Source organism: Gopherus evgoodei, chromosome 7, assembly GCF_007399415.2.
Source record: "Gopherus evgoodei ecotype Sinaloan lineage chromosome 7, rGopEvg1_v1.p, whole genome shotgun sequence".
Taxonomy (NCBI): Eukaryota; Metazoa; Chordata; order Testudines; family Testudinidae; genus Gopherus; species Gopherus evgoodei.
In genome coordinates, this window is record NC_044328.1 from 4,019,092 (window position 1) to 4,091,180 (window position 72,089).

The window sequence follows — 72,089 nt, forward strand, 5'->3', positions numbered from 1 at the left end:
CTAGCAAAGCACAACAGTCCTGGGTTTGGTCAAAGTTGGCAATAGCCAGCAGCACTCAGCTCAGAACAGATGACGAGAATGGAAGGAATCCCTGGCATGACACTCAAGCAAACTTTTGGGCCCATCTCTGTAATGACTGATGGGTTCCCACAGAACCACTGTCCAATCTCCACTGGCTGGGGAGCTGTTCCTTCAAACACGGGAGAGTTGAAAGTGATTGTGTACAAATTAAAAAAGAGAAAGGAAAAATCCCAGGGTTTACAAAAAAGGCAAAAGGAATTAAGTGAAAAAAGTGCAGTAGTACAAGTGCTGTTACTGCAGTGCCTTACAAGAAGTTTTGAAGAAAGACAGAAATATGATATGCAGCAATTTTTCACAAAGTGAAAGTTGATATTTGAATACTGCCTGTTTTATGTGCAGACACATTTAATTAAAAACAATTCTAGCTTTATTTTCTATCGAAGCTATTATATTAAATAAAAAAGCGAATATCAAAGTGGCTATTTAATCTGAAAAAATCAGCAGTTTCAATGGGCTTTGAACTGCAATACAAACGAGACTGGCTGCCCAAGCCCTCACCTATCTATCATTCCTCAGAAATGTACAAGACAGTAGCCTCCTCTTCACATAGTAAGAAAATATATACACATTACAGTAAATAAAAACCAATATGTTCGGCACTTTTTTTAAACTTTACACAATGTGAGAAAAATATAAACACTAATAAAATTATGTAGTTATATATTCACAGAACAACAATCTGACACTAAAGAGCATTTATATAGGACAAACTGGAGAGAGAGCACGCAGTCCCCTACTCTACATTACCACTGTAATGTTTAGGCTTAAATAGTTCTGCACCCAAACAAAAAAAAATACCCTTCAGGTAGATTTCTCCAAATCCTGGTGACAGGTTAAAATTTTCTGTCTCTTTGTTTTTAATAGTGCCATCAGCATGAATCTTGTTCTAACATATGCAGACTGTTTCGCCTTGTGAAAGGCACATAGATGCTGTGGCTTTCAACTTTATTAATAAATTCACACAGCAACACTTGAAATGGAGGACAAGAAATAGTCACTTAAAAGCAATTTAGCAGCAAGTATCAAAAGCAAATAAAATCAGGTAAGGATACTTTTCTCCTCCTTATAGGTCACTCCACAATTCTATAGTAGTTTCTTCTACATATTTACATGTGGGAGCTTTTTTTAAAATTGAGTCTTTTTTGCCCATTTTTTCTGGGAAAGAGTTTGGCATATGAATATTATACAAATCAACCATAAGAACACTTGTAAACCAAAGAAAAAAGATGGTGTGTATTCTATGTTGATATCACTAGAATCTCTGGGCTTGCCTACACAACCCAGCAGCCCACACTAGTATGCTATGCTATAACTTCCCCACATAGACCCTGGGAGCGTGAACGAAAAGGTACTCAGTTCGCATTAATGCAGTCCTGTTTAAAAGAAAACTACACTCACACCAACCAGGTACACCTTTTAGTTTGCACCAGCAGCATCCACATGGGGCAGTGCGTTCTGCAGTTCACACTCTGGTAGTCTGAACTGGGGGGCCATGTAGACATAGTGTAAGTCTTAATTAGCTAAAGATTCTTTGTTGATGTTTCTAGCAAATACTTGAACTTATCTATTTAAGCACATATATTTCACAGATAAAGCGGCATGCTAAGCACACTATAAGTAGTGAATGCCAACATTTGCTCACAAAACAAAGGTATTTTGTCCTTAGAATATTACACACACTGCAAAGATTTCAACAAGAGTTCTGAGCACACCTCTAAGGGCAAAATTTAGCACAAATTATTTTGGACAAGTCTAATATGATTTTCACAGCTACTTCCATGCTAGCAAAGTCAAATAGGTTCTCATTTTCCCAAATCTCTGCTGACATCTTTAAATTGATATTTTTAAGTTGATATTTTGGACATTTACAGAAAGGTGCTGAAGTCAGACTACATATATAAACAGGTGAAATTTGTGTTTTGGATACTGAGACAGCAGATACTAACTCTGCAGCAAGATTTCTCCTTGTAATATTCACCTTACATACAACTTAATTTTTTGCACATTGTCACTATATATAAATTAAACAGACCTGCTAAAGCATCAAGGAGGAAAATTAAGTTTAAATTGAAGCTAATACCTCACCGTCATGACCTCTGAAATTCTCCTTTGTTTATTAGTACAGCACAGCCCTGGAGCAAAGAAAAGTTCAACCATCAATCTGCCTCGACAACTATTTACATCACAGCCCCCATCCTTTTAATTGAGGGGCCACCATTCCCTACTTCGCGCACTCAATTCATGGCTGTTCATTTTCTAGCTGTGCAATAACAATACTTATGGATGCATCTGGGCAACAGACCAAAAGAAGAAGTATACCATAGTTTTACGTTGTAGTGGTTATCAAGGGAAGGGAAATGAGAAAATTCTCTCAGCTTTCAATAGGATATAATATTAGTGGCCAATTCAGACAAACATACTGGAGAATTTTTTTTTTTTTAAATGTTGCACATACATACAATAACATTCCTGAAAAATTGTGTATATCTATCATATATCAGAAAGTCAGAAATAAATTGCAGATGTTATGTTTTTTCTAGTTGCCTGCACCAAGCTGAATTTTTGATTCCAGTTGTTGATTTAGTCTGTTCTTTGACCAGGCTAGAGTTTCATTCCTCTAGGAAAGTCTCTCTCAGTTGCAAAAGTTCTTGTTCAATTTCTTTTTGTTGTTTTCTCTGACCTGGTTTATTTTTCACAAATCTGGCTCCCAGAAATCATGCAGCTTCCCCTTAAAAGAAAAAAACACAGGAAAAAATTGAGAAACACACAAATTTTATTTCTGAGAGAGTAATAAAGTGAGTAGATAAGTGAGTTAGCTTGAGCTACCTGTATTGCAACTAAACCTGTAATCCACATAATCATCTTATTTTAAAGAATAACCCTACCAATGAAAAGCAAGTTTCCTAGGCAACAGGCAAACACATTAAAAAATAATTTGAGAATTGCACTGTCAGCAATTTCCACAAACTGATTTATAGAAAGCTTTTTTAGTGCATCACCCTCTAGTTCCTTTCCTTTCATGGCATTTTCTCTCACACATAGGGATTCTTCCATTCATTTTACCAGTGTTACAGTTATGTCAACTTTTCAGCAAGATTGTAAGAGCTATCAATATGCTAACAATGCCAGTGTTTAATTATTCAAGTATTTATTTCAAATAGATGTAAGTGTTTATACATGCTTAAAACTCAGTCCAAGAACCCTCTTCCAGACTACTGGTTTAAACTAAACAAACTTCCCTTTAAGATAATTTTTTATATCCCTGGTTAGTATTAAAAAAGTAAAAACAGGTACTCCAATATCATGGCATCTTACTGAGACACTAACCTAGAGATTGATAGAAATAGCCCCAATCCAACTTGGATATTTGTACATTCCACGCAAGACCACCTGCATATCACTTACAAAGTGAAATCAAAGTAGACTATAGTTTAGTTGGTCACTCAAGCCATTTGTTAAAAACAAGGTTGAAATCCTACTGAAGTCACAGGCAGGATTTCACGCAAGGATTATAGCAGCACAGCTAGTAGATAGTGTACTTTACTACTGACTCATTTACTAATTAGAACTTGCTTTTTAAAATTGCTACATTATATTTTCAAGTAACACAGAAATTAGTGAAATGCACTTAGCAGTAAGAAAAATTGGTTTAATAGTACCTGAGTAGGCCGAGAATTTTGTATCATTTCCAGCCACTTGCCATATATCCTAGCAACTAAGTCTTTGACCTATAAACAAAAATTAATTCATTTAACTATTTAATAGAAATAAAAACAAGTGTGACACTTATAAAGAGAGCATATGAAGATCTCTTTTAAAGCTGCGATACAGCAGGGCTTTGGGGTGATGACATTGGAGCTCTTAATCTAATGCTTGTACTCCATATGCAGATACTATAGTGAGACAATTTTACAAGCAAGATGAACTTATCTCAAATTTAACACATGGATAATATCAGTGCTAAGAGATCAGTGTGAAACCATTTGCCTTAAATGTTGGTGTCTCTCTCTTTTTGGGCTAGCAAGGTGTAAAATGCAAATCTTGCAGTTTGCCACTGGATTGATTGTCTTGGTAAAGTAATTACTCAGGCCAATAAGCAGCAGCACAGACAGCCTCTAAAAGGTGTTCCTCATACATAACGCCATACTTCATGGCTACCAATCTTGAGCAAGCACTTAAACTTCTGCTCTGAAGAGCTTACATTATTTCTTACTCTGCTTGTACAGCACCCAACACATTGGTACCCCACAAGAGCTAAGTCATGACACTACATATAAGCAGAAGTGGTGGGGAGAAGCAGTCAAACAGGAACACAATAACCCCTTCCCACCTCAAGGGTAACCGGAAGCAGCACACAAAAAATATGCATGGTGGTGGGGATTCAGTGTAAACTTGAAAATAGTTGAAGTGGGTCTGCAGTATTAACTTCACCAAATGACACCTCCATAGAATCAAATGTCAATAAAGAGGCTTTTTGAAGGGTAGAATTTTAGTGAAGTCTCTAAGCTGGTGTAAAAAAAGCATAAAAATATAGAGGTTTGACTTAACTGAACAAAAGGCTTTTGAAAGGTAAGGACTGCCATGCCGTCCATCTACTCTGACATGGCTTGCTACTAATGCACATGAAAGTACTCAAGTAACAAACTTGAGAACCTCATAAGTAAAGCACCATAACATATTCTAAAATAGGTGAGCTAAGCGTGTAACTGCATCAACTTGGGTTTTTTGGTGGCCTAATTAATTATTTATGTATGCAAGTTACTTGTTAATTCAAATAAAAGTTATGGATCACTGTGCAAAAGAATCAGATTACTTTCCCAGTCCTCTATTTCTCTGTAAGTGCTGCTTGGACAGTTTCCTTAGTCCCAAAGAGCGCTTCCCCCATCAACAATCAGTGACGCCTCTAGGCCGGAAAAAGCAGCAATAGCCAGAGATCCTTGGCCAGAAAAAAAAAAAAAAAGATAGCTGCAATTTGGCCCAGATCTTGCAGTGACTTACACACATGCTTGATTCTATGCACTGAAGAGTCTTTCTCTGACAGCAAATGAGACCATTTGCAGTGCACAGAGTTAAGCAACATGTGCAAGTCTTGGCAGGATTAGGGCCTACATACACCTCTACCTCGATATAACGCTGTCCTTGGGACACAAAAAAATCTTACCAGGTTATATCGAACTTGATTTGATCCACCAGAGTACACAGCCGCCACCCCCTCCCCCGCCCCATGGAGTGCTGCTTTACCGCATTATATCTGAATTCGTGTTATATCGGGTCACATTATAAGGGGGTAGTGTTGTATATAAAGCCAGCAAGGAACTGTGAAGGAATCATCAGTACTTCTAGAACCTCCCAAACTGGGGCACGGAAATGGAACACATTTCAAAGACACACATATGCTTACCTTAGTTCTATAAAACAGCCTTGCATCTTCCCTAATATCACACTTCACATGTTTTTCTAAGGCACCACAGAGCCTCAGTAAGCACTTCTAAATAAACACAAATTCAAAATTGTTAAAGATTAATTTTGAAGTGATGAACTTAATCTAAATCCTAAACAGAAAAACTGCAAACATAGGAAAAAGCACACGCAGTTTTCGCAGGGCTTTTTAAATTGTTTTTTTTGTTTTTTTTTTTTTTTTTTTTTTTTTTTTTTTATTTGAAGCATTTTCTCCAACACACACATTTGGATGACCCAGCAGCACTACTAATAGAACCATAAGGCCACTGCTATTCGGCACCATTAACACCGCTTAACTCATGATTAAACATTTTTTAAAATAGTATTTCCAGAGTTATATTAATTTAGCAGAATTATGCAGTGGAAAATGAATTCTAACTGGCTAGTTTTTCGAGTCTTCAATGCCCTAGAAGTAATAAGACCAAAGGTGCCACTCAGATCAAATCTTCATGGAAAACACTGAAACTACAACAGTCAAAATATAACTTCAGCAGACAAGTCAGGTAATCAAGGGGCATTTCCCGGAGGAATTAATGGTCTTTTCATGTTTGTGGCAGCTCTCCTAGAAGATGATTAATCTTCTGGCAACATCCTTTTGCTTAAAATGAACTAGGATCCTATTTTATTTGGACAATGAAAGCTGGTTCCCATATCTAACAGAAACTTCACTGGAGAATTCTGTTTCCTTCCTAAACAAGTCTTCAAAAAGCAGAGCTTGACTTTACTCTGTGGAGCCTGGAATTGTGTGCTTGGAGGAGGGAAGCTTGCACCTTGAAGCATGGACCTTTTATTTTTGATTAATAAAAATGGAAAAAACCAAGAAAGGTCTGAATCTCAAGGTAGATTATTTAAATGCAAAACATACTAGTGGGTTATGCACAGGCTTTTCACTTCTAGAAACCTCATATTCCAATCTCTGACTTAAGGTCATCAGAAGTGAAGCAAGCTGACAACATCCTACTCTCCACAGCAATAGTATCCTGACCTTTTTTCTATTCTGTGGACTACTTCATAAGAGATTTCTGTCCTCAATCTCCCAGTGCATTGCTGTCAAAAGGTTTCATTCTGTGGACCACTGCTGATTCACAGTAGAGAACCACTTCTCAGGTACATCCACAAGTATCACAATATCACATCACACAATCCTGCGTAGTTGTTACAGTCTAATCAGGAGAGAGAGAATCCTGAAGATAGCAGCAAGTGCTGCCGGCTTTATACATTGCCTATCCCGCTAACTAGACAGTAGAAAAGTATTCTATCATGCCACAATGCCACTTTTCATTAAAATGTAAATCTGGTGGAGAAGAGATTAGTGGGATTTCTAACTGAAAAACAACATGGGAGGAGGAGAATGTATTATTGAGGTACTTATTTAGAAAAAAAAATTCCAGGAAAAAATATGTAAACAAAAGGTTTATACAATACAAGTCACTAACATCCTCACAATAAAGCTACTATGACTCTTTCTCCACTTTCAGAGGAGATTAAAGCTTTAAACTAAGTTCAAATAGGAGAAGGAGACCAAAGCCCTGAGGTCAGTAGGGAAATGGGATACTGTCAGGAAGCAAGAGCAGGAGAGCGCAAGAGGGGAGGACTCCTGTCTCACACTGAGAAAGCAGGATTATCAGCGAGTTATCTTAAATGTCTATACACAAATGCAAGAAACCTGGGAAACAAGCAGGGAGAACTGGAAGCCCCGGCATAGTCAAGGAACTACGATGTGATTGGAATAACAGACTTGGTGGGATAACTCATATGACTGGACTAGTGTCATGGATGGATATAAACTGTTCAGGAAGGACAGGCAGGGCAGAAAAGGTGGGGGAGTTGCATTGTATGTAAGAGAGCAGTATGACTGCTCAGAGCTCTGGTATGAAACTGCAGAAAAACCTGAGAGTCTCTGAATTAAGTTTAGAAGTGTGAGCAACAAGGGCGATGTGGTGGGAGTCTGCTATAGACCACCAGACCAGGGGGATGAAGTGGACAAGGCTTTCTTCCAACAACTAGCAGAAGTTACTAGAAAGCAGGCCCTGGTTCTCATGGGAGACTTTAATCACCCTGATATCTGCTGGGAGAACAATATAGCGGTGCATAGACAATCCAGGAAGTTTTTGGAAAGTGTAGAGGACAATTTCCTGGTGCAAGTGCTGGAGGAAACAACTAGGGGCGGAGCTCTTCTTGACCTGCTGCTCACAAACCGGGAAGAATTAGTAGGGGAAGCAAAAGTGGATGGGAACCTGGGAGGCAGTGACTATGAGATGGTCAAGTTCAGGATCCTGACACAAGGAAGAAAGGAGAGCAGAATACGGACCCTGGACTTCAGAAAAGCAGACTTTGACTCCCTCAGGGAACTGATGGGCAGGATCCCCTCAGAAAATAACGTGAGGGGCTGTATTTTAAAGAATCCTTATTGAGGTTGCAGGAACAAACCATCCCAATGTGCTGAAAGAATAGTAAACATAACAGGCGACCAGCGTGGCTTAACAGTGAAATCCTTGCTGATCTTAAACACAAAAAAGAAATCTACAAGAAGTGGAAGATTGGACAAATGACCAGGGAAGGAGTATAAAAATATTGCTCAGACAAGCAGGAGTGAATTCAGAAAGGCCAAATCACACTTGGAGTTGCAGCTAGCAAGAGATGTTAAGCATAACAAGAAGGGTTTCTACAGGTATGTTAGCAACTAGAAGAAAGTCAAGGAAAGTGTGGGCCCCTTACTGAATGAGGGAGGCAACCTAGTGACAGAGGATACAGAATAAGCTTAAGTACTCAGTGCTTTTTTTGCCTCTGTCTTCACAAACAAGGTCAGCTCCCAGACTGCTGCACTGGGCAGCACAGTATGGGGAGAAGGTGACCAGCCCTCTATGGAGAAAGAAGTGATTCGGGACTATTTAGAAAAGCTGGACGAGCACAAATCCGTGGGGCCGGATGTGCTGCATCCGAGGGTGCTAAAGGAGTTGGTGGATGTGATTGCAGAGCCGTTGGCCATTATCTCTGAAAACTCCTGGCAATCGGGGGAGGTCCCGGATGACTGGAAAAATGCTAATGTAGTGCCCATCTTTAAAAATGGGAAGGAGGATCCAGGGAACCACAGGCCAGTCAGCCTCACCTCAGTTCCTGGAAAAATCATGGAGCAGGTCCTCAAGAAATCAATTCTGAAGCACTTAGAGGAGAGGAAAGTGATCAAGAACAGTCAGCATGGGTTCACCAAGGGCAAGTCATGCCTGACTAACCTAATCGCCTTCAATGAGGAGACAAATGGCTCTGTGGATGAGGGGAAAGCAGTGGATGTGTTATTTCTTGACTTTAGCAAAGCTTTTGGTACAGTTCCCACAGTATTCTTGTCAGCAAGTTAAAGAAGTATGGCTGGATGATTGGACTATAAGGTGGATAGAAAGCTGGCTGGATTGTCGGGCTCAACGGGTAGTGATCAATGGTTCCATGTCTAGTTGGCAGCTGGTATCAAGCGGAGTGTCCCAAGGGTCGGTCCTGGGGCCGGTTTTGTTCAATATCTTCATTAATGATCTGGAGGACGGCGTGGACTGCACTCTCAGTAAGTTTGCAGATGACACTAAACTGGGAGGAGTGGTAGATACGCTATAGGGTAGGGATAGGATACAGAGGGATACATAGGATCTGGCAAGGAGTTCCACAGGTTGACTGTGTGTTGCATGAAAAAAAATACTTCTGTTTGTTTTAAACCTGCTGCCATTTATTAACTTCATTTGGTGACCTGTAGTTCTTATGTTATGAGGAGGAATGAACAACACTTCCTTATCTACTTTCTGTATATCAGTCATGATTTTATAGACCTCAAATCATATCCCCCCTTAGTCATCTTTTTTCCAAGCTGAAAAGTCCCAGTCTTATTAATCTCTCGTCAGATGACAAACTGTTCCCTATCCCTAATAATTTTTGTTGCCCTTTTCTGTACCTTTTCCAATTCCAATATATCTTTTTTGAGATGGGGCGACCACATCTGCACACAGTACTCAAGATGTGGTCACACCAAGGATTTATATAGAGGTAATATGGTATTTTCTGTCTTATATATAAAGGAAGAAATAAAAGAAATTATAGTAGGGCAAGGGAGTAGGGTAGCTAATTACAACTAAGCTAACGCTATTAACTATGAACTATCTGACGTAAGAGAGAGCACTGCTGATCGCTCCAACTCAAGCCAAAGACGACAGAGAAGAAACTGAGGGACGGTTGGCTGAGCACCACTATGTAACTGCTCAGAACAGTGCAAGATGGCTACGGTGTGTGCACGGGCCAACCGAGCACTGCTACCACAAATCTTCAATGACAAGCACAGGCCATCAAGACACGTAAAGTGGAGCATCCTCAGAGACACGACTCAAAGAAGATTTTGTTTCTATTCTACTTTGGAATGAAAACAAATTTTGAAGCCTTGAAATTTGTTGCAAAGTAGAATTGCCCTCCAGCCAGCTCCACTGTTCTCTTACACAAGAAACGTTTTCCTCTAATATTTAACAGAATTTAAATTGTGACCCTATACAAAAAAAGCACCATCGTAAACAGCCAATCACTTAAACCAGTTACTTACTCTTTGATTAGAATTCACAACGTTGAAACAACTAACTTCACTGACCAGGTGAAGAAGACTGTAGGTCAAGTAGTATGCCTGGAAAGAAGCCAACATAATTAATACTTTTAATATTACAAGTATGAACCTGAATCTTAATCACATTCAGAGTGCAGCCACCCTCCTCTGAAACTACACCACTGAATTTATTTTAGGATCATTTTATTTTACTGCAATAATATCTAGTTTTAAGCCCTCCAGAAAGCCAGATGGCCAGATCATCAAACATGTATATCTGAAAGTTTGCCTAAATAATTTGAAACATTATGGGCAAGAGCACTGGAAAATACAATTTAGGAACAATTTTACATGGGTCCCTACATGACCCGAAAGGTCTTCTGTATTTCCATTTATTATAATTAAAACAAACTGGATGCATAAAATGAGTAGCTATCTTTTTCTCTTATCTTATTCCCTAACAAAACACGTACACCAAGATCCTGAAGGAATGGCTTTCAGACAAAGCCATCCTATGGCAATCTTCAGTCTTCCAATATAGGCAAAGAATAATATCAATGCTGAGTAGTCAATTTCTATATAAACTGTAAGCTCTTTGGGGTGCAAACTGCCTTATTATGTGCTAGGCATTCCATACACAGAACCCCTCAAGCACTTAACTCTAAAATTATGAAAGTCAGCATGTTCCAAATTACAAAATAAATATGTAAGTGGAATGCAAATCACTAGCCCTAAACATATACCTGCTGCTCTAGTTCTGTATGATCAGACTCTATGTTGAGGTCATCCTGCTGCTCCTTTCTTGCTTCTATCTTTCTCTTTAACAAGTTAGAAGGCTTCATCTGCACCAGATACTGATACAAGAGAGACATCTATGTAAAAGCAAACAAACAAATGTTCTAGGAATTAGTAAAGTTTACTGACATTGCACAGCTCAATACAGTATACAACAACAGACCACCACCACCAGTTGGAGATTTTGTCCACTGAAATGATAACATCTAAAACAGCAGGTAATTTTACTCTATTCACAAACTAACAAGTTAATTCTTGTGTGTTGCACCACTCAACCAACACTATGTTAGTAACCAAGGGCTGATTTTTGCATGAGAAGAAATAAGCAGGAGAAATTTGCAAAGGGCAGGGTACTCTTTTTGTCAGGAAAATGGATCTTCAGGAGTTAACATTAAAAAAAAAAATTCACATATTACAGAATAAAGCAATGATAGCTGTGGAATAAGTCAGGGAACTGAAAGCTATATTTAACAGCATACATCACTAGTGATTTACAGAATTTTAGAAATCTAATCTGTCATCTTGCAGAGCTCCTAAACCATAGCAAATATCAGCCTCAGAGAGTCAAGACCACGATGTAAATTAAACACAGTTAATCACTAAATGACAAAATGAAACAAAACCCACACATACACAAATTTTAACAAAAGGTATGTATACAGTACCTGCAGCTCACTGGTAACAGGTAAACTTGTATAGTTTTTGTTAAGAAGCTTTGAAATTATCGTTAGGCTAAGATGTCGTCTTATTTGTCTGAAAGAGAAGTTTGTTTTTTTTAAAAATGAACATCTCAGAGAAGGGCTTTTTACATTGCATATTGGGCAAAATATGATTTCCCTAAAGTATTTTAGCATGTGCTTTTTTGCATACCTAGTGAAGCTCTTCCAGCTTCACTGAATAAGAGTAAAAGCTCCCAAAACAAACAAGTGGGTAAACATCTGTCAGGAGCAGTTTCCCTCTTTCTGCTGCAATCCTTCTCATGCACATGTAGAGGTCATCTCAGAGGCTTGCCTCTACGCCGACAGTGCAGGACACAGGCCCTCTCTCTCCAGGAATGTTATACCAGCTTCTATTTATGGATCCTTGGCTGGTTGAGATATTAAAATAGTGACAGATCTCACTCAATTCAATAAGATACAACCAAATTTGCTCCAATCCCTCAGACAGAGACAAACACCTACAAGTTCCTTATCAAACATTCTTAAAACTACAATATCCACCTGGGGAAGTGAGGAAACAGACTGACAGAGCGAGACAGGTACCTCGAAATCACCTACTACAGGACAGGCCCGACAACGAAAATAACAGAACACCACTGGCCATCATACACAGCCTCCAGCTAAAACCTCTCCAGCGCATCATCAACGATCTACAACCTATCTTGGAAAACGATCCCTCACTTTCACAGACCTTGGGAGACAGGCCAGTCCTCACTTACATGCAGCCCCCCAACCTGAAACAAACACTCACCAGCAATGACACACCACACCACAAAAACACTAACCCAGGAACCAATCCCTGTAGCAAACCTCATTGCCTACTCTGTCCTCATATCTATTCTAGTGACACCATCAGAGGACCCAATCACATCAGCCACACCATCAGACACTCATTCACTTGCAGGTCTACTTATGTTATATATGCCATGTGCCAGCAGTGCCCCTCTGCTAGATACATTGGCCAAACCAGACGGTCCCTACGAAAAAGAATAAATGGACAAATCAAACATCAGGAATGGTAACATACAAAAGCCAGTAGGAGAACACTTCAATCTTCCTGGACATTCTATAACATTTAAAAGTAGTTATACTTGAACAAAAAACTTCAGAAACAGAGTTCAAAGAGAAACAGCAGAACTAAAATTCATTTTCAAATTTAACACCATTAATTTGGGTTTGAATAGGGACTGGGAGTGGTTGGCTCATTACAAAAGCAGCTTTGCCTCTCCTGGAATTTACACCTCCTCATCAATTACTGGGAGTGGACCACATCCACCCTGATCGAATTGGCCCTGTCAACACTGGTTCTTCACTTGTGAGGTAACTCCCTTCTCTTCATGTGTCAGGGCTTGTCTACATCAGAAAGTTGCAGCGCTGGTGAGGGAGTTACAGCGCTGCAACTTTGAAGGTGTACACATCTGCAGGGCACCACCAGCGCTGCAACTCCCTGTTTGCAGCGCTAGCCGTACTCCCGTTTTGTCTCAGGTGTAGAGGATCCAGCGCTGGTAATCCAATGTAGACACTTACCAGCGCTTTTCTTGACCTCCGTGGAAGGAGGAAGCCTCTGGTAATCAAGCTGGTCTCCTTCCCCGGCTTGCTCTCGCGTTCCCGGAACCCCGAGCAAGCAGGTCTCCTTCCCTGCGGTTTGCAGGGTGGTTCGGGGAACGCGAGAGCAAACCGCCGCGAAGCTGGTCTCCTTCCCCGGTTTGCTCTCTCGTTCCCCGAACCCCCGAGCAAGCAGGTCTCCTTCCCTGCGGTTTGCAGGGTGGTTCGGGGAACGCGAGAGCAAACCGGGAAAGGAGACCAGCTTCGCCGCGGTTTGCTCTTGCGTTCCCCGAGCAAGCAGGTCTCCTTCCCTGCGGTTTGCAGGGTGGTTCGGGGAACGCGAGAGCAAACCGGGAAAGGAGACCAGCTTCGCTGCGGTTTGCTCTTGCGTTCCCCGAGCAAGCAGGTCTCCTTCCCTGCGGTTTGCAGGGTGGTTCGGGGAACGCGAGAGCAAACCGCGGCAAAGCTGGTCTCCTTTCCCGGTTTGCTCTCGCGTTCCCCGAACCCCCCTTGAAGCCGCCCAACAGCGCTGCAGTATGGCCACATCTAACACCACTTGCAGCGCTGGTTGCTGTAAGTGTGGCCACTCTGCAGCGCTGGCCCTATACAGCTGTACTAATACAGCTGTAACAACCAGCGCTGCAACATTTTAGATGTAGACATGGCCTCAGTATATAACGTCTGCATCTGTAATTTTCACTGCATGCATCTGAAGAAGTGATTTTTTACCCACAAAAGCTTATGCCCAAATAAATCTGTTAGTCTTTAAGGGGACACCGGACTCCTTGTTGTTTTTGTGGATACAGACTAACATGGCTACCCCTGACACTTGACTCAATTTAATGAAATTACTAAAAACGGTATGTCATGAGTAAGGCTGTGAGTTTGTCACAGAGGTCATGGATTCTGAGACTCCCAAGGCTTCTGCAGCAGCCACAACCTCACCTCCCCCCCTCCCAGCAGCAGGAGTTTGGGGGGGGGGGCTCAGGGTTGGGGCGCAGGAGGGGGTGAGGGCTCTGGGTGGCGCCTACCTGCGGGGGGTCTCCCCAGAAGTGGCAACATCCCTCGGCTGCTAGGGGGAAGCGCGGCCAGGGGTCTCTGCGTGCTGCCTCTGCCTGCAGGCACTGCCCCTGCAGTTCCCATTGGTCACAGTTCCTGGCCAACAGGAGCTGCAGAGCTGGTGCTCGAGGAGGAGGCAGCACGCAGAGCTGTATGGTCACACCTCTGCCTAGGAGCTGAGGTATGTTGCCATTTCTGGGAAGGGAGCCTGCCAGCACTGCCAACAGCCCCCCACCCAGTACCAGTGCGAGTCACAGGCCACACCCACCCCGTGGCACCCTTCCAGGCAGCTCTCCTCCCTAAGATTTAATCAGGGGTATATTGTACAACTCATGGACAATTCATGTGAATTGTGAGCTGTGAATTTTTGTTTACTGCCTGTGACCTGTCCATGACTTTTACTAAAAACACACGAGTGTTGTAACGATGCTCACTCTACAATATGGTAACACTCTATTAAATAGATCAGATCATTGTGTTACCGTATAAACATCTCTAAACAAAAAACACTGTTGTAATAATTGTTTCGTTTCCAATATTTATATGGCAAGGATTTGTAAACCTATTAATACTTCCTAAAAAAAAAAAAATAGGGAAAAAACTGACATTACTACTTTCAGAGAGCATTCAGACAGAGTGATTGAAAAAGCTGATGTCAGAAAGAATCAAGTAGTTAAGTCCTTGCAATAGAACTAAAGTGTGTTTCAGGCCCAAGTACTTAAGCCTATGTACTAAAACTAAGCTTGTGGTCTAAGAGTTAATCACAAATTACATATATAATTATTGAATCCTAGAAATGTAGGGCTGGGAGGGATCTCGAGAAGTCATCAAGTCTGTGCACTGAACCAGGACCAAGTAAACCCAGACCATCCTTGAGACAGGAGTTTGTCCGACCTGTTGTTTTTAAAAACCCGGGAAGCCTATTCCAGAGCTTAAGTACATTTATAGTTAGCTAGTTTTTCCTAACATCTAACCTAAGTCTCCCTTGCTGCAGATTAAGCCCATTACACTTGTTCTACCTCCAGTGACACAGAACAATTAATCACAGTCATCAACATATTTGAAGATTAGGTGCCTCCTCAGACGTCTTTTCTCAAGATTAAAAAAGGCCCAGCTTTTTTAAAATCTTCCCTCATAGGTCAGGTTTTCTAATTTTTTTCTCATTTTTGTTGCTCTCCTCTGGACTCTCTAATTTGTCCACTTTCCTAAAGCTGGACACAGTACTCCAGCTTGGGCCTCACCAGTGCAAAGTACTGTGGGACCCAATTACTTCCCATGTCTTACACACAAGAATTCTGTTAATACACCCCAGAATATTAGCCCTTTTCAGGACTGCATCACATTGTTAACTCATTCAATTTGTGATCCATTCTAACCCCCAAATCCTTTTCAGCAGCACCACCTAGCCAGTTATTCCCCATTTTGCAGTTGTACATTTTTCTTTCCTTAGTGAAGTACTTTGCACTTGTCTTGAGTGAATTCTATCTTGTTGATTTCAGACCAATTCTCCAATTTGTCAAGATCATTTTGAATTCTAATCCTGCCCTCCAAAGTGCTTGCAATGCCTCTCAGCTGGGCAAGTCATTTGCAAGTCATTAATGAAAACATTATATACCAGACCAAGAATTGATGCCTGTGGGACCCCGTTATAGACATCCTCACCGTCTGTCTGACAGAGAGCCACTGGTTGTTACCGCGAGAACAGTCTTTCAACCAGTTGTGCACCCACCTTACAGGAATTTCATCTAAACCACAGTTCCCTAGTTTGCTTATGAAAAAAAGTCATGTGGTACTGTGTCAACAGTTGTAGTGCTTCCCCCCCATATCCACTAGGCCAATAACCCTGTCAAATAAGGAAATCAGGTTGGTTTGGAATGATTTGTTCTTGACAAATCCATGCTGGCTATTCCTTATAATCCTATTATCTTCTAGGTGCTTACAAACCATTTAATAAATTTAATTTGGATTGTTTAATAATTTGTTCCTGAGTCTTTCCAGGTATCGAAGTCAGGCTGACAGGTATATAATTCCCAAGGTCCTCTTTGTTTCACTTTTTAAAAAGACAGGCACTATGTTTGCCCTTTTCCAATCTTCAGGGGCCTCAACCGTCCTTCATGAATTCTCAAAGATAATTGCTAATCGTTCAGAGATTGCTTCAGCTAGTTCCTTAAGTAACTGAGGATGAATTTGATCAGGCCTTGCTGACCTGAATATATCTAACTTACCCAAATATTCTTTAACTTGTTCTTTTCCCTATTTTGGTTTGTCTTCCTTCCCCCTTGTTCTTGATATTATGTTGAGTACCTTTTTAGTGAAGGCTGAAGCAAAACTATCTCAATCTTCTTGATGTGATCAGTTATCTTTTCCTGCCCACTAAGCAAAGGACCTACACCTTTCTTTTGTCTCTCTTGCTCCTGATGTAATTAAAGAATCTTTGTATTGCCTTTTATGTCCCTTACTAGAAGCAACACATTTTGTACTTTAGCTTTTTTCATTTAGTACCTACATGCTTATGCTATTCTTTTATACTTCTCCTTAGCAATTTCTTCCAATGTTTCCACTTTTTATAGGATTCTTTCCTTAAAACTGTGTGTATTTCAAGAGATGTCTAATGTGCTTATTAGCACAATTTTGATATTACATAAACTGTTAACATCAAATAAATGCAATACTTATTACCTTCCACGCTTTACCCAGCTAGGTACCAGTTGAACTAACCAAAGGAGATCATGGTGATGACTGGAAAGTTCACTTATTGTCAGACAGAGCTGAGGCATCTTAAAATGAAAAGAAAGTATTTACTAAGAATGGATTATATTACAATGGTCAGCTATTACATGTATGAAAAGTTGTCAGAAAATCCACATATCTGCAGTCAAAAGATTACCCCCTCCCTCGAGCCGTGCAGAAAGAAGGGAAAGTATGTCCTTAATGATATTTTCTGCATTGCATTTGTAGCTAGTAGGCCATATATATTCCAGGTGTATTAATTTACAGTAAGACAGTCAAGGCTGTATGCCAAAAAACTTGTTTGCGAGCTACATTTAGGATAATGCTTTGCGTCATTCTTTCAAGCAGACATTCTAAATTTACAAGAATTCTGCTGAGTCAGATTCTTGTACATTTCAGTATACTGCTCACTTACTAACAGATAGACAAGCACAATGGCAAAGAAACATTTACATTTAACCCTCTCCCACACATACTCAGTCACTCCCCCATGGAATCATGGAGAGATCCAAAACTCATCTTGCTTAGACTGAATTTTCCAACAGGGATTTTGTTATTTATGTTAAAAAATGTTTTGCTTAATGTACTTAAATACAGGCCAAGGTTTAAACAAGAGAGGATTTCCTTGGACTCAAGCTGTGATTTTTTATACGTAGCACTATGCAATTAGTTATGAAGTTACCTTGGCATCCCAGTCTCTGAGATTTTTCAGTAGTTTTAACAGTAGGCACTGAAAATCTATCAATGGAATTTGCTTCAACAGTTTTTCCAGGCTAATTTTAAAAAGCAGTGACAGCAGCAGCAATATTTCTTGGTCCGCATAAGCATCTGGATACATAGTTGTACAAAAACTAAGAAACTTTTTGGGGGAAAAAAACCACACATTAAATTATGAGATTTTAGTTAAATTACTACAGTAGAATCCCATCTATCCGACCCCCTCCTTAACTGGCTCTCTGCATTTACGGAACCACCAGGACTCCAGGGCCAGAAGCAGGTGATCTCGCCTGTGGCCACTAGATGGTGATGCAGCATTGCATTTTCCCATTCTTTATCTGATCTGGCAAGGGGTCCCAAAGAGACCAGAAAAACAGGGCCCTGCTGTATTTTAAAATATATTCTAGGAACTGAAATTTGTCAGCAGGCATATTAAATGTGTATCAACAGATGAATTTGCAACATCTCCTATCATACAAGGGCATTGAAAGGGAGTATTGTTTCCTTTACAGTAGCACATTTTTCTTAAGCTATTCACTTTTTGTCATTCAGACAAGGTGTCTTTTCAGCTGATTCCAATATAATATTCCCTTGAGAGGCTGCGAAAAGGTGCTGCAGCAGTGGTGATCATCCCTCATGGAACACACATCCTGTTTATATATGGTGTGAATTTCATGCTGACAAACCACCCAGCTAAACAAACAATAATTGAGAGCATCTAGTCAAAATTATAGATTTTTCAGGTATTTATGGGTTAATCTCACTTTATTCTTTTCTGAAAATATATGTATTCCTTTACTGACATCCTGAGACACACGTATTATTCTGGATTTCTCAGGAATGTTGCCCTAAATATTTCCTGTAAACAGTAATGCTATCAATACAGTTTTCACTTTCCCTACACAAATGGTATGTTACGACAAAGTATTTCCACAAGATATTTTTGAAGCCAGTTAAAAATTTTGTATTTAAATTTTTACTCATAGCAGCTCTCTCAAAAACACAAGCTTGGCTTTCTCTCCGGATAGTATTACCTTCACAAGACATACACAGTACTGCACTCAGACATAGGTCTCCCTTAAAAAAAGCACTGAGAATCTCACCTTGACCACATTAATTAGGTTGGTTTCTGGCAGACAAGAAAAAGCGGGACCTGCAGATGTGTCTCCACTTGTTTGTTTTCCCACTGTTATTTGCATTTCAGATCTAACAGAAAACATGTTAAATGACCTATAAATATTTTTTTTTTTAAAAGAGATACTCCAAAGCCATTTTGATTCAATTTAAGAAAATATTGCACGGTTTCTTAGAAAGTGTCATAGGGAACAAGCTCCGGGGCTCTCTAAACAGGGGTTCTCAACTTTTTCCTTTTGAAGGCCCCCACAACATGCTATAAAAACTCCACGGCCCACCTGTTCCCCAATAACTGGTTTTCTGCAAATAAAAGCCAGGGCCAGCGTTACGGGGTTGCAAGCAGGACAATTGCCTGGGGCCCCATGCCACAGGGGCCCTCACGAAGCCACATTGCTCAGGCTTCAGCTTCAGCCCAGCTGGCAGGGCTCAGGGCCCCAGGCTTCAGCCCCATGCAGTGGGGCTTCGGCTTTCTGCCCTGGGCTCCAGCAAGTCTAATGCTGGCCCTGCTTGGAGGTCCCCCTGAAACCTGCTTGAGGCTTCCTAGAGGACCCCAGGTCCTTGGTTGAGAACCACTGTTCTAAAGCATTCTTAACGGTTTGGCCCAATTTCCTAGATTGTGCTTTTCGCAAAACTCAAGTTAAAGCAGGAAGAGCGAAGGATCGATCAACAAACCAGAGGGTTTAACATTTAACTGGCAGAAATTGTTATAATGGTATATGTTCTATGTGCTATATGGTTAACAGGCTGTTGTACACCGGTAAAAGAGTGGGCATGACGGAAGAAAACCAGGGAAGCAGCTTCTAGTTTACATTACAGCACAAGAGAGGATATTTATTGTTTAGAGCAAAGAAAACAAGAGCAAAATACTTACAAAATGTCATCTTCAGTAAAAGTGGGCTGTAGATGCTGCAGAGGAAATAAAGATCTAAAAGGTACTCCCATATTGATCAATACAGCCGATATATCAGACAGTGAGGGAATCCACACTTCAGACTGCGCATCACTGATGGTAGCTACAAGTACAAAACAAGAAATTAATGTTTAAAAAGTTAATTTTAGTTTGTTGCTTTTTAAGAAACTGAATATGTGTAATGGCCCTATGTGACGCCAGTGCTAAGCACTACTAACATGAGGATCTTCTGTACATCAAAGTGGAAGCCTTTTATTCTCAAAGCCACCAGGATAATTTTGTAGCACCACGGTGCGGAGCTTGACACTGAAAGGTGGTACTGGTTGTCCAGTTGACAGCAGTTTATGATTTTGTAAGTTTTTGAAGTTGCTGCCCAACCAAGGGCATGATATGTGGAGCGAGTTACTTCCAGAGGATCAGATAAACTGCCAGTGGGCTTGCTGTAACACTGGAAGGGTTATGCTTGCCTCTAAGAAAGGGGACAATTTCTAAACCAGAAAGCATTGTACAGGTATAACTTACTTATGCTTGATGGCAGCTAACGAAGAGATGATGCTCAAAGCCTAAGGGATGTTGGTTTATAGCATGTATTACCGTCTGACACACACACAGTAATTGCAGAAGATGCTCTAGAGCAGTGGTCTCAACTTTTTTGATCGCGCACCCCTATCATTAAAAACTTTGAGCACGCACCTCAGTTATATACATGTACTACTATATTATGTACATTATAAAACATACAAAAAATAGAAATTAAAAAAGGATGAGATAAAGATGAAAAACTATTCTTAAAATATTTATTGTATTTTATTAACAGTACAAAAAAACCTTTTTGCTCTCAAAAAAAGTATTAATTTTTTAGTGAGAGCAATGTGATTGAATATGCTTCATTATTCCTGAAAATCTTGGTTTAACACTTTGTGATACAGCCATTCGAAGGTCTGGATTAGGGTTAGGGTGCGGGAGGGAGCTCAGGTTGGGGTGCGGGGTCTGGGAGAGTGCACGAGGCGGCTTAGGGCTGGGGCAGGCAGGAGGTGCAGAGCACTTACCTGGGGCAGCTCCTGTTTGGTGCAGGGAGTGAGCAGGTGGCTCTGCACAGCACGGCACTGCCCCCATGGCCATGATTTTGGGAGCTCCCCCCTACCTCGGGCAGGGCCACCTGGGACGCAGGGACTTTAGGGGCTACAGGGCCCTGGGCTAAGGGGGCCCCGGAGCCCTGGCCTGCAGCTCTAAAGCCCGGGCCAGAGGGCTCAGGAGGAGCAGGGGCAGCTGCACAGCCAGCGGCCAGAGAGAAGCGTCACTTCTCTCCAGCCAGCTTTGAAGGGGAAAGCGCAGCTTCTTTCCCGCTGCTGGCTGCACGCCCCTCAATGGATCATCTTGCGCACCCCACTTTGGAGCCCACTGCTCTAGAGTCTAGGGGTAGCTAAATTAAGAAGGGAAGATAGAAACTGGATAAAAAATTTTTCAGACAAAAAAAAAAATCAGGATTATAGCTCTGAACTGGGTTAAGTTTTTGTAAACTGAGAGTTGATGCTACTGCGAGGAACACTGAAAACGGTGGGAACTGAGTGCCCGAGACAGGATCAAACCCTACTCCTACTGAATAACATTTGAGACAAAGGAGGACAAGCTTCCTGTCCCGGAAGCTTACAATCTAAACAGACAACAGAAAATCAAGTACAAAATAAATAGGATGGTTCAGAGAAACTCTAAACCCATACCAGTTTTTTAGAAATTTATATGAAATGGGTGAGTGACTGCATTTTAATTACAAGAATTAGCTGGTAGGCTTCAAGTAGTAGCGAGTTTTGAGGGATTCGAATGAACAAAAAAGCTGGAGAATATATGGAGTGGTCAGACAGAAGTCCTTAAGACTACAAATGAGAGAGGGGAGGATAAGCAGGAAATGAGAGCAGAGGCAGATGCTTGAAGGCAATTTCCATATATGGGGCCCTCTTACCATTTATGCTATTCATCTTGAAGGAAAACCATGCAGCGTTTTCTGTTTACGGTCCCGGCTATAACCATTTGAAAATAACACGGTCTTCTAATTTTCAGTCTATGGACTGTCTGCCTGTACCTCACAAAATAAGTGAGGAGGAAATGGTAAAGACTTCTGATCTATTTGATCTACTGGACAGATGTCCTTCTAGTTTTAATGCTATTTGGGCAATGACGGAAGGTAATTGACCAGAGTGATCTTTGTATTGGGTGTATTGCCTCTACAGCTGTACACTGAGATCATGACCAGCTACTTGGCTTGCACACAATCACTGAAAGACTAATGGCTATGAAATGTGTGCTACATCACCCAGTGAAGGGACCTGAACTCACAAGGGAGATGTAAACAAAGAGAATCAGAGAATTCTCTGTTTTTCCTTTTTCTAGATTTGGGACCCATGACCGTTATCCTCAGTTCATTACAACTGTCTCTTATTTAAAGACTCACCATTTTTAATTGTTGTATCCATCAGCGTATCCAAGATCTGCATTGAAACACAGTAGTCTGAATGAACTGACATCATCTGTTGAAAGAAGCATTACAAACTAAGTTACATATTAGTTACACTGAGGTTTTATTAATAAAATAATCTGAATCCTTGTTAAGAGAAGAAACAGGTAACAGAAAATAAATAAATGCCAAAGCCTCCTAAGCAAGGAACAGTGTGAGGAATGATACCACAAGATATTCAGGCTATTTGCGTCATTCAAAAAGAGTTCTTATCTTGTGAATGTTTAATAAAAAGTTACATTCTTGCAAAGGATAAGGTCAGAATCCTACATCCCCATGTCTCAACAGTCCATGGGAAGATGAATTCTAGTAGCGGCATCCTCAATGTCAGATATGTCACATGAGGATTTTCCTTCTGGAACTGATGTCTCCCCCAGGCCAAGCCACCTGGACAGAGTCTCTCTTTTAACCAGCAGTTGTAACTTGATTTCAACTCTTGGCCAGATAAGCATCCACAATACTGTACTGAAATACTGAATTCTCAGTAGATAAACTCTTAAGACATTATTCAAATGTATTACTACACCTCGACCTCAATATAATGCTGTCCTCGGGAGCCGAAAAAAGCTTACCACATTATAGGTGAAATCGTGTTATATCGAACTTGCTTTGGCCCACCAGAATGCGCAGCCTCGCCCCCCTGGAGCGCTGCTTTACTGAGTTATATTTGAATTCGTGTTATATCAAGTTGCGTCATACTGAGGTAGAGGTGTATATACACGACCCTTGAAGAGGCAATTGTAGAGGAAGAACTTATTTTGAGTCAGGCAGATTGGGAGAAAGAAAGGAAATAAGATCTGCTCTCTGAATCTTGACCTCTTCCCTCAAACATTTGAGATGTAGCAAACAGTAAAGAAAAATTGGTAAGGCAAGAGAGCAGCATTTCCTAAAACCAGTAGTACTGTATTAATCCATTTGGGGACCATCTTCCTGAATATTGTTGCTGAGAACTGGGGAATAAGTTTCTTTTTTTTTCTTTTTTCTTTTTCTTTTTTTTCTTTTTTTTTTTTTAAAGGTATTAAGAAAACCCTGAAGATTTCCTAAATGGTGGTTCACATCTTTTCCTAGGGCCACTGTGGAATGTGGTAAGTGGGCTCCTGCCTTCTGGAATCAGTTTTTCTGAAGCTACATATTCTCCAATGATTCAGAACTTGACTTACCTACCCACAGTGAATTTATGCACGTTGAGGATTTTGGGCAAGATGAATAATTCCTTGTGATAAATGGAAGGATGTTCACCTTGATAATAAATGAACTACAGAGAACTGCCGTATGTAATATGTTATAAAGTCAGTACCTTCTAAGAGCAGAGACTTCGGACTCTTTCTGTATATGTATTTGGCACCAGGAAGCACATCTTTATGGAGAGAAAAAACCGAGGGGACATCTACTTTCCAGTGTCTTGATGGGTTGCAAGAGCTTATAACCCTACAGGCACCTCCTGGGTTGGAAAGCAGCTTTAACTTTTGGATAGACAAACTGCCCTAAAAACTTTGATATCAGTCTGTGAGCTACCTTATGACAAGCCTGTGAACATTATTCACTGTTGAGATGCAATTGTTTAAGTCCAAGTCTAGGATGAGCTGCATGTAATCCAGTGGAGATGGAATGCCTGGTTTTCAAGTTGATTCACCTCCCTTGTCACCATTACTAGAATTCTGTCAATACTCAGAGTAAGCTGAAAAGGGTAAAATGCCCACAAGAAAGTGGCTAAGAGAGTACCTTGTTTAGGAATTGCTGTTCAACAGCCAAGCTACCCAGTGTCAGGAGTTGAGGCGGTATGCAAGAACAGACGACGGGACAGGAGAGGCTGTCTGCAGAGGAGGAACGGTTACATCTCTTCATTCAGCTAGCTGAGAACCATATATTTTTGGCCAATCTGGGGTGATGAGAATGACCACTGATTCCTTCTTCAGTTTTGATCTTCTGAATCACTCATTCTAGCAGTTGCATGGGGGGGCGGTGAGGTGTCAGAACTATTTATCAGAATCCCATGGGCCTGAATCATGTGACCAGGAAAGTGCCCTGGGGCACTTCCTGTAGGGCCCCTAAGGATGGGGCTCTGATGACATCAAGATGAATTCCTCGATGCCGTAAGTCTAGCTGCTGTCACTACTAACATCATCAGAACATCCTGGGGGCAGAAGACAGACTAAAAAGTAATGCTTTTGTACTTGTGGGGATTTCTGCAGCTGAACCGAAATTAAACAGGGTCTGATAGAGACATGCAGGAAAGCTTCTGCCATAACTACCAGTGTCAATATGTTTGATGGAGAGATTGCAGTTATAGCAGAAACTAGAGCCTCCATCTTGAACTTTGCCTTCATCTACCTGTGCAGTTTCCTGAGGTCTAAGACAGCTCAAACTCTTCATAATCAGTTCTTTACTGTGGAGTGTTGTCAGTAGCTACAGGTGTGGTGCTCTGCTCCTGTTCGACGATTGATAAACAGTCAGCTGCGTACATGTTCCTTCTGTGTGCTGCCCCTGCTCTGCGCAGATAGCTGACACAGCAGACTCGAGAGAACCCCCAAAGACCACAGACTCTAGTAAGGTACGAAGGAACCCAAGCTAGGTTTGTCGCTAAACGAAGCACAGTAATAGTTTCCTATAGACTCTACAGGACATACTACGAATATGTGCCCCCGGCAATGGACATGGATCAGTCAATGGCGGGACACTCCACTACCCTCTAAGCTAGACAAAGATGCACACTCCAGCTCCTCCTTTTATACGGTTACAGGACAGATTACTCATCCCTACTGACGTATTGAGGTACAGCCCCTTGACTCATTGGGGGCTGTCTCCTCTTCGATCATGTTGTTTCAAACAGATCTATCCATCAGGCTGTCCTTCTGACCCTGCCCTTAAGATGCACCTGCTTCGAGCAACCCTCTTCTCGCCAACTTCTGTGTGCAGGGCCTGCCTCTGGCTCACAGCCCAGCTTTTGCTTAGCAATGCCTGTAAGTACTTTGGTTCAGGCTTCAAGCCTCAGACTGGGCCTCTGACACAAAACTTTGTTTCAGGGCCTCATTTTACTACATGGAGAATATAGACTACAGCCTTGAGCATCTTTTATCATGAAAGACAGGCTTTAAGGCCCTTAACGATAGAAGTGAAAGGTCTCCTTCAGTCGGTTTAGTATTTCTCTGGGTCTAAAGAGGGAATGAAGGGCATGGAGGAGCTCCAGAGAACATCTGTGCTGTACAGACTCCTGTACCCACATGTCTGAAGTCAATAGTATCTACATGATAGAGGAGATATTCCACCCTTAGGCCTGTTTCAGGACAGAATCACTTCTGCTAAGGGTCTCTAGAGAAGCCTGCTGCTAATGGTGGAACGGTCACAAGGGAATGGAAATCCTAATTTGCTGTCCAAAGTCAGAGTCCCTTCCCCACCATAAGGTTCTATGGAATGGGAGTAGGTGCGGCAGAGCTCCCTAACCCTTCTATGACTCCTGAAAGAAGGAGCACCTACTGGTCTTCCACTTGCTCTGTTTGGCCTACTCTGCCTTGATTGGGGAGGGAAGAGGAGAAAAAATAAGTTTGGCAGGTGGTCCTACTAGACAGAATGGTACAAGAAATTTGATCTCCTAAAAGGGATAGCAGGGATGGGAAAACGGAAGACAGCTTTCTGTTGCCCCTAAAATAAGATTTAAGACACTAGGATTCTAAAGAATAAGGCAGGATTGTCGAAGTCCTATTCTGTTTGTAGCGCCAGGAAGATGAAAAGAAAGAAGTGGCATGACCAAGCCCCAGAACCCCACAATGTCTGAAATGTCTCTAGTGTTTGCAGGAAGAGATGTGCATCTGAAATATTTCAGACTGGAGAAAAGATCAGGATCCAGAAAGAGGTTGATTTATGTTTAAAATTAGAAACTCATCTAGTAGATTCAGAATCTTGGGTGTTCTAACTGTATGAAGTTCGCATCACATTTGGTCCCCAAATAAACCAATAATGAATACAATTGTATAATCTAACCTAGGAGAAGTGGAAAATACCAATGATCTTACCTGAAACAGCCACTTTAAAACTGGTATGGGGCACTGTGTACAACTGTAAGCACAACTGAGGAAACCCTGAGTTGTTAAAGAAAGCTGCTGTGTTACTTCTGATCTGTGAAAATAGTAAGTAAGAGAACAGGAATCAATTTGGTGATAAAATTGATATCTTCAAAACCATAAAAAAAATTTTTTCCAAGATCTCACTTAAGAATTTGAGTTTATGAAACCTCCACTACAGATATTCTTGGCACTACATTTCTGATGAATACAAGTTGTAGGCCATGTCTACGCTACTGAGTTAAGTCACCTTAAGTTTCGTCAATGATCATAAGTTGCTTTAACAACATTGGTGGAACATGTCCATGCAACGTTACTTGTGTCAGCTGAGCATATCCACAGTGGTTGCATTGTGGATAGCTATTCCACTGTGCAACTCACTACCCTTTGTCACCCTCTGCTGCTGGGAGCTCTGGAAATGGATCGCAGTGCATCATGGGGATGTGCTCGCCATCCTGTCATGCAATTCTTTCTGTCCCATCATTCCATGGGCTTCCTACTTCGTTTCACACCATTTTTCAACAGTCCTTGTAAACTGTGTGCCCACTACCTCTTCCTGACAGCATGGATCATCAGCTGTTGACCACTGTGGTGATGAACATTACAAACGCAATGCAGCTGGTCCTGCAGTATTTCATGAGCTGCAGAAGAGTGAATCGGTGATGCCTGCCCTGCAGTCTGCCATGGAAACAAATTATTCAAGATTGCTGCTGGCATTCACGGAACAGCTTGCCACGGTGGACTGTCAGTACTGGGCTCGGGAAACAAGCATTGAGTAGTGGGATCACCTAATGATGCATGTATGGGATGACAAGCAGTGGCTGCAGAACTTTCAGATGCGTAAAGCAACCTTCTTGGAACTGTGCGCGGAGCTCGCCCCAGACAGAGGCCCAAGGACACCAGAATGAGAGCTGCCCTCACTTGGGAAAAAAATGAATGGTAATTGCTGTACGGAAGCTGGCACCTCCAGAATGCTACCGGTCAGTCGCAAATCAGTTTGGAATGGGAAAGTCCACCATGGGTGCTGCGGTGATGCAAGTGTGCAGGGCCATTAATTGCCTCCAGCTATGAACGACTGTGACTATCAGTAATGTCCAGGAAATAACTGATGGCTTTGAGGCAATGAGATTCCCTAGCTGCAACGGGGTGATAGATGGAATGCATATCCCAGTTTTGATCCCTGACCATCTTGCAACACAGTACACCAACCAAAAAGGCGACTTCTCCATGGTGTTTTAAAGTACTACTTTTTAAACGGTGTACTAGCTCTATGAATAAAGAAACAAATTCTAAGACTAATTTGGAGTCTATTTTTTATAACTAAATACATGCACTGCTAAGCTGGATCAAACCAGGGGCCCCTCTAGTTCAGTACCCTGCCTCTGAAAGTAAGTGCTACCAGTTCCTTTAGTGGAAAAGCAGAAGAAACTTTATAGTGAACACTTCTGAAATAAGCCCATAGATGAAGTGTCTTCCTAATTAGATACTTGATTATACCTTGAAGCATGTATGTTTTTACCCCTTTTAAGCAACCATCTAATATAATCATGTATGTTTTTATCATCAGTGTCTAATTCGCTGAATCATTGGCCTCAATTATAACAGCTTGTGGTAAGAGTTTCACAAGTTAATTATGCATAGTAGTATTTCCTTTTATTAGTTTTATTCTTGTGGAATTGCAATCCTATTGAATCTTTTGTTCCTATATTATGAGAAAGAAAAAAACTAGATGCTCTTATTTATCCTATGTCCAAAGCATAATTTTGTATACCTCATTGATTGAAATATATATATATAAAAAATATCTATCTATCCATCCATCCACACACACATATATATATATATATATACACTCACTCACTAACTATATATATTATATATCCCTTCTCTAAACTGAAAGTGCCAATCACCTCAGTCTCTATTCTGGAAATTGTTTCATAAAATTAAAGATGGAATGCAAATAGCTGTCACCGCAGCATTATAAAAACAAGAGATTCTGGAGGTGAAACTGACTAACTTAAAAAAAGAATAAAAAGAAAGCAGTATAGTCTAATTTCCCACCCAAGCCAAGAGAAATGCAAAGGGAAACTTAAACTGAGTACTGAAATGTTAGAATTTTAAAATTTAGTTTTGATCTTTATGGAACTATCAAAGGGGCATAGTGTCAGCTGTGGCTTCTGTGATGTGTATGAAACCATTTAAAGTATGAGGAAATTTTGCTCTTGTGGGTTACACAGGCATACAAAGGATCTAAGTTCTATGATTAAGCCTTGATAACAGGGATAGGGATGTCACAGATTGTAACTTTTTTTTAGGTCCTTATTAATTTCATCCTCTGATGGCAGGTGAAGAGAAACCACTTCTGTTTATTTCCCCAAAAGAGAATGAATAGAAGCTGCTGGAGCCTTGGTTTCCCTCCCCTTCCTCTGGAAGGCAGTTTGGTTCAGTGGATAGAGAACTGGATTAGGAGTCAGAAGAATTTGGTTCTTTTTGCAGCTGATGTGTTATGTGACCTAAGACAGGCCACTTCACCTCTTTGTGCCTCTATTTCCCTTACAACGTGGTTTGGTTTGTCTCTCGAGATGCCAAGCTCTTCTTGGCATGGACTGTCCCCTGTCAGATCTTTGTGCAGTGCTTGACACAACTGGGTTTCAGATACAGTTGGGGTCTCTAAACGCTAATGTAAAACAAAGAATAAAGTGCCATCTCCCTGTAAGGGAAGGAGGATGAAAGAAGTTTGCCATGACTGACTCATCATTTCTTCCAAATTTTCTCATGACAAGACAGTCATAGGCTTAAATCAGTTCTAGAGTTTTTGTCAATGAGACTCAACTAGTTCTGATGGGCTGTGTGATTAAAAACACGGAGGATTCTAGGTTTAATGTCATTCCAGAACATAATGAGTAAGTTGTAAAAACTTTTTGTTTAAATCCTCCTTAGCATGGAAATCTTTCTACAAACGTGTGCAACAAGTACTACAGCTCAGAGTCCATTTTATGAGACCCTATCTTCTTGGTCTTGCCATACCCAAGCAGCTAACTTTCTTCATTCATTATACTGTATTTTTCAGTTCTGCTTTAGCGAACTGTCAAGTTTGTGAAGGATTCCATGGGCCATGGATTCCAAGAGCCAACAGAAACAGGGGGAAGCCCTCCATCTTGAATCCTTCTTCATCCATGCTAATGAAAAATGGAGGAGGGTTATTCAATGAGCCTTGAGGTGGTGTGACTGGGTTTATAAACCCCTCACTGAACAGGAGGGGTTAAGGAGCAACTTTGGGCTCAGGAAGCCCTGCACCTCCACTTGTGCCCAGCATCCTTGGGTCGGAGATGGGATTGAAAATGCAGCCAGACAGCATAGTTGGGGCTGGCAAGCCATGGAGAAGGATAGACTCCAGGAGCTCCAGGGAAGGTGACCCAAAACCACACCAAGTCAAGGAACAGAGGAGCCACAGCACCCTAGCACCTAGAGAATGAGACTAGAGCAGGAAGCCCAGAAGACAGCACTCCGCAGGGACTGCCAGCGAGGATGCAGAGGGAGGTAGGAAATGACCCAGGGAAGCTGGCTTGAGGTTGATGCAAGGCACTACCAGATGAGTGAAGCCAAACCAACCTCCTGGGCCCCGGATCACAACCCAGTGAAGTGGGAGGGCCTGGGGTTCCCTACCCCATCTGAGAACTGCACCAAGGTAGGGCTGCTACTTGGGAACTGTGCCCACGAGGTGGAGCTGCCACCTGGAGCCCTAACCACTGGGCAGGAGACCCAGGTTTCCATCTACAGGGGAAACAGCAAAACCTCCCTTCGAGCAGCACAATTGTATTGTAAAGCCCTCTGGGAAAACCTCAGTTCCAAATAAAGGGGTTAGCACTGTTTTCCAAGTTAAAGCAGAACTCACTTCCATTCAAAGGTATTCTTTTTAATCTTCAGAAAGAGTTAGCCATTATGACAGTCTTCCAAATAAAGGGCAACAACACAGGAAAAAAAAAAATATATCCTTACCTAAGAAGTAGTTTTTCTATAGGATTTTGAGGGATGAAACCAGAATTCCTCAAATCAAGGTTATGCTGATTGAAGATTTTCCCAGAATTTGGTAAGCAAAATATTTCTTCTCCAGGATGATAATCAGGAATGGCATCAGATACTACCGAAAACCTCTTTATAAATGCCCTATAATACACAAAATTGTTCCTGTGAACTTAGATAACTGGTACTTCCTGTCTAAGACAGATGTATCCTGGGCTGATGAAAATTTCAGTCTTAAACTGAAAAGCCTCTTTAGCCTAGATTCAATACAGTTATTGCCAAGTAATTATGTAGGACCCTGAAGACAAAGAAGGAGCTTGTATTTTAAAAAACTAAAAGGTAACAGGGATAGGATACAGCAGCCACTTAAATCAGGGGTTCTCAACCTCCCTCTTTCCAAGTCACCCCCAACATGCTATAAAAACTCCACGGCCCACCTGGGCCACAACAACTGTTTTTTGCATATAAAAAGCAATTGCCCGGGGCCCCACAAAGCTGAGTTGCTGAGGCTTCGGCTTTAGCCCTGGATGTCAGGGCTCAGAGCCCAGGGCTTTGGCTTTCTGTCCTGGGCCCCAGTGAGTCTGTCGGCCCTGCTTGGTGTACCCCCTGAAACCTGCTTGTGGCCCCCTGAGAGGCCCAGACGCCTGGTTGAGAACTACTGACATAAATAACATTACACTGAGTATGCGTGCCCATGTGGGAGACTAAAGAAACTAAAGAATAGATTTAGGTGATATTAAAGAGGAAAAACCTGTGTTCTTCTGACAGATCTCTATCTTCATCAGAGTTTTCCTGCTCTTCCTCTCCAGATGCCAAATTTAGTCCAATTTCCTGTATGTCTTCCTGTAGTTGCTTCTCTAGGTCATCTACCCTGCGGTGGCAGCAAGAGCAGAACACTATATTATTGCTAGTCCATTTTTACAACAAACAAGTATATTCCATTGTAGATTAGAGTTCAGATCTTGTATTAAAGCATCATGTGAAGCACATTATAATGTGATAAAACTTCCTGAATACACTCTTCTGAGTATATCAGTTTAAAACAAAAATTTGATGAAGACTACTATAGCTGTATGATCCTATTTGTAAATGATACAAAGAAATTATTACTGGCAGGTAAAAGATCAACGGGAAGAATACTCTATTACTTTAATCAGCTTTTGAATATACTTCTAAGATCAAGTTCATTACTAGCTAGATTGTCAATAGTACCCCCTCCCATCATTACAAATGGGCATCAATACACATTCCAGCCTATGCCTTTTGCCTTAAGGACATCTTGGAAGGATGGTAATTGACTGCATCCACCAAACTGGCTGTTGTGATCCTAGTAGGCAGCAAGAAAGATTTTAGAGTCTGATAGGCCTACCTCTGTAACAGCAACCAGCTCAGAAGAAGCTACAGTAAAAAGTCTATGCAAGTAATTGTATTTCATGCCTGCCTACAGGGAGTTGATAGGAACTGGAATGAGACTAAGGACAAGTAAACACATCACAAAAGCCACAACTAACAATATGTCCCTTTAATGACAGTCTCATTAACACACATTCAGGTGGTCCTTCTAGATACAGACTGAGGCACACTGGCAGCAGTAACCAAATCTTAACTTGCCACTGCTCATGCTATGCCATTTCTGGGAGGAATAAAGAACCTATGATTCCACGAGCAAGTTTAGCATTTTTCACAAGTATTATTAGATTTAGCTTAAAATAATAAACATGCTAACCTTTTGGATTCTTCCTTCTCCTTCAAGAGATGCTCTAGGCTGTTCACATAAGACACTTGACTCACAACAGGAATCTTAGAAAGCTGTAATGAAGTAGCATGAAGGTTTTTTTTTTTTTTTTTATGAATAGGGAAAACAGTCTTCTTAAGAAGATTCATGGCAAGACGTAATTTAATCCATCTGCTCAAGAAGATCTATTATATGAATTTGCATTTAGAAACATACAGGAGCTCCTAAAAAATAAAATCTAAGCCTAAGAGCCCCATTTGACAGATTACACAATCAATTGCAAAGAGCAGAAACATTCTCTCTCTGACAGACAGCACCGACCAGCAGATGAAACATCGGTCTTACCATCTCAGATCTTAGTTCTGTTTTCAGCTCTACTACAAGCTTCCTATGGTGACACTGGGCAAAAAAAAAAATCACAACCTCTCTTAGCCTCATTTAACCGATATGTAAAATGTGTGTCAGCTACTGCAGTGAAAAGCACCATATAAAAGTTAAACAAATGCACTTGCTCCCTTCTTAAGGAAGTGATACCAGGATTTACCAAATAAAAGGGCTGAAGAGAAGTAAGGCTAGTCAATAGAATAGAGGAGTCTAAAACACTGGGCACAGGGTTGAGAGTCAGCTGGATCCAATCACAGAAGCTCAAAAGAATTTTTTTTTTTTTTTTTTTTTTTTTTTTAAACACACACCCCTAGATTCTGCATTTGATTAGCATTTAGAAATTCAGCCTGAGACAGCTTTAGCACAATTCAGGAGCCTCTTTTTCTTCTGATTTTTGTTCTACATTTTATGCACGCCCTTTTTAAAAAACAAAACAGGAGACTATCTCACAAAAGATATGGTCATGGCAATTCTTGAGTAACATACTATTTATCAGTAGTGTCCATTTAATTCTACAGACACATACTAGGAAATATGTTTGCAGTAAATGTATGTGACCAGACATCTGAGCTAGTATGTGCCTCTAATGGTCATTACATGTATTACATTTGTGTTTTTTCAGGAAAAAAGGCAAACAGCACTCTCCCACTATTTCAAGAGTTAGAAACAGAATACATTTTTATGTAATCATGATAGTCAAAGTTGTCTTATAAATAAGGTTTTTTAAAAAATCAGCTGTTTTCAAGGTAATTAGCCTTCTGTTAGGAGCACTACATTAGGAAAGTCTTACGCTAGAAGTGCTTAAAGTTAACCTTCTTTTATATTTTTTTATATAAATTTTAAATTTAAAAAAGCAGCATTTTTTGCCAGGCTGTGCTACTGAACAAATAATTTGTAAAGTGCTAACCTTAAGTTATCCCCATAATACCCACGTAAATTGTAAGATGGGGTTCATCCTAACGGACAGACTGAGGAAAAAATGAGAAGTGACTGCAAGACAAGTCCTGGCCCCTCCTGCAAGTTGTCAAGTATTCTCAGCTTCTTTGAAATTTAGGCTCCCTCAATAGGATGGTCTTATACACTTCAGAGAACACTTCATGCTCACAGGTCAACCTCCTGAGACTTGAGAGCTCACTAACTACCCAAGTTCCCCCTAAGCCGTGTGGCCGCTCAGCAGACTTTAAGTTTCAGGGTTGCGGTGGGAAGAGAAGCCTCTCTCCTAGTCCCAGACCTGCCATGGCTGGGGGAGAGGTGCCCCTCCCCAGGCCTCAACCCCGCTGTGGACCTGCCACAGCTGGGAAGGGGAGAGGTGCCTCTCCTGCCCAACCCAGGCACTGCTGTGGGGAGAGCGAGCTGCGGGGAGTCTTCTCTCCCCACTGTAGTCCAGGGCACACTGCACCCCAAACTGCTGATCCCCAGCCCCACCCCCAGTCAGAGCCGTCACCCCCCACATCCCAACCCTCTGCTCCAGCCCTGAGCCCCTTCCCACACTCCAAACCCTTGGCCCTGCTCCCGCGACATGAATTTTGTTACGTGCACCAATATGGCACACATCACCTCCATACTGGTGCATATAACAAAATTCATTCCACACATGCGTGGGAAAAATTAGAGGGAACACCACAACGACTTTTAAATTCATCAAGGTGGATGAACTTCTTAAGACAAGGAAACATCTTACTCAGCAGCTAGCCCAACAAATATTGAACTCCCAAAAGAACTGAAGTTGACCAAGGAACGATCTTGCCACATTCAAGACAATATGAAAATGTAAAGCCTATTTCTGTTTTAACAGGAAGGGTAAGCGGAAAACAAAGTTCCTGAAACTTCTAATATGCTCAAGTGGAACAGAGCCAAAGGAACTTATTTACTTTATGTAATCTCCGCAAATGCTCAGATAGCACAGGTGTAATACACGATAGAAGGACATTATAGGATCAGACTGACTACCCAGTTTTACAGCCAGACAAGACTTTAGAAGAGATTCCTCTTTTATAGGAAACACTGACAAATTTGACTCAGATGAACAAATTTTTTTAGCCACTTACAGGAAGTTTGGGTGATGGAGTCAAGGTGTCCTGTGAAAGATCCTTGAGACAAGCTTCCTCTGGAGTTCCAACATGTGGTTTTGAACTTGAGGACAGGATATCTTGTAGTGGCAAGAGTATTTCTTCTTCATCGCTGTCCAGATTATAGTCAAAACTCTCATCTTCACTATCAGAACTGTTGCTTAATTTTCTATTCAACATAGAAGTTATGTTGGAGCTTTCAATGTTCAACTCACTTGAAATCTGCGAAGAACTAGTGATACTAGCTGAACATCCATCTTCAAAATACAGTGAACGTGCAACAACTTTGCCAATCTTTACTGAAAATACAGGCTTCTCAAAAATTTCCACTGAAGGCAAGTTAGAATTATCTTCTGAAGCCTTTACAGTGTTCTCTTTTGATTTAGTAAAATTCTTGTGAGTATCTGGGGGAAGCTGTACATTATCTTTACAAAGGACAGGTTCAATTTGTCTCACTCTGTCTCGCTCTCTCTCAGTTTCCAATATTTGAGATGTACTAGCACTTTGAATGGGGGAAGAAGAATGCAGGCATTTCATTTTTTCTGTGCATATTGTGTTTGACTGAGTTTTAGTTAATTCATGAAGATGAGTCTTTACAGTAGCATTTTCCTGAGAAAGAGGTGTTGACTTTTCTAAGAGGAAATGTGAGTGGGTTGCTTGCAACTGATTCTCGTTGGTATCTGCAACACAGATTTGGTCATTTTTATTAGTACGGTGTCCAGAATATAAAGGTGATAATTCCTCACACGTGGGATTATCTTTTTCCTTTTTGTGGTTTATGTCAAAATATTCCTGTGAAAGAGACAAGTCTTCTCTATGTGACATAGCAGCATCCACTAGTTGCAAAACACCATCACCTGGAGACTCTAGTACATGATTCATGAATTCAGACTTTCTAGTTTTGCATTTTTCAGATGACCTGCTGAAATGAAGTTCATTCAAAGTTTGTGCCACAGGTTTTCCTGAACTTTTCGAATCTATACGCATAGATATCCTTTGTCTTTTTCCAGTAAAGTCTTTTTGTTTGGATAGTCCTGAAGAAATTTTTGAGTTTAGGTAGAATGACTGGTTTTTCCATACATTAATAGCCTTTTCAGATGACCATCTTGAAATAACTGAAGAAACTTTAGGTTTTGAAACCTGCTTTGATTGACTTGAATTATCTGTGGAAAAAGTTTGAAAAAAGTTTCATATTTGGAAAAATTTCAGTGTATCACGTGAAACTGTCTCAACATTCTTTTAAGAGGTACTAGACAACTGTTAGTTCCTCATTAAATTACATAACTGACAAAATGTTTGGGCACAAACAGCAACTCTCTCACTTAGTCCACAGTATTCAGGCTAAAACCAGTTATCTTTAGTTGAGATTATACAGGTGTGTCACTACTTGTAACTAATTTGGCAATGAACTAAGAACAGTTTCTTTTAAGAAAGGAGCTCAGTAGCATATTGGGGCACCTGCTCCACATGCTAGAATTAAAATATGTTGGACTGATCGTAGCTCAGACTAAGGGAAGAGGGATCATGTCTGAGAACAGAGAAAAGTTTCCATAAGTCTGAAGTAGTTTATTTCAAATCCAGATATAAATAAGTGTGTTTCTGAAAACAGATTTTGAAAACAGAATTAGAAGTATGACAATAACTAACACACTTAACAGATCCCATTCCCTTTTGGATAAAGATTCTCTTAAAATATAAGTACTGATCTCTAGGTCCTGGTCCAATTCCAACGTTCTAATTAGACATTATCACCTCTACCAGCCTGGGAGGGCGGGGGGGGGGAGGAGGGAGGGGAGGGGTAAGCACACGGGAAGAGAGAAGAGATTAGAAAATGCTACCATATATAAAGCTATTTGCTGGTACGTCCATCCAACTTCCCATAAATGTAAACAAACTTGTTTGTCTTAGCAATTGGCTGAACAAGAACTAGGACTGAGAGGACTTGTAGGTCCTAAAGTTTTACATTGTTTTGGTTTTGAATGCCCTTATGTAACCAAAAAAAAAATCTACATTTGTAAGTTACACTTCTAAGATAAAGAGATTGCACTACAGTACTTGCATGAGGTGAAGTGAAAAATACTATTACTTTTATCATTTTACAGTGCAAATATTTGTAATAAAAATACAAAGTGAGCACTGTATACTTTGCATTCTGTGTTGTAACAGAAATCTGTGCTTGTTTCCCAGGCCCAAAATCGGTGTTCCACGGCTAGAACCTGCCTCATTAACAGCATGATTTCCAAAGCGCCAGGGCCTGCAGTTTGAGAGAATTCTGTGTCCATGTCCTCATCGCTCTCGTCACCGTGCTGCCGTAGCCGCCTCCTCCTCACCTGGTTTTTCAGGTCCTTGTTCAGCATAAACTGCACGAGAATGCGCGAGGTGTTTACAATGTTCATGACTGCTGTCTTGAGCTAAGCGGGCTCCACGCTTGCTGTGGTATGGCGTCTGCACAGTTCACCCAGGAAAAAATGACGCAAAATGGTTGTCTGCTGTTGCTTTCACGGAGGGAGGGGTGAGGCTGTACCCAGAACCACCTGCGACAATGTTTTTTGACTCATCAAGCATTGGGATCGCAACACAGAATTCCAATGGGCAGAGGAGACTGCGGGAACTATGGGATAGCTACCCACAGTGCAACGCTCTGGAAGTCGACGCTAGCCTCGGTACATGGACGCACACTGCCAAATTAACGCGCTTAGTATGGCTGCGTGCACTCTACTTTTACAGAAACTGATTTTTGGAAACAGATTGTATGAATTGGAAAAAAATCTTACCGCATTATAGGTGAAACCGCATTATATCGAACTTGCTTTGATCCACTGGAGCGCGCAACCCTGCCCCCCTGGAGCACTGCTTTACCGTGTTATATTCGAATTTGTGTTATATCAGGTCGTGTTATATCAGGGTAGAGGTGCATATACTGTATTTGAATATTTTCACCAGCTCCAAGTCATTTCTAAACTTTGCCACAACAGATCAAACCATTGCAATGCATAATTATATATATGTGGCATAAAGTGTGGTAAAATTTCAGGTTTAGTTTCTTAGTTACTGATGAGCCTCTATAAAATTATGAGAATCTCAATTCATCCTCATGCACATACAAGGAGTATTCAACCTTCAAAAAGACTCTAGCCATTGTCATTTATTAATCATTAAAATGAGGTAACCGGTTTGCACCAACTAATTCTACATCATTAGCACTGTTGTTTCTACCTGAGGCAGAGCTTGATCTTTTTCTTAAGAGACATCCATTGCCCTGTTAATAAGATAAAAAAAAAAAAAAGTTACTTGTTTGAGCTTGACAGTGTTTTTAAACAGGGCTCATTGGTTGGTGAAATAAAAGCCGTATTAAATTTTAGGAAAAAAAACACCAATGCCATTTCCATTTATTTAAAACTACTTTTTGTTTCTGTTGACTGTAAGGTTCACATCTAACTCAGGGGTTCTCTAACCTCATTGCACCATGACCCTCTTCTGACAACAAAAACTACTACATGACACCAAGAGGGGGAACCAAATCCTGGGCATGCACGAGCCCTGCCACCCCAGGTGGGGGGACAAAGTCCTAGCCCAAGGACTTCAGCCCCGAGCGGGACGCCTGTAACCTGAGCCCCACCGCCCAGGGCTAAAGCCGAAGCCAGAGCCCCACCCCACTGCCCAGGGAAGAAGCCCCAGCACATCTAACACCAGCACTGGTGACCCTATTAAAATGGGGTCATGATCACTTTGGTCCCCACCCAGTCTGAGAACTGCTGCCTTAATTCTGAAGTTGTAAATACCCAACAAGTGGCATACAGGGAGAGAGGATCACTGCTTCACCTAAAATTACCTTGTCAAAACAAGTTTTTTTTAAATAAAATGCCAGTTATATCAATATACTTCACTTTATACTATTTTTGCATATTTGTACTGGTTTCCAGCATCAGTACATCCGCATTTAAGTTTATCACTGTGAGGGGGTCTGCAATTTCCATCAAAGCACTGTGTTTGCACTGAAAATCAAGAATGAAAAGCAGACCACTGCTGCCAGGAAGAGAGCTAATGTCCCTTCCTATTGCTCAATGGTTATGACTTAAGGTTATGAATTATCAAATGGGTCCTCAAGATTTGGTGCGTTAAAGTAAACTTATACCTAGCTTGGGTAGTCTTCTGTTTTGAGCAGGTAATTTTTAAGCTAGTTATTTCTGACTAACCTAAAAATAACTATTAATCAGTTTACCAATGCTTTGCTTAAGGCAACAATACTATGTAATCACATTCACCTAAAATATTAGTCAGGTTTGTCCCTTATTGACACTTGCAGACATACCTGGTTTGATATACCTGTTCCTAAGAATACCTTTACTGGACTGAAGGGCTGCAGTTTAGACTGTTCCATTCTTTGTCTTGTCTGCTCTTCCTCTTTGCAGTAAGTTTCCAATGGTAACCAATATTGAGACTCACCAGGGCTGTACTGGAGCTTTGTGGAATGCCCGGCTTTTTGGCACAAAGGCTTATTGTTCACATTACCATGACTTCTGGCATAGTTTTTAAAGATGTCAGCTTTTGATGTTGAAACCCATTTGCTGGCATCTGAACTGGCCTCCTCTAGATCCATACAGTCATTCCGCTGTTCCCTACCATTTTCATAAAACAAGGGTGTTCTAATTGGACGTTTCTCATTTCTCCCAGGTTCTCTCTTACTGGCCGTATCCTTTTTTGTCAAGGAATAGTTGGAAGGGCCTCCAGACATAAGGAGTTTTCGAACCACAACCTTTGGATACTTTGCGCTTAGCACCGGGCATGCTCTATTGTTCTCTACAACTTTTGGACTGTCCTTTTTCTCTCTGTTAGCTCCTCGCAATAAGTCATCCATTACAGGACTCTTGTTTGGCGATTGGACTGGAATCCTCTCCCTTCTAGTTTTCTTCTGAGATGATATTTTCTTTTCAAATCGTTCTGTACGTATGACCGACAGTTCAACATCCCCATTTTTTACATTTCTTTTGTCCGGAGAACACAATACAATTCTGTCTTTATTGCCAAATTTAAAGAGATACAAAATATAAACAATTAATTATGCATAATTTAGTCACCACACTATTACAAAGAGAAATAAAGAAGTTTTTAGACACAAAATATGAAGTAACAATGCAAAAACCTACTGCCAAATAAATAAAAGATATGTCCTTAGTTCAGGTTATCTGATTAATATGGCAGTGAAGACACAGCAACTTAGCTTTTAACTCTGTTTAGCAGCTTGAGTTAAAGCCTCTGTAGGAATGTGGGGTTGAACTCAAGCGGTGAACCCAAGTTAAAAACTAATTTGGATTAGCAGCTTGAGTTCAGCGACATGCTCCCAGAGACTAACTCAACCTGCTAATCAGAGTTAAAAACTGAGCTGCTGTCTCTTTACTGCTAGTTTAGTTAACTAACCCGAATTAAGAACAACCTTTTTTGCAAAGCATAGATATACCTGCAGATTCCATCTCTCTCTCTCACCAGCCAAATAGACTATTAAGCAATTCAATGTTCACTTGCACCATGTAAATTATTTCAAACAGTATTTTCATGCCCAAGACAAAAATGAAACTGATCAGCAACATTTCTTACACATCTGGTTATACAGCTAAGGGTCTTCTATAGATTAGAAGTTTCACAACTGGAAATAAGGTGAGTTACATTTCTGCACTTGAATAATTTAAGAAAACTCATGTACAAAAGATCTTTCATAACAATGATTAACTTACCTTGTTTTGGAGCTGGTTTGAAGAAATCTGTAATAGACTGATTTCTGAAAAGTAAACAGAAGTATTGTATCCTAAATATACAGTTTTCATGATATCAATGCTGCTGTGCTGTAGGAAATACTGATAAAACTGAAATCCTGTAATATTTTACCTATTTGTTCAGAAAGTTTGTAAGTGTTAAAACTAAGTTCCAATAGCAGTCTGTCCAGTATAAAGCCTTGAAAAAACAAGCAGATGACAGAATTCCTTTTCCCACCCTGCATGGTATGAGAAATTATAAAAAGTTCTCTGTAAGCCCCAACCTAGCCTGGCCCCCAACCTACTGCAGCCAGGGCAGGCCCCCAGCCCCAACTATGCCAGGGCCTGGACGGGGCAGCACAGCCTGGCCCCAGTCTGGACTTGTCATGAGGTGCCCCTCCTCGAACCCAGCCAGACCTGCGGGGGCAGGGGAGGGGCACCTATCCTGCAGACCCAGCCCCGGAGCTGCCACAGCAGGGGGAGGTGCCTCCTCTTCCCTGCCACCACCCCGCCCCCCCCCGCCCAGGTGCTGCTGTGGGGAGGAGAGAAAAGTCCTCTCTTCCCACCATAGCCCCCACCTGCACCCCAAACCCCTCATATCCATCCCCGCCTCAGTCTGCACCAGAGAGACCCCTCACATCCCTGGACCCCAACCCTCTGCCCCAGCCTTGAGCCCCTCATCCCTGGCCCCATCCCAGAGTCTGCACCCCTATCCAGAACCCTCACACCCTGCACCCCATCCCTCTGCCCCAGCCCTGAGCCCCCTCCCACACACCGAACCCCTTGGCCTCACCCCCACAACATGGATTTTGTTATGTGTACCGATATGAAGGTGATGTGCCACACATCACGTCCATAATGGTGCACATAACAAAATTCATTCTGCACATGGGTGGGAAAAATTAGAGGGAACACTGGTAGTAAGTGGTCATTTTTTACAGGTGAGATTTTTCAAAGCCGATATGGGGATTTAGCCAAACTGCTTCTGTAGTAAGATGAGGCCCTGAAACAAACTCTTGTATCAAAGGCCCATCTAAGGCCTGAAACAACATGATCAAAGGAGGAGACAGCACCCTAACGAGTCAAGGGGCTGTACCTCAATATGTCAGTAGGGATGAGTTATCTGTCCTGTAACTGTATAAATATAGGTCCCAGAGTGCACATCTTTGTCTGGCCTAGGGGGCAGTGGAAAGTCCCACCACTGACTGAGCCGGTCCATTGCCAGGGGGTACAAATTCGTAGTATGTCTTGTAGAGTCTAAGGCAGGGGTAGGCAACCTGTGGCACGCATGCCAAAGGTGGCACACAAGCTGATTTTCAGTGGCACTCATACTGCCCGGGTCCTAGCCACTGGGTCAGGGGGGGACTCTGCATTTTAATTTAATTTTAAATGAAGCTTCTTAAACATTTAAAAAACCTAATTTACTTTATGTACAACAATAGTTGAGTTATAAATTATAGACTTATAGAAAGACCTTCTAAAAACATTACAATGTATTACTGTCACGCAAAACCTTAAATTAGAGTGAATAAATGAAGACTCAGCACACCACTTCTGAAAGGTTGCTGACCCCTGCCTGGTCTATGGGAAACTATTACTGTGCTTCATTTGACAATAAACCTGGCTCGCGTTCCTTCATACCTTACTAGAGTCTGTGGTCTTTGGGGGTTCTCTCAAGTCTGTGTCAGCAATCTGTGCAGAGCTGGAGCAGCGCACAGTGGGAACACGCACGCAGCCGACTGTTATCATTGGACAAGAGCAGAGCACCACACTGGTATCCACTGACAACAGCTTCCATTAATTTCGACTGAACCTGCGTGGCTAAAACCCCTGCATTTGACTCTGAAAATCTCAATCAACCAGTCTTGTTGATCAAACTCTGGAGATCACGGATGTTTTAAAAACTATACTTATTTACAACAATTGCAACCTCCTCCTCTCTGAACACAATGCCTTCTCTCTCTGTTATCCAATCATCACATCATGCCCCTATCTGAATCCCTCCGCTGGCTCCACTCTTCCAACACAGCCCCTTCAAGCTTCTCGTCAGACCATTTAAAACCTTTACACTTCACTCTATAAGCTCCTCCCCACTTCTCTCTTTAGTATAACTCTTTTTGAGTCTAGCATGACCTAGAACAGCCAGACTGCAAAGCAACACTAGAGATGCTGCAATGCCCTATTTCTACTATAAAAAGATCAACACCCCGCACAACAAAACTTTCAAGATCCATTGATCCTATACATGCCTAGCACAATGTGGTGTTCCTCGTCCAATGCACTAAATACCCAATAGTAACTATGTGGGTGAAACCAGACAATCACTAGGCTGTTAAATGTACTCGCACAGGAAAGTGATAAGAGACAAAAACACTACATCACAAGCGGGTGAATGCTTTTCACAAAGCGATCACCATCTCTGACTTATCAGTCAGAATCGTCAAAGGAAAATCAGCACAACACTTTCAAAAGAAAGCCTGGGAGCTTGAATTAAAAATTTTGCTAGACACTAAAAATAATGGACTCAATAGACACACTGGATTGATGGCTTATTACAACAACCTATAATCAACTAACAAGCCCCGCCCCCCCCCAGTTGCTTCCCGCCCGCCTTCTTTTCTTCCCTATAACTGGAGGGGTGGTAATAGGCCACTTCACCCTGAATATACACACACAAAACCATGTACAGGAGAGCTTCTTCCATCGATGTAACTACTGCCTCTCAGGAAGGTGGATTAACTACACCAACCAGAGAGATCTCTCCCATCGGCACAGGAGCATCTTCACTTAAGTGCTACAGCGACACATCTCAGACTCAGACTTTAAGGCCAGAAGGGACCATCGTGATCGTCTAATCTGACCTCCTGCACACTGCAGGCCATAAAGCCTCACACACCTATTTCTGTCATAGACCACTAACCTCTGGCTGAGCTACAGAAGTCCTCAAACCATGATTTAAAGACTTCAAGTGACAGAGAATCCACCATGTACACTAGTTTAAACCTGCAATTGATCCATGCTCCATGCTACACAGGAAGGAGAAAAAAACCCTAGGGTCTCTCCCCATCTGACCTAGGGGAAAATTCCTTCCCAATCCCATATATGGCAATCAGACAGACCCTGAACATGTGGACAAGACCCACCAGCCAGAAACATGGGAAAGAATTCTCAGTCACAACTCAGAGCCCTCTGTGACAGGTTGGACCACAGAAACCCCCTGGGAGTCAGCACTCGATGGGCCAAGACTACTTCTGTCCCCTGCTTTCCCTGCCAGCTCAGGACTTGTGCACCCCGTCTTGCTGAGCCGGACACTCTTGTCTGCGCCAACACAGACCCAGGGTCTGAATTACTTGCCCAAAGCTGCAGATTTACCTGAAAACAGCTCACAAAAGTGTGCTTGTCTTTAGCACTCAGATGCCCAACTCCGAATGGGGTCTAAACCCAAATATCAGAGGGTAGCCGTGTTAGTCTGGATCTGTAAAAGCAGCAAAGAATCCTGTGGCACCTTATAGACTAACAGACGTTTTGGAGCATGAGCTTTCGTGGGTGAATACCCACTTCCTCAGATGCATGTAATGGAAATATCCAGGGGCAGGTATATATATGTGTGCTAGCAAGCAAGCTAGAGATAACGAGGTCAGTTCAATCAGGGAGGATGAGGCCCTGTTCTAGCAGTTGAGGTGTGAAAACCAAGAGAGGAGAAACTGGTTCTGTAATTGGCAAGCCATTCACAGTCTTTGTTCAATCCTGAGCTGATGGTGTCAAATTTGCAGATGAACTGAAGCTCAGCAGTTTCTCTTTGAAGTCTGGTCCTGAAGTTTTTTTGCTGCAGGATGGCCACCTTAAGGTCTGCTATAGTGTGGCCAGGGAGGTTGAAGTGCTCTCAAACCCAAATAAATCGTTTTACCCTGTATAAATCTTATGCAGGCTAAACTCAAATTGTTCGCCCTCTATAACGCTGATAGAGAGATATGCAGTTGTTTGCTCCTCCAGGTATTAATACATACTCTGGGTTAATTAAGAAGTAAAAAGTGATTTATTAAATACAGAAAGTAGGATTTAAGTGGTTCCAAGCAGTAACAGACAGAACAAAGTCAGTCATTAAGCAAAATAAAATAAAATGCGCAAATCTATGTCTAATCAAACTAAATACAGATAAGATCCTCACCAGTTCCAGAATGCTTCCTTTTACACATGTCAAAGTTAGAATCGGGACTCACAATTTGTCAGACTACTCTGTTTTATTAGCGCAGTGCTCCGCCAATAACACCCAGACAATGTGAGTGGCCATGCAAGACCCAAACAGTCTTATCTATACAGATAAAAGAGCGGGAATTAGACAAAGGGACAAAGAAAGCAAAACAGTAAAATTCACCTGCGGCACAGCATGCATATCCTACTTCCTTACTAACTCTTATCATCTAAGGCTAATACTTCACCAATTGCCTGTAAATGGTGCAATTGTTCTATGTTAATGTCTGTATTCCTGACACCTGGATTGCAGCATTCCAACAGTTTTCTTAAAGGTACAGACAGCATTTCTTTAATCCTTTCTATTTTCATAATATAATTCATTCTACTTTCACACACACTAATCTCCTTTTAGCCTGGGTCCAGCAATCACTCACACCCCCTGTAGTTACTGTCCTTTGTTCTAGTTTCCTTCAAGTATCCCCAGGGGTGGAGAGGCTCCTTCTTTAGCCAGTTGAAGACAAAATGGAGGGGTCTCCCGGGGGTTTAAATAGACTCTCTCTTGTGGGTCCAGACCCCCTCCTCACCTTGTGTAGAATCCAGTCACAAAATGGAGATTCAGAATCACATGGGCAAGTCACATGCCCATGCATGACTCAGGACTTGCAGGTAGCAGCCATTACCCACATGCTACTTTGAACATCCTCAGGTAGACTTCTTGCATGGATTGGAGTCTTCCAAGCTCTTTTATCCATTAAGTGCTTTTGTATTAAGCACTTCATTTGCACATTCTTTTCCCAAGAAGTGACCAAATGTTCTAACTAAGGCTACTTAGAAATCAAGCAATTATACAGCCAATGTTCATAACTCTGAAGACACAAACGGTGCCTGCATACAACTAGGATGACCATAACCTGTAGAGCATAACTTTCACACAGATGTTACATAGCATATGTAGCAAAACCCTATTCCAGTTATACCACACATACGTTTGTGAGCACCCCCCACCCCATAAAGCCTTATGGGATACCCTGTCACACCCTCCCCATCTTGTGTCCCATCACCGGCCATTGGAGATATCTGCTGCTAGCAGTCGCAGATGGGTCACGTGCCACTGTAGGCAGTCTCAACATAACATCCCCTTCATAAACTTATTAAGGTCAGTCAGGAAGCCAGTTAGGTTTTTTGCCCCCACTGCTCCCCTTGGGAGGCTGTTCCAGAACTTCACTCCTCTGATGGTTAGAAACCTTTGCCTAATGTCAAGCCTAAACTTATTGATGGCCAGTTTACATTCATTTGTTCTTGTGTCTACACTGGCGACTTAACTTACATAACTCCTCTCCCCCCTGGTATTTATCCCTGACAGCGATCATATCTCCCCCTCAGCCTTCTTTTGGTTAAGCTAATCAAGCAAAGTTCTTTGAGTCTCCTTTCATAAGGTAGGTTTTCAATTCCTCAGTTCATCCTACTAGCCCTTCTCTGCACCTGTTCCAGTTTGAATTAATCTTTCTTCAACATGGAAGACCAGAACTGCACAGAATATTCCAGATGAGGGCTCACCATTGCCTTGTATAAGGGTACTAATACTTCTCTCTCTCTACTGGAAATACCTCGCCTGATGCATACCAGGACTGCTGGCCTTTTTCATGGTTGTATCACATGGGCATAGTAATCCTGTGATCAACCAATACACCCAGGTCTTTCTCCTCCTCTGTCTCTTCCAAATGATAGTTCTCAGCTTACAGCAAAAATTCTTGTTGTTAGTCTCTAAGTGCATGACCTTGCACTCTGCACTATTAAATTTCATCCCATTACTATTTATTACTCAATTTTTCAAAGTCCTACGGATCTTCTTGTACGATATTCTGGTCCTCTTCCGTACTTACAATACCTCCCAACTTTGTTTCATTTGCAAATTGTATTAGCACACTCCCACTTTTTGTGCCAAGGACATTAATAAAAATGTTAATGAAGATTTGTCGCAAGACCAATCCCTAAGGAATTCCATTAGTAACTTCCCTCCAGTCTGACAGTTCACCTTTCAGTATGACCCATTGTAGTTTCACCTTTAGCCAGTTCTTTATCCATCTTTCAATTTTCATACTAATTCCCATCATCAATAATTTCCCACGTGAAACTGTATCAGATGCAGCATTTTAAGTGTAGACCCCGCCCTGAGGGCTTTCCTTCATGTACAGCACTATAGCTTAGCTGCATCACTTTACTGAAGATGCTACTACACTGATGGGAGAGCTTCTCCCATTAGTGTAGTTAATCCATCTTGTAGAACTGATAAATGAAATTGTTTTTAGTTGTTCACTTTATTAATGTAACTTCTGTTCACCATTCACTACACTTGCCTACACTGTAACTTCTGTTCCATACTGCAATTCAAACCCCATTTTAAAACACTCACTCCATTTTGTAAAAGCTTCCTCCAACCTTCATTTTTGCAAACCCTGCTGCAATCTTATTAGTTTAGTTTAGATGTGTGAATGAGGTATGTATGAATGACGGAATCAACCTCCAGGCCCAGCCTGTCCTGATGAGATAAAGTTCAAATACCAACAGCTGAAGACCTAGACAACAGCCCTAAACAAAGTAAGAAGCATCCACCTTAAAAAGAAAAGGACAACGGAACAACAGAAGGAAGATCAAAGCCAGGTTCAAGGCTGAAAGTCACGCCTGCAATTGATGGGTGATCAATCTAAACCCAGAGGCAGTGTGACACAGCAAGACCTATAGACTTTGAATCCAAACTAAAAGCCTATAAAAAAGAAGGGTGAGATGAGAGACTCTGGGTAACATTCTGCTGCCAACATGGAAGGACATCAGTGCCTGCCCAACAGAGATCCAGCTTGTCCTTGTGCCCGGCTTTCCTGGCCAGTTAGCCGCCACAAGCTACAAAATCAGGCTATGAACTTAAGCTATCTTCAGGACTGGTAACTATGCAGCAGCTGCAGAACATCTGATGGGCGTGTGTGTGTGCGTGTGCTAGGTATAATGTGTGTGTATAAGAATTAAGATATTAGTTGTTAGTCATGAATCAAATTGTTATAATAAATGTGGCATCTTTGTCTTGTCCCCTTTAATAAGATCCTGCTGGTTTTTACTGGGCTAATATAATTGGTGTAACAACCTCTCCAACAGGCGGTAGCTATGTTGATAGGAGAAGCTCTCCCACTGACATAGCACTATCTACACAGGGGGTTACGCCAGTATAATTATATCGCTCAGGTGTGTGGATTTTTGAGATCCCTGAGCAATGTAGTTATACTGACATAGGTCTATAGTGTAGTCCTGGTCTGAATAAGTTTCCCAGACCTGAAGAAGAGCTCTGAGTAACCTCAAAAAACTAGTCTCTTCCGCCAACAGAAGCTGGTCCTATAAAAGATATTACCTCACTCACCTTTTGTCTATCTGACCAGGTACACATCCAAGCGGAATCTCTTTGCCAAACGTACACATCCTTTCCCTCAAAAGCAAACTTTTGGGCACTGCTGCTATTTGACACTTATGTGCAGCAACAGCAATCCGACATGGCTTATAAACAGGTATAGAGAGGGAGAGATGGGATCAGCCCCTCCTCCCCGACAGAGAGAGCAAGGAGAGGCAGCACAGCCAGCAGAGACATAAGGGAAGAGGCAGGGCCACAGTTTCTCCACTTTTGGCCACGCTGCTCTCCCCACAGCCTCCAAAGCAGCTGCAGCTCTGGAGCAGGCTGCAGCCAGGTCAGAGACATCCTCCCCTGGCCCGCTCCAGATAAGGTCGGAAGGGATGGGATGGGGAGAGTGTGGGGGTCCCGGGCTAGAGAGGGGGTCATGTGGGGGGTGGTCACAGGAGTTACTCCCCTGACTCCCAGCTTCTCCCCCCAAAAAATTTCCCCACTAGTTGCTGTCCCAGCCCGTCAGGGTAAGCAGCTGGCATGCCAGGACACTTTGTTACTTAGGTTTACCTCCATGCCTGCGGACACTCGAGGTAAACAAACCATTTCGGACCACCAGTGGCTTATCCTGATGGCCCAGGAGTCAAAGTTTGCTGACTGGTGAATTATAGGGTTGGCTTATGAACAGGTTATAAAAATTTTCCATTTTTACTCATCCATCTTGAGGTGGGTCGGCTTATAAATGAACCGGCTTATGATCAAGTACATACGGTATATGTTGCGTATCTTACTATAAGAAGCTGACAAAACCAAACCAACGACCTTCAAGAGGATAGATAAAAACTCTACCATTGTCTCTAGAGGTCACTCCAAATCAAATCAGTGTCACCTCCATCTTCTGTGGATTGTGCTTAGCCAAGTAGCCCTTTTTCAGACCCCAAACTCAGTTAGACAGTACAGAAGCAGAAAGACTCCCCTTTTGGATCAGATGACATAAAACTCAATGTCAGTGCAGTGATGAGAGCGAGCTGCTTTGGCTGCATTAATCACCCAAATACCTATCTATCAAAAGGGGTAACAATTAAATCTTGGGAAAACCCACACAAGAGAGACTCAAGATAGGTAAGTTGGCCAGCTCTAACCTCTGTGTCCTTTCAGAAAGGAGCCAGTCAAGCAACGTTATCTACCCTGATAAGGATTAAATCCTTTAATTGAAACAAATCTCAGCCACTAACCAGGAAAAAAATATGATAGTAAAACGAGAAGCAGTATGGTCTAATGGATAGAACAATGGATTACATTCAGCAGAACTGGGTTCCTATCCCAGCCTTGAAGCAAATACTCACCAGCAACTATACACTACACAACTGAAACACTAACCCAGGAACCAATCCCTGCAACAAACCGCATTGCCAACTCTGTCCGCATATCTATTCAAGCGACACCATCATAGGACCTAACCACATCAGCCCCACCATCAGGGGCTTGTTCACCTGCACATCTACCCATGTGATAGATGCCATTATGTGCCAGCAATGCCCTTCTGCCATGTACATTGGCCAAACCGGACAGTCTCTACGCAAAAGAATAAATGGACACAAATCAGACCTCAAGAATTGTAACATTCTAAAACCAATAGGAGAGCACTTCAATCTCCTTGAACACTCAATAAGAGACCTAAAAGTGGCAATTCTTCAACAAAAAACTTCAAAAACAGACTTCAGGGAGAAACTGCAGAACTAAAATTAATTTGCAAACTTGACACCATCAAATCAGGCCAGAATAAAGACTGGGAGAGGCTGGGTCACTACAAAAAGTAATTTTCCCTCCACTGATATTCACCCCTTCTTGTCAACTGTTGTAGATAAATCTCTGTATTAAGCATCTTCACATAACTTTCATATGATTTTGTATTATGCTTCTTCATATAGCCTTGTATTAAGCTATTTTCACACAACTTTGTACCAAGTCCTTTGATATAGTAACTTAGTATCAGATCCCTATGTAGAAAAACTTATAGAAAACTTAGTGTTAATCCTTGGTATAAAGTTATAGCCCCTAAGGATAGTTAAAGTAGAAGAAAAATGTCTTTTTGCAAGGAGGAGAATAAGATCTTCGCCCCTACTCCCATAATCAACTGCCCTGTTGAATGAGCAAGGCATAAAACGCAGCACCTCCAGATGTTGCAACCCTTAGAGAGCGGATGGAAGCCAGACCCAAGGACAATAAAACCTGTTAAGTGGGCTCGTTAAAGAAGAGCAGACTTATTGACAGCTGTGGGGATTAGAAGCAAGCACCTTCTTTTGGAAACACCCTCTTTGCAGCATTGGGACAACATCCAGAAGAAAGCAGGACAAAGGACCAATGGACACAGACACAGATTTTGAATCTGGTACAGATCTGCATAAGAGGGAAGCTGCTATAAATGTGAGGTGTCTTGCAGAGGAACCCAGGTCTCATCTTGTCAACATGGGAGCATCAATCCGGATTGGCAGAAGCCCGGCTCCACTCCCTCCCCCATCTAACTCACCTGGCCAGTGCAGTTAGGGGGAGCAATTAATACTGTGTGTCTGCACATGTATAAGTGTAAAATATATATATCATATGCATATGATACAGTGTTAATTAATATATGTATTACTAATAAATGAGGTGTTCTGCCTTACCCTCTGGAAAAGATCCTGTACAGTACTTTAAGTACAACAGTCACCCTAATTGAATTGACCTCCTTACCATTGACCCCCCCCCACTCAGTAAGGCGACTCCCATCTTTTCACGTGCTGTGTATTCATACCTGCTTACTGTGTTTTCCACTCCATGCATCTGATGAAGTGGGTTATAGCCCATGAAAGCTTATGCCCAAATAAATGTTAGCCTCTAAGGTGCCATAAGGACTCCTCATTGTTTTTGCTGATTTGTATGATATTTGTTAATGTCACTTTTCACAGCACACTCAGTAGCTAGCTGGGAGGTTGTGACAAACCATATGGGATACTAACCAACATACAAGTACCACTTACCACAGCCTCCCAGCTAGTTAGTAAGTCTGCTGTGAAAATTGATACATCTATGTTTGTTAATATTACTTCTCAGCAAAACTCAGGAAAATTAAGCCCTAGATGAGGAGGTCAGAGGGGAAAGGCAGTGAGGGCCCAGGGCAATGGGGGCAAGGGCAGGGTTGAGCCTGTCTCCTGAAGTCTTGCCACTGGAGGCAGAACCTGTAACAGTCTAACTCAAAAGTAATGGAATGAGCACCACCTACAAGAAGAGAATGAAGTTATGACAAACTCGCAGCTTTAATTATAGATTGTTATAACAAAGACATTAATCCAGTCTCTTTTTCAGTCCATGATTTTTAGTCTGGCAAAGTTATGAATTTAAGCTCCCAGACTTGTCTTTAGAAGGTGTTGTGTAAGTTTCCTTTGAGGATGAGGACTGAGAGGTCAGATGTAGGGTGATCATTTTGTGATAAGTTTTAATCCACGGGTGATACTGTATTTTTTTGTCCTATTGTTTGCCTCTTGAGAGCATGAGGACTGTCTGGTTGCACTCACATAGTTGTTAGGGCATTTAGTGCACTGAATGAGGTACACTACAGATTGTGATAGGCATGTGTAGGGCCCATGGATCTTGAAACGTGTGTTGTGGGAAATGTTGATCATTGTAGCAGTGGAGATTTATGTCTGCAGCTTTTGCATCTGTTGTCCTGGAAGGCTCTGGTGCTGTGGCCTGCTTTGTGCATTCTGTGGCCTGCTTTGTGCAGGAGGTCAGCCTAGATGACCATATTGGTCCCTTCTGACCCTAAAGTCCATGAGTCTATTGCTGACTTGCAAGATGGTTCCTATTTTTATTGTGGAAGTTTCTTTAGGTTCCAAATAGATGATGTTGAAAGGAGGAATCTGATGTACGGCGAGTGGTCTTTATTAAAATAGTTTTCTAGGGGTGATGTAACCAGAGAGTACTTTCTAACACTCTAGTCAAACTGAATTAGTATGCAGATGGAAAGTATAAGATTACAAAGACCAGCTTTACTTGCTGAGGACTGTCATTTAAGATCTCCAATTACCCATATTTTGGTTATGCTTTTACAGATTGAAGTGATTACTTAATTCCAATAAAATAAGCTATGAGAGACATTACAAAATGGTCTTTAGCTCTGAGCCAGAAAATGACAGTTAGCTCTGTATCTAGAAGTCCAGCAAACACCTCAATTCAGGGACTTGAGCACATGCCCCCAGAAAGTCAGTGTGACTACAGTACTCACACACTTAGTGTTAGGAATATACTTAAGTACCCTGCTGAACTGAGGTTTGAGTTTGCAGCACTTTTCAGTCACCTTTTAAGAGTACTTATATATTAATTTTTACATTTGATTTTAAAAAGAAGACTGGAGGAGAAATCTTATCTTTAAAAAAGCCCATTAACTTTTGTTTTCCTTGCTTTTAAGGCGCGCACACATGGGAAATTTCCTGCACCTAATGTTAATTTAAATGGGTTAAATTAATTTGAATTTCAAAGTATACTCACAGTTGCAACAAATGTGTGCTGTGACCAGACTATATGACTACATGAAAACTAACTATGTATTCTTGTTAACATCATGGGTAGATGTAACATCACAGCCACACTTGGGGGAAAATCCATACTTTGGAGAAAATAATTTTACATATCAAGACAGACAAGTCATGAACAGTACATAAAAAGCCCTGATCATCATTATTTTGATAATTAAATATCTTCCACCATTGCATCACCCAGCAGGAGAAGAAAGGCTCTTGTAGGAAGCTCTATTCTCCAGCTTTCTCCCTGCAGGCCCACACAAGCACCATCTTCCCGGCCCTTGCACTCTGAAGCAACAGTGGTCAGAAACTTCAGTCCCAAAGAAGAGACAGAAAAACCTGAGTATTTTAGCCCTGAAAGAAAGGCGCATATAGTAAATGGTATGCAATTTTATTTGATATTTGTTCTTTTCATCATTTTTTGTTTTTTTTAATGTCACTGTAAAATTTAGAACAGAAAGGGTAGAAGGATAGACCTTAAAGACACGCTGCCTTTTGTAACCATGGGCAATAGTATCTGTCCTATTAATAAGTCAATGATCACTCAAGGCTAATATCCTCTCTCAGACAATGAAATATATTAGATACTTCAGATAAAGGCAACCACAATAAAGACAAATAACTCAGTGGGGGTAAAAACCTAAAAGGATGCATAGGTTTGTGTGTATTTGGGGAAGGAGTGCATTTTTGCCTCCCCTTTAAAAAAAAAATTGAAAATCCAGGTCATCAGCCTGGAAGATGGAGAACTAGTGAAGTGACAGTATCAGAGGGGTAGCCGTGTTAGTCTGGATCTGTAAAAGCAGCAAAGAGTCCTGTGGCACCTTATAGACTAACAGACATTTTGGAGCATGAGCTTTTGTGGGTGAATACCCACTTCGTCAGATGCATGCAGTGGAAATTTCCAGGGGCAGGTATATATATGCAGGCAAGCTAGAGATAATGAGGTAGGTCAAATAGGGAGGATGAGGCCGTGTTCTAGCAGTTGAGGTGTGAAGTGACAGTGTTACAACTACTGAAAGTAAGTAATTGAGAGGGGAAAGATTTTTCAGTCAGACTTTAAAATGTTTTTGTCAACATCTTCTTCAATTTATGTTTTCAAGGGGGAAAAAAGTGTTTACCAACTCTCTCTTTCAATTAGTGTGCAAGTACACAATACATCTGAGACCACCAAAAAGGACTCAGGGGGACCCCCCACACAACTGGGATGATCTTATTCAACATTCATGATAAGAAGACAAGAAGCATAAACAAAATCCTTCAATTTAAGAAAAAAAAAAGCAAACAATCCATCTAATACTTTTCAAGCCTTCTTTGGATCTCATAAGACAGGAAATAACACAAACCTATTTTTTAAAAAAGTTCCTTATAAAGGACTTTTAACCACTGAAACTAATCTGTTTAATAGCTTAAGAACATAAGGACCCACAGTCCTTCCAAAGTGTTTATTATCTATATCCATCTTACTCAGATCCAGTCAGATTCACGTTTAATCTTTAAAGAAATCTGCAGCAGCACCAATATCGCTAGTCCAACAAACAAACCACAGTTACACAAAATGGGAGCAGGGTACCAAACATACCTGCCCTTGCCACAACAGCATCTCAAACTAACTGATCTATAAGAGTGATGGCTTCATTTTGTCCTTCTGGAAGCTTAACATCTACCATCTCATGACAGTCTTTTCAAAGTCTGCAAAGTAACAGGATGCAAGTTGGCCAACAGACATTTTCAAAATAACCACTTTCATCTGAATGCTTCACAAAGAACAAAAGCCATACAGATCAGTTTCACTTTCCCAAACAGGAAGTCATGCAGAAAGGAAAATGAAACCATACCAGTTTACCCTCCAGAACAGGTAATATTAAGACGGAGGAAAAACAAAGGAAACAGAAAGGCAAAATAAGGTGTTCCATCATGTAGGAGAAAACCTCCTGTCACATACAGAAAGTTTGGGATGGAGCTGACCAATCATCAGCAGAATTCAGCTGATTGCAAGCGTTAACACCAACAGAACCTGGTCATCAGTGGGCAGGATTGAACCCGAGACCTCTGAAGCTTAGTGTATTAGCCTCTACTGCACGAGCTAAAAGTAATATGGCTCTTACCTAAGACTGTAGCTGCCTCATCCATCTCTAGCTGGGCTAGGTGCCACTAGTGGGGAACACAGCACACCAAGCAAGCATGGGTTACAAGAACAGCTGGACAGATGAACCAAGCTGGTATAAAAAAAAATTTCATTTGGTGCCACACTCACATTGCTTTTATTTCAATATAATGAGCTAGTATTAGTCATATCTGGGACAGGCCAACTAGAGCTAAACATAAACAGAAGTTCCAGTGCTTAAGACCAGATCTCTTGATTTGAGTCCAGAAAAATTGTAGCCAAACAGATCAGTACATGTTGAGAGCTGCAACTTCTGCACACATGGGTAGGACTGACTTGCTGAATTAGAACTTTTTGGTTCAGTCACCATTTTCAATTTGCTCCCAAGTCTGCCATTCAGCCATCTTGTGTTATCAGACTCACTGGCACCAAATAAAAGAAAGATCTAGCCCATTGCCTACAACCCTCCGAAAAGCAGAGATCAATTTGCCATCAGCACCTGTTATTAAACAACACAACACTATTTTTCTCACAAGCAGGTGAAGAACTGATAAACAGCAGAATCAACGCGGGAATTTCACAAGCAACAACCCAGAGCTCCACAGAGGCGAGTCATAGAATCATAGAATGTCAGGGTTGGAAGGGACCTCAGGAGATCATCTAGTCCAACCCCCTGCGCAAAGCAGGATCAATTCCCAGATCCCTAAAAGGCTCCCTCAAGGATTGAACTCACAACCCTGAGTTTAACAGGCCAATGCTCAAACCACTGAGCTATCTCACAACCCTCCTAAACCACAAGTAGTACTTTGCACCCCATGAAGGCCAAACCAAGCCCAGAAGGCACCTGCCCAACAGTCTCAAGTGGGTGGAATTTGAGAAAGTAGCATGCTACAGTACTTATTTTCCTCTGAGTCGGGCACTTGCACATGTATACATTAGAGACTCCTCCTACAAAAACTGAGATACAGCAGCAGATGCTGAGTTCTGGTGTCACCTTTGGAGGGGTGCGGGGCACCCCCCAGGGCAGGCTGGGCGCTGCGGTCTCCCTGGGAGGGAGGTTGGAGGGCACACGTACACCCTGGGCACACTGGGCGCTGCGGTCCCCCTGGTGGGGGGGACACTCCCCCCAAGGCACACTGGGCGCTACGGTCCCCCTGGTGGGGGGGAGGGGACACCCCCCTCCAAGGCAGGCCGGGCGCTGCGGTTCCCCCTGGGTAGGGACACACAGACACACCCAGGGCACGCTGGGCACTGCGGTCCCCCTGGGTGGTGGGGAGGGGACACCCCCCCCCCAGGGCAGGCCGGGCACTGCGGTCCCCCTGGGTGGTGGGGAGGGGACACCCCCCCCCAGGGCAGGCCGGGCACTGCGGTCCCCCCTGGGTGGTGGGGAGGGGACACCCTCCCCCCAGGGCAGGCCGGGCACTGCGGTCCCCCCTGGGTAGGGACACACAGACACACACCCCAGGGCACGCTGGTCCCCCCTGGGCGGGGGACAGCCCCCCCCAAGGCAGGCCGGGCGCAGCGGTCTCCCGGGGAGCAGGCACCCCCCGCCGGCAGAGGGCGGGCCAGGACATCGGCTTACACCTGCTTCCGCGCCCCAGAGCCATGTCCCTGCCAGCAGGTACCTGCACTCCCGGGCGCCCTCTCTCCCGCCAGCCGCCGGCCTAAAATGGCGGCCGGGCGAGCCCTGTGCGGAGCCGGCGCTGAGCTGCCGGGTCATGTCTCCGGCGGCAGGGAGGCCTCCGTTCGGCCGCGAGAGGAAACCAGAGCCGCGCCCGCGCCCTTCTCCACAGCACCGTCAGCGGCACCGCCGCTTTGCCTGAAGACCTCTGATTGGCTACATAGGCAAAACGCGGACTCTCCAATTGGCTCTCAGGATGCATGGGGGGGGGAACAAGAGACCGAGGGCCCCTCTGATTGGGTGCTAGGCTGTAAGGGCGGGGCAACTGCCTTTAGACTCCGCCTCTCGGCGGATGGAGGCGGGGAGTGGGAAGATGTCTGGCGAGTCTCCCGTGTGCTGCCTCCGCCTCTCCCATTGGTCCGTGCACGGAGGGCGGGAAAGGTTCGCCCCGTCCCCTTTATTGCGCGCGCGAAGCGTCGTCTGCGTGTCACAAAGCGATGGGGGAGGGGGAAGCTCTGTCCTTGTGTGGGGGGAGTTACCGCCCCGCCTGGGGCTCGCTGTAGTGACCCCCCCGCGCGCCGCCCCACCCCACATATCTAGCCTGAGTGTCACAAAGCGATGGGGGGGAGGGCAACGCTCTGTCCTTGTGTGAGGGGAGGTACCGCCCCGCCTGGGGCTCGCTGTAGTGACCCCCCCCCCCGCCCCACATATCTAGTCTGTTCAATAGAACAATTGCTGGTTTTGTATTTTCATTCTCTTCTCTTCAGATGCCCACATGAGTAACCAATGTTACACTCACACAAGGCACATGGGATCTTTACAGAGGAAGTAAATACAGGGCATTTATTGGAAACACAACACTCAGCTGATGCTGCTTAACAGGTTTCAGAGTGGCAGCGTGTTAGTCTGTATCCGCAAAAGGAACAGGAGGACTTGTGGCACCTCAGAGACTAACACATTTATTTCAGCATGAGCTTTCGTGGGTTACAGCTCACTTCTTCGGATGCACAGAATGGAACACACAGACAGGAGATATTTATACATACAGAGAACATGAAAAGGTGGAAGTTCCCATACCAACTGTAAGAGGCCAATCAATTGAAATGAGCTATCATCAGCAGGAGAAAAAAAACCTTTGAGGCGATAATCAAGATGACCCATAGAAAGTGTGAGGAGAACTTAACATGGGGACATAGATTCAATTAGTGTAATGACTCAGCCATTCCCAGTCTCTGTTTAAACCTACGTTAATTGTATCTTATTTGCATATTATTTCGAGTTCAGCAGTCTCTCTTTGGAGTCTGTTTTTGAAGGGTTTTTTTGTTGCAAAATTGCCACCTTCAAGTCTGTCACTGAGTGGTTAGAGAGGCTGAAGTGTTCTTCCACTGGTTTTTGAACGTTATGATTCCTGATGTCAGATTTGTGTCCATTTATTCTTTTGCGTAGAGACTGTCCGGTTTGGCCAATGCACATGGCGGAGGGCCATTGCTGGCACATGATGGCATCTATCACATTGGTAGATGTGCAGGTGAACAAGCCCCTGATGGCGTGGCTGATGTGATTAGGTCCTATGATGGTGTCACTTGAACAGATATGTGGACAGAGCTGGCATCGAGCTTTGTTGCAAGGATAGGTTCCTGGGTTAGTGTTTATGTTGTATGGTGTGCGGTTGCTGGTGAGTATTTGCTTCAGGTTGGGGGGCTGTCTGTAAGCAAGGACTGGCCTGTCTCCCCAGATCTGTGAGAGTGAGGGATCATCTTTCAGGATAGATTGTAGATCTTTGGTGATGCGCTGGAGAGGTTTTAGTTGGGGGCTGAAGGTGATGGCCAGTAGTGTTCTGTTATTTTCTTTGTTGGGCCTGTCCTGTAGTCGTTGGCTTCTGGGTACTCGTCTGGCTCTGTCAATCTGTGTTTTCACTTCAGCAGGTGGGTATTGTAGTTTTAAGAATGCTTGATAGAATGCTCTGCCAACATATCTATTCATATCATATCTATTCAAGTGACACCATCATAGGTCCTAATCACATCAGTCATGCACTCAGGGGCTCGTTCACCTGCACATCTACCAACGTGATATATGCCATCATGAGCCAGCAATGGCCCTCTGCCATGTGCATTGGCCAAACCAGACACTACGCAAAAGAATAAATGGACACAAATCTGACATCAGGAATCAGAACATTCAAAAACCAGTGGGAGAACACTTCAGCCTCTCTAACCACTCAGTGACAGACTTGAAGGTGGCAATTTTGCAACAAAAAAACCCTTCAAAAACAGACTCCAAAGAGAGACTGCTGAACTCGAAATAATATGCAAATGAGATACAATTAACTTAGGTTTAAACAGAGACTGGGAATGGTTGAGTCATTACACTAATTGAATCTATGTCCCCATGTTAAGCTCTCCTCACACCTTCTATGGGTCACCTCGATTATCACCTCAAAGGTTTTTTTTCTCCTGCTGATGATAGCTCATTTCAATTGATTGACCTCTTAGAGCTGGTATGGGTACTTCCACCTTTTCATGTTCTCTGTATGTATAAATATCTCCTGTCTGCATGTTCCATTCTGTGCATCCGAAGAAGTGAGCTGTGGCCCACAAAAGTTTATGCTGAAATAAATGTGTTAGTCTCTGAGGTGCTACAAGGACTCCTGTTCTTTTTGCGGATACAGACTAACATGTCTGCTACTCTGAAACCTGTTAAAAAGCTGTCATATACGGATAGTTAAGAGTTAATAGAACAGAAGTACTTCATATCTCTTTTGCCTGTAAAGGGTTAACAAGATCAGTGAGCCTGGCTGTCGCCTGACCAGAGGACCAATCAGGGGACAGGATACTTTCAAATCTTGAGGGAGGGAAGTTTTTGTGTGTGCTGTTAGATTTTGGTGGTTGTTCTCTCTGGGTTCTGAGAGTGACCAGATGTGCAACCAGGTTTCTCTCCAATCTCTCTGATACAGGCTCTTATAAGTTCAGAATAGTGAGCACTAGGTGATAAGGCGAGTTAGGCTTATGTTTGTTTTCTTTATTTGCAAATGTGTATTTGGCTGGGAGGAGTTCAAATTTGTATTTTGCTGAAAGGATTTTAATTTGTACTCGTATACTTAGGCTGGGAGGGTATTCACAGTGTCTACAGCTGAAAGACCCTGTAACATATTCCATCTTAAATTTACAAGGATAATTTTTACTGTTTTTTCTTTAATTAAAAGCTTTTCTTGTGTAAGAACCTGATTGTTTTTTTATTCTGGTGAGACCCCAGGGGACGGAGTCTGGATCCATCAAGGAGTTGGTGGGGAGAAAGGTTAATTTTCTCTCTGTGTTAGGATTACTTTCTCTCTCAGGGAAAGTCTGGGAGGGGGAGAGAGAAGGAGGGGGGAAGGTGAATTTTCCTCTCTGTTTTAAGATTCAAGGAGTTTGAATCACAGTGATCTTCCAGGGTAACCCAGGGAGGGGAAGCCTGGGAGAGGCAACGCTGAGGGAAAGGGTTTACTTTCTTTGTGTTAAGATCCAGAGGGACTGGGTCTTGGGGGTCCCCGGGCAAGGTTTTGAGGGGACCAGAGTGTACCAGGCACTGGAATTCCTGGTTGGTGGCAGCGCTACAAGTACTACGCTGGTAATTGAGCTTAGAGGAATTCATGCTGGTACCCCATCTTTTGGACACTAAGATTCAGAGTGGGGGTTTATACAAAAGCATATGCTAAGTGTTGTATTTTCAATAAATGCTGTGTATTTACCTTCCTCTGTAAAGATCCCATGTGCTTTGTGTGAGCATAACATTAGTCATGTGGGCATCTGAAGGAGAAGATAATGAAAATACAAAAACAGAAATTGTTTTATTGAACAGACTAGATATGTGATATCTTTTGACTAGTACTTGAACCAGAGTAACTGAAAAGAGTAAATAGTCATGGCAAAGAGTGAGAGAGGGGAACATGAAGATAGGAAACATTTGTCTACTGTTGTATTGTCAAGTATTTTCAGTGAGAGAGCTGGAAAGAATAAACGCTAGAGATGCATGCCATTTAACATGCCCATACAACAGCAGGTTTAACCCTAAAGATGTAGGCATCACTCTTTAGAGGCACAGATACAGGTATAAATAGGATTTAATACAACACTTGCTAGTCCTCTTTATGTTAATTAATTCTCATTTTAACTAGAGTAGCTATGAAGATCACCCTAAACATTTTTTACTACTGGAGAATGAGGAATCTCATGCTCCCAGTTTCTTCTAACCAGAGCACTAAATTGACTGACTTGTTTTAGACATGCCTCTGCACTTTCACATTCCTTTCCTCTGGATTAAGCAAAACAGTTAAACGAAGCTTACCTCATAATGTCTTGCATTATAGGAGTCAGATGAGTTTAAAACTTCTTATCCAGTCCCCTTGCTTTCTGTTTTCATTAATGTTCCCTGTATTCTCTGATGGTTTGGTCTTAAAACATGTATTTCTGCATTTTGCTCGCCATAAAAGCAAACAGTCAAAAACCAAGAAAGTTAAATATCTGGAAAACTATTACAATTTTGGAGTGGAATCAGCACTATACAGTACATGTTACACAAGACATTCATAGCAATAAGTTTCATTTCTGCCTACAGAATTACTCATGTTTTGCTGTTCAGCAAAATCAAGATGCTATTGATCTGACTAATATTCCACAAGAAGCCCCAGATGGACTTGTCACAATACAGATAAATCATAGGGAAGAACTAGACACTGCCCAAGGGCCTTTAACATCTGGAATGGATTGGCCATAATCCTGCAGTCTGTTACATAACTCAAAATTTAAGATTTTAGATAAAGCTATTTTAAGAAAAACTGATTCTGAAAAGGGCAAATATACTCCCAGGCAAAAAATCAAAACAAAGAGAAACCAAAACACCATTGTCAATCTGGGAGGAAATCTGCTTCAGGCTCCAGAAAGTATAGTGAATCACTGTGGAATTCAACTAAAATCTGAATTACATTAATGCACTTCTTTCTTCCGCCACAGCATCTGGAAAAAAACAGTCAGTCAATAACCCTAAAATAATACCACATTAGCAGTTTATGCATTTGACATTCCCAGTATTAGAGCTGCATCAGAAATCACAAAGAAAGAAGGAACCTCAGTTTCCTGGACAGTTTCTATTTGTTTTCGATTTCAAAATACAGTGAAACCTGTTCATTCTGAAACTCCATTTACAAAAGTGTGACATTGCCTTCCTTTCCCTTTATGGAACTCGCAGCACAGAGATTGTTGAGATGCCTGTCATCCACAATGTGTAATCTTTATTGTTCTGCATGCTACTCACCAACTCTCCCTACTTCTGCACTCATCGTTCCCACTCAGCCATTAATACAAACCTCCTCTCCAACTGTATTTGGAATTTAAGATAGTGTTGGTTTATATCCCAGAGTAAACAGGAAAGTTTGCTTTTAAATCATACTCTTTGTTATTTCAAGGGTTGTTTGTATCATTAATAAGCCTATTAACCCGTTCCTGGTTTTGATGTGAACTGCAACACCAAAGCCATCACAGATCAAGAGAGGGACCTGGCATCCAGAAGTGACCACCTGCTATTTCAACAAGGGAATCAGACTGAAAATGAGAGCAGATACTTCTGTCAACCTGAAGAGGAACAGGAAACTCAGAGAATGTTTAGGTCTGTGATGGAAAAAGCAAATTTAAAAAAAAAGACAAAAGGACAGAACCAATGATAGAGAAATGAGGGTGCAGGTGGAAGACTTCCACAGAGAATACCTGGCAGATTGCATACAAGGACAAAGGTAGCTATCACTACTATCCTAATTAGTGTTGCCAGGTGTCCGGTTTTCCACCAGAACACCCGGTTGAAAAGGGACCCTGGCAGCTCCAGTCGGTACCGCCAACTAGGCTGTTAAAAGTCCAGTCGTCAGTGCTGTGGGTTTAAGGCAGGCTAGTCTCTACCTGTCCTGGCACCGTGCTGTGCCCCCGAAGAGGCCAGCGGGTCTGGCTTCTAGGCAGGGGGGCCCTGGGGCTCTGCGTGCTGCCCCAGCACTGGGTCTGTGCTTCATTGGCCAAGAACCACAGCTAATGGGAGCTGCAGGGGCAGTACCTGTGGGCCAGAACAGCGTGTGGAGCCTCCTGGATCCCCCCCACCTAGGAGCTGGACCTGCTGGCCACCTCCAGGGCTCAGAGCAGTGCCAGGACAGGCAAGGAACCTGCCTTAGCCCTGCCGTGCTGCTGACTGGGAGCCGCCTGAGATAAGCCCAACCCCATGCCCCAGCCATGAGCCGCCCCCAAACCCACAGCCCCCTCCTGCACTCCAAACCGCTCATCCTCAGCCCCACCCCAGAGCCCACACCTCTGTCCCAGAGCCCACACTGGCATATTTGCATAAGGACAGATGCCACTGAGCAGAGTTTGAAATAACTGAACAGGAAGTCCAGTGTGTGCCTGTGTGGAAGATTAGCCTATAAATACAAATAATCTATGTACAGTATAGCTTATCGACTAAACCAAAGCATACAGTGTGGTGTTTAATGGACTGGTATTGTATCCTTAATTCATCCATTACATGGATACGGAGTCCCTGTAACACAGAGGTTAAATAAACCTGAACTTCATTGGATTAGATTTTACTGAATGGATTCAGTAACCATGACTGGGTGACTCCTATGGTAACTGTAAGAAAACCAAGCCAGTTATGAGGTATGCATATATCAAAAAAATGGACTAAGGCCAACAATGCAAGCACTACTGCACGAAAACATGCAGTGCCTTTGCCTCCCCTGCAGTCTCACTGTGCTCCACCCTTGCCAGTGAGCAGAATGGAGAGAAAGGGAATGCTTAATGTTGCATTTCGTGTTTGTAAGGGTTTGTTATTTTGCACTGGTTACTTAATGAAGCTGGCTTGGGCCCCTTTGTCCTCCACACTTCCACTCATGTCTGGATCTCACATCAATTTCTTTGACAGTCATCTTTTGAGACACAGGGTTGCACTAAAGGGTTACTGGGCAGTGTTTCTCAAATGCAGCCACCAGAGGCTTTTCTTGCAGCCAAAGCCTCCTGGGCACTGATATGGGGGGTGGAGAGGAGGTTCAAAGCAGCAGCCCTTCCCATGGGCAGCATGTAACCCCCCACTTCAGGGAGGCTAGTCCCCAGTCCCACCTGAGGCCTTGCCCCTACCTGCCCCTTCAGCCCCCCCCCCCAGCCCACCAAAGCCCTGATGTGCCCTCAGCCCCCATGGCCAGAGGAGCCCTGGCCAAACAGCCCCAGCCACCCTGAGTCCTGAGCTGTCGGCCATGCCGACACCCAGGCCCACCCCTGGCCACTGGCTGACCCCAGCACTGGCCTGGCTCCCAGGCTGCCAGCTGGATAAGCCCTGAGCTCTAGGATGCCAGCCCGAGCTGAGCACCCGTTGACTTCATGGGAGAGGGGGAGCGAGGGTGGGCCCCCAGGGCAGAGCATGAGCAGGGCCATGGTCTGGGTTAGGGGATGCTTAGCCTCCCCTGGCCTATGATACCCACCACCCATGGCCCCTCCTCTGGGACTGCAAGGAGAGGTTGGGCCCTGCCCCCTCTGGAACCACAAAAGACAGGAGGCACAAACAGCCAGTCTGAGTTCCCCACCTTTTCGAGGGTGGTGGGGCTCAGGCTCCTGGCTTCAGCTCTGGGGTGGCAGGCAGCAGGCTCTGGCCATGTGGTGGCAGGCTCCGACCATGGGTTTTGGGCTCCGGGCTTTGGCTGCACAGCGATAGGTTCCAGGCCTCGGCTGCTGGGCTTTAGGCTCACTGCCCACCTCATCGCCCGTGGCCCCTGCTGCTATGTTTGGCGCCTCATCCATCCACCTGATCACCCCTAGCCCCTGCTGTCTCCCCACCCACCTCTGCCATTCAGGGAATAAATTAAGCCTTAGCTTGCCAGGGCTGAGTAAGTCTGCTATGAAAAGCAATGTGTATGTTTGTTAATATCATTTTTCACTGCCTCCCAGCTAGCTAGCAAGTCTGATGCTGTGAAAAGTGATATTAACAATCATACAAGAATAACCTTTTACAGAAGCGGCTTACTACCTAGCAAGTCTAATAAAAAATAAATAAATAAAGGCGGAAAAAAACCAACAACAACAAAAGAGAAGAACATGCAAAGTACCTTATTTGTGTTTAAGTCCAGTAAAGAACAGAGACAACTGTATGTTATTTTTGATTCTGAAAAAAAAAAAACCCTTACATAAATAAATTACACTGGTTTGGACATGTTTATGTGCATTTTTATTTGTTTTTCCTAACGTTAATTAAGTATTTTAGGAAAAATTGTCAGAGCAGCGGTGGCCACACTCTGAGGCCACCAAAACTTTTGTTGTGGGAATCCCAGTGAAGATGCCTGCAATGTTTCTTTGTTACTTATCTAAAACTAATAATGAACTACAGAATCTGATATCACTCTTCAGATAGCATTCTTGTTCTGATCTCCCCAGTCCATAGTTCAAATACTGAGCTGATTGGAACTGGTACAGTTCCAAAATAAACCTTTGTACGTTTGAGTGACTCTCTAAAATACATGCTGAATAATATGCAACTTTTAGAAGCCCAGTTTTCATGTACAAGATAAAAACTTTTAACAAGCTTGTTAAATTTCATTTTAATGACTAAGGAATGTAGCTGCATCTCAGCTATAATTAGTGGGCATGTTAAAGTCCAATTATACGTACGTGTGTGTGTGTGTGTGTGTGTGTGTGTGTGTGTGTGTGTGTGTGTGTGTGTGTGTGTGTGTGTGTGTGTGTGTGTGTGTGTAAAAAAGAGAGAGAGCACACACCCAAGTTTCTAAACAGTTTTGTGTTTTAAGACAGATTCAGTAAAGATGGTTCACATAGTTCACAGATCATGTTTTAAGTCATTATCAGCCTTTGTTCCATTAAGAAAGTTTTATTTTCAGGTAGCAGCCTGAGTGAATTCAAATTCTGTATCTGTGTAATATCATATTCACAATATCCAAAGAACATTTCCCTTCTTAGGAATATCCAACTTAGAAGAGTTGAGCCATATAAAAATGTAACATGTTAAATGCTTCTTTGGTTAGGCCAGAAGTAAAATACACAAGAGTTGGGAAACATAGAACTAGGAAAGATTAATATCAGAGGGGTAGCCGTGTTAGTCTGGATCTGTAAAAGCAGCAAAGAATTCTGTGGCACCTTATAGACTAACAGATGTTTTGGAGCATGAGCTTTCGTGGGTGAATATCCATTTCGTCGGATGCATGTAGTGGAAATTTCCAGGAGCAGGTATATACATGCAAGCAAGTTAGAGATAACGAGGTTAGTTCAATCAGGAAGTGCTGGTGGCATAGGGTCTGAGTAGAGAGTCCACATACCAGACTGTCCTTCAGTGAGAGTGTCAATGCCCGAGATGATGGGGCACCCAGGATTTCTGGATTTGTGGATCTTGGGTAGTAGATAGAATAACCTGGTCGGGGCTCTAAGGGTATGTTGATTTGTTCCGGTGTTAGTTCTGGATATGTGGACTCTCTACTCAGACCCTATGCCACCAGCACTCCCAGCTATCTCTGTGACACCACTGATTTCCTGAGGAAACTACAATGCATTGGTGACCTTCCAGAAAACACCATCCTAGCCACCATGGATGTAGAGGCTCTCTACATGAACATCCCACACACAGACGGAATACAAGCTGTCAGGAACAGTATCCCTGATGATGCCACAGCACAACTGGCTGCTGAGCTCTGTGCCTTTATCCTCACACACAACTATTTCAAATTTGATGACAATATATATCTCCAGATCAGTGGCACCGCTATGGGCACCCGCATGGCCCCACAATATGCCAATATTTTAATGGCCGACCTGGAATAACGCTTCCTCGGCTCTCGTTCACTCACTTCCCTTCTCTACCTATGCTACACTGACGACATCTTCATCATCTGGACCCATGGGAAGGAGACTCTGGAAAAATTCCACTACAATTTCAACAGCTTCCACCCCACCATCAACCTCACCCTGGACCAATCTACACAGGAGGTCCACTTCCTAGACACCACGGTTCAAATAAGTGATGGTCACATTAAGACCATCCTATACCGAAAACCTACTGACCGCTATTCCTACCTTTATGCCTCCAGCTTCCATCCCGGGCACATCACACGATCCATTGTCTACAGCCAAGCACTGAGGTACAACCACATCTGCTCTAACCCCTCAGACAGAGACCAACACCTACAAAATCTCCACCAAGCATTCTCAAAACTACAATACCCGCACGAGGAAATAAGGAAACAGATCAACAGAGCCAGACGTGTACCAAGAAGCCTCCTACTGGAAGACAAACCCAAGAAAGAAACCAACAGGACTCCACTGGCCATCACATACAGTCCCCAGCTAAAGCCCCTCCAACTCATCATCAGGGATCTACAACCCATCCTGGACAATGATCCCACAGTTTCACAGGCCTTGGGTGGCAGGCCAGTCCTCGCCCACAGACCACCTGCCAACCTGAAACATATTCTCACCAGTAACTGCACACCACACCATAGTAACTCTAGCTCAGGAACCGATCCATGCAATAAACCTCAATGCCTACTCTGCCCACATATCTACACCAGCGACACCATCACAGGACCTATCCAGATCAGCCACACCATCACCGGTTCATTCACCTGCACGTCCACCAATGTAATATATGCCATCATATGCCAGCAATGCCCCTCTGCTATGTACATCGGCCAAACTGGACAGTCTCTGTGGAAAAGGATAAATGGACACAAATCAGATATTAGGAATGGCAATATACAAAAACCTGTAGGAGAACACTTCAACCTCCCTGGCCACACAATAGCAGACCTTAAGGTGGCCATCCTGCAGCAAAAAAACTTCAGAACCAGACTTCAAAGAGAAACTGCTGAGCTTCAGTTCATCTGCAAATTTGACACCATCCGCTAAGGATTAAACAAAGACTGTGAATGGCTTGCCAACTACAGAACCAGTTTCTCCTCTCTTGGTTTTCACATCTCAACTGTTAGAACAGGGCCTCATCCTCCCTGATTGAACTAACCTCATTATCTCTAGCTTGCTTGCATATATATACCTGCTCCTGGAAATTTCGATGTAAACTGGCGGCAGTCACCCCTGCAGCGCCTCCTGTTGGTCACTTTGGGAATTAGCTCAGGTTCCAGTGGAGCACCCTCTGCAGGCCAGTGATCCACCTTGTTTCCTGCTACGGGCCCCGTGTCCCTCCCTGGACCCCGGTGCCCCTTTTATGTGGGGTTCTGCCCCCTGGCAGCAACCCCTTTTCCTTAGGGGTTTCCCCTCCCTGGGAACCCCCCCCACCCTCTATCCCCACTTTGCCTCAGTGTAGGCTACTGCCAGTCATTGTCTAGCCCCACGCCCTTGGGCAGACTGCAGTATCAGCCACTCATCATCAGCAAAGGGGTTTTGTACTGGCTGCCTTTACCCACCCTCCGACTGCCCCTCAGCAAGCCCAGTACCTTGCAGGCCTAAAATTAGGCCCTGCAGCCTGGGGAGCTGCTTGCCTAGGGCTTCTCAGCTCCTAAGGCTTTTTCCCCAGCCCTGCCTTTCTTTAGGTCCCCTGGGTGAGTCCCCAAGCAGCCAGGCACGCGTGCGTGTGCGTGTGCGTCTCTCTCTCTCTCTCTCTCATGCTCCAAAACGTCTGTTAGTCTATAAGATGCCACAGGATTCTTTGCTGCTATCTAGGAAAGACTGTTATACCTCATTCACCTGGCCAAAAGGTTCCTCCAATTCCTATTTGCAGGAACAAGTTTCCACACAGAAAGGTAAGCTCACCCCAGAGCAGCAGGGGATTAAGTTTGTTTGTTTAAGATTTCAATAGACTATTAGTATCTCCTTAGTAATTGTCACAGGGAGGGCAGGCAGCAGTAAAAACACCCTGTTCCATAGTCCAGGAAAGTAGATTTTATTGCAGTTAATACAGTTATGCTGAGCAATACTGGTTCCTGTATGGATCACGAATCTCTAAGATTGGGTGTGACAATTAATGAAACTGTCAGTACAAGTTAATCACAAGACCCCAGCTACACAAAAGGGGTTGTGAATCCACTGATGAATTTTAGACTGAGTAGATGGAGGGGCTTTCGCTGTGCATTGTTTTGGGTAAAGCCTGTGCGTGTGTGAGGGAAGGGAAAGCAGACTGACAGAGACAGACTTAGGGCAGGTGTACAGTAAAAGTGCTACATCAATGCAGCTGCACCGATGCAGCTGTGCCACTGTAGCACATCTGGTGAAGACACTCTATGCTGACAGGAGAGCGCTCTCCTGTCAGCATAATGACTCTACCTCTGTGAAAGGTGGAAGCTAAATCAGTGGGAGAGCATCTCCCACCAATATAGCGCCGGTGCAGATAGCCCTTAGGTCACTGTAATCTGCGTCACTCAAGCGGATGTCCTTTTCACACCCCTGAGCAACGTAAACTAGATCACCTTAAGCAGTAGCATAGACTTGCCCCAGAGACAAAAAGCAAGACAGCCAAGCTGCAGCCTTTGAGCATGGTGTACAACCTGGAAAAAGCCAGAGAATTTTTTGATTCTGGTGTTGTCTAAAAAGGCTGAGTGCTGTAACCTAAGAAACTATGCTTTTGGTTTGGGTTTCTTCTGAGCTCGGAAAAAGCAGGAATTTGTATGTTCCTTGTAAACAAACAAGACTGCATCAAAGAAAACACCCAACTCCATCAAGTTCTATTCCCAGCTGGGACGTCTCCAAGACCTCAAATGTAGCCTACCTGCTTGAGTCAAAAGGGGCTGGGGTAACAATAGAATAGACCATGTTCAGCCGAGTTCCACCCCTCCAAGGATCAACCAGAAAGATCTTCCTCTTCTTTTTCTAGCCAGTAATTCCAAGCCAAATATGGTTTCCTTTGACCAAGTTTCCAGGAGATATTAAAGAAAAGACTTCATCCTACCACGGTACTTCCAGTTTCACGGGAATGGGTGGTTTATCTCAGCCCATTTGCTCACATCCTTTCCTCTTCCCCACCATCTGATCCCTTTCATATGAGCATGGGGAGGAGACACTTGCCCTCTCCACAGCTGTCTTTGCTCCCTCGCCAATATCCCTGCTCTGAGTAGCAGACATCTGTGGTCCCTCAAAAGGCAAGAAAGTTAACTGTTTTCTTGCCAGTCACAGAATACTGACTGTTCACCTTGTCACTTCCATTTCCCCTGAAAGATGCTACCCCGGGCCCTTTATTTTATTATTATGAATTATGTTTATTATACAGTGCCAAGGGACCAAACAAGAAAAGGCCTCATTGTGCTGGGCACTGTAAAAAACAAAGCAGCATATAGTTTCAGGATGTTCTTCTAACTTGCCATAAGAATAATCAGAAGGCTGGAGATAAAGCCTTTTTGTGAGAGACGTAGGGAACTCCGTCTGTTTAGATTAACAAAAAGAAGATTAAGAGGTGACTTGTCCTCCATCCTGCTACGGTCAAGAAATCAGAGCTCTGTCACTTTTGTCTCATATGAGGCCTGTACCACCTGCCTGGGCTGCTGAGAACCTGTGGCTTCTTTCACGAGTATGGATTGATTGCTGAGGTGTTAGTCAAAACTTCCTCCTCTTTTCCTTCCTTTCAACATATGGTTTGGGGGGCATGGGTCAGCGCTCATGACGCACTCCCCGTCAGCACCTGGCCCAAACTGGGGAAGCTAATGATCCACTCAGCGGACCTAATTGGGTGATGACTTCTGGTCACATGTCACCTGAGGCTCACTGCACGTACAATAAGAACACCTGCTTTGTGTAGCGTGGGAGGCACGGCGCTTGCTGCTGTCTACTCTAACAGCTGCTGCGTTTCAGTGGTGGTGTCCCTGAAGCACGCTGAGTTCCTTCTTGTGAGGAAAGGCACCAAATAAATTATTACATAGACACACTGGGCCCAATTCATCAGCAGTCCATGAACTTCAGCCTGTTTGTATCAATTCTAGTATCACAAAATAACTGGATGCCAGTTGCTTCAACATGGTCTAGCCACTAGAGGGTGCTGTAGAATATGATCATGGTCATGGCCTCTTCAGAGCAGCATGAATCAGCAGCAGGATGGGCTGGCTGCTCAGTGTATTTTCAGAGCTGTTCCTCTGTCAAAGCTCAGAATTATTATATCTAGCCCCAAAACTCAGATCTGAACATCACCAACGTTTGGGGATGTCTGAACCAAAGCCAAAGGGCTGCAAAGTACCACAGGCAGCAAAATACACAGAACTATAAATCGCGGTGAGCGGGAAATATGAAGTTTGAACAAGGTCTTTCCCGGCTCCCCGTTCATAGTGTCATTGCCTAACCGGTGCTGCTAATTCTTGTGATGGGTGTTTTGTTTTGTTTTTTATTGTTTTCCTTAAAACCTCACCTCCCGAGGGCCAGTGATTACATGAGACGCTCAGCTTCCATTTTAAAAGTGTCTGTCTCTCATGATTGCTGAGCGAAGCAGGAAAATTCAATCTCCTAAAGGTTCAAAGCCCAGAAGACAAACTTTGGAGTTTTGTGATTTTTGTTTTTGTTTGTTTTGAAATCTCTTGATTTGTTTGTAAGTCTTTGAGGGTAGGCGATGCTGACTATGGTAAAAGGTATTCTGATGCCATGTTCTCCTTTCCGCTGCCTCCCCCAGCAAACAAACCTGGGGGCACTGGCCTTTGCGTTAAAGCAGTGGAGGCTTTTATCTAAACCTCTCTTTATTTAAACAATACCTAGCACAGCTCCAAGAAATTGCGGCAAGTTTCAGCCTGCCCTCGACTGTTCTGCCTCCTGCTCTCCAGCATCCCGCCTTCCAAACCGAAGGAAGATCCTTGGTCTTTACCACCGTGTCACTGCACAATAGCAACTGGATATACTTGGATCTACTGTTAACGGAGCATTAATATAGGTATGGATCCGACCCACTGGCCTGTATATGAACTATGGCTGGTGGGAATGTTTGAAAGCCAGATCCTAATTATGGGGTGCTTCTATAATAGTGCAGGGTGGCTTCTCTCCTACATCCCTGAAGTGATCTGGTTTTCACCTACCACTTAGTCCCTTTAACCCACTCCCTGCTGTCCTCACTTCTGAAGGCAATTGTCTGGGACTCCTGGTAGCTGCCTAGATAGCAAGATTTTGAAAGGAGATCACCTGCATGTGCTAGCCAACATTCCCTGTGCCCATAAATTGTCTTCCACTGTACGGTTAGCTAGCCCTGACGTTCAAAGAGCTGCTGTATTTGTAGACATAATTGCTGTGCTACTGTGTTGCTTTTTTCAAGCACTCTGACCAACCTTGACTGCTATGTGCACAATACCTGCCAGGGCCGTGAATGAGTTCTGTATTAAGCACTGAAGGGCTACCTCAGACTGAGCTTCAAAGCAAGAACCTTGTTGTACAACCATGTTTTGTGTATGTCTGAAACACATTGTGCCTGAACTAGAGTGGACGTGACTTGAGGTAGGGCTTTTGTCTTCCTAAATGCCTGTAGAGCAGGGGTTCTCAACCCTTTTCTCTCTGAGCCCCCCCACCCCAACATACTATAAAAACTCCACGGCCCACCTGTGCCACAACAACTGTTTTTCTGCATATAAAAGGCAGGGTCAGTTTTAGAGGGTAGCAAGCAGGGTAACTGCCTGGGCCCCATGCCACCAGGGACCCCACAAAGCTAAGTTGCTCAAGCTTTAGCTCTGGGTCGCGGGGCTCAGAGCCCCAGGCTTCAGCCCCATGTGGTGGGGGCTTCAGCTTTCTGCTCTGGGCCCCAGCACATCTAATGCTGGCCCTGCTTGGCGGCCCCCCTGAAAACGGCTTGCGGTCTCCCAGGCAGCCCTGGACCGCTGGTTGAGAACCACTGCTGTAGAGGGATGGGCACTCTGGCCAACAGTAACGAAAACCAATCCTACTTCCTGCACCGGGGGATGCCATACAAGAAGGATGTAGGGAGCTGCAGGCACCTGGAGAGACCTGGAAACATGTCCCCTGAACTTTGGATGCTCTGGACTGTTACAATTGTCTGGGCTTGTCTATA

At 43.0% G+C, this 72,089-nt stretch overlaps 1 protein-coding gene across 2 annotated transcripts; it reads right to left on the reverse strand.

The window, feature by feature from the left end:
- Positions 1-491: 491 nt before the first annotated feature.
- SLF2 (SMC5-SMC6 complex localization factor 2) lies at positions 492-56,300 on the reverse strand. Of its 2 annotated transcripts, XM_030569062.1 has the most exons (20): positions 56,113-56,300; positions 40,231-40,274; positions 38,811-39,514; positions 37,715-37,757; positions 34,478-35,661; positions 32,037-32,119; positions 31,062-31,181; positions 30,287-30,454; positions 26,240-26,342; positions 22,167-22,242; positions 19,679-19,820; positions 18,777-18,879; positions 17,639-17,815; positions 16,906-17,003; positions 11,569-11,656; positions 10,852-10,980; positions 10,112-10,189; positions 5,483-5,569; positions 3,741-3,809; positions 492-2,809 (listed from the first exon to the last, which is right to left on the reverse strand). In XM_030569062.1, the coding sequence occupies exons 1-20, from the start codon at positions 56,205-56,207 to the stop codon at positions 2,774-2,776; spliced, it is 3,627 nt and encodes a 1,208-aa protein (XP_030424922.1). In that variant the 5' UTR covers positions 56,208-56,300; the 3' UTR covers positions 492-2,773. The 2 variants fall into 2 exon arrangements, with proteins under 2 accessions (XP_030424922.1, XP_030424923.1); XM_030569063.1 differs by lacking the exons at positions 16,906-17,003; positions 17,639-17,815; positions 18,777-18,879.
- Positions 56,301-72,089: the final 15,789 nt, after the last annotated feature.

Excerpts from the sequence above, each read along its gene's own strand:
- SLF2 (XM_030569062.1), bottom strand. The coding sequence starts at position 56,207 with ATGACCCGGCAGCTCAGCGCCGGCTCCGCACAGGGCTCGCCCGGCCGC. Across the intron at positions 35,662-37,714 it reads AAGATCAAGCTCTGCCTCAG|ATAATTCAAGTCAATCAAAG; the intron begins GTAGAAACAACA and ends CTTTTTCCACAG. Across the intron at positions 31,182-32,036 it reads GAGAAGGAAGAATCCAAAAG|GGTAGATGACCTAGAGAAGC; the intron begins GTTAGCATGTTT and ends CTGCCACCGCAG.